The sequence below is a fragment of the Salvelinus namaycush genome, chromosome 13 (genome assembly GCF_016432855.1).
Source record: "Salvelinus namaycush isolate Seneca chromosome 13, SaNama_1.0, whole genome shotgun sequence".
Lineage (NCBI taxonomy): Eukaryota > Metazoa > Chordata > Actinopteri > Salmoniformes > Salmonidae > Salvelinus > Salvelinus namaycush.
The window spans coordinates 34,332,901-34,397,480 of NC_052319.1; the positions used below are offsets into that span (position 1 = coordinate 34,332,901).

Sequence of the window (64,580 nt, forward strand, 5' to 3'; positions counted from 1 at the left end):
GAAAGTTTCTTCAAGTGCAGTCGCAAAAACCAACAAGCTCTATGATAAAACTGGCTCTCATGAGGACCGTCACAGGAAAGGAACACCCAGAGTTACCTCTGCTGCACAGGATAAGTTCATCAGAGTTAACTGCACCTCAGGTTGCAGCTCAAATAAATGCTTCACAGAGTTCAAGTAACAGACACATCTCAACATCAACTTTTCAGAGGACACTGCGTGAATCAGGCCTTCATGGTCAAATTGCTGCAAAGAAACCACTACTAAAGGACACCAATAATAAGAAGAGACTTGCTTGGGCCAAGAAACATGAGCATTGGACATTAGACCGGTGGAAATCTGTCCTTTGGTCTGATGAGTCCAAATTTGAGGTTTTTGGTTCCAACTGCTGTGCTTTTGTGAGACGCAGAGTAGGTGAACGGATGATCTCTGCATGTGTGGTTCCCACCGTGAAGCATGGAGGAGGAGTTGTGGGGGTGCTTTGCTGGTGATACTGTCTGTGATTTATTTAGAATTGAAGGCACAATTAACCAGCATGGCTACCACATCATTATGCAGCGATACGCCATCCCATCTGGTTTGTGCTTAGTGGGACTATCATTTGTTTTTCAACAAGACAATGGCCCAAAACACACCTTCAGGCTGTTTAAGGGCCATTTGACCAGTGTGATGGAGCGCAGCATCAGATGACCTGGCCTCCACAATGACCTGACCTCAACCCAATTGAGATGGTTTGGGATGAGTCGGACAGCAGAGGGAAGGAAAAGCAGCCAACAAGTGCTCAGTATATGTGGGAACTCCTTCAAGACTGTTGGAAAAGCATTCCTCATGAAGCTGGTTGAGAGAATGCCAAGAGTGTGCAAAGCTCTCATCAAGGCAAAGGGTGGTTACTTTAAATAATTTCAAATATAAAATATATTTTGATTTGTTGAACACTTTTTTGGATTCTACATGATTCCATATGTGTTATTTCATAGTTTCACTATTATTCTATAATGTAGAAAATAGTAAAAAAATAAAAATAAGAAAAACCCTGGAATGAGCAGGTGTGTCCAAACTTTTGACTGGTACTAGATGCAGTAAAAGTTGAAGTTGTTGGTATCCCTTAGAACAGTGGTCACCAACCAGCTGAGTGAGCATACGTTTAAATAATTTGCTTTTTATTTTACTGGGCTGATGGTGCCTGCATCTGATGGTCAGTCTCAGAGGAGGGAGAGAGCAGCAGACTGAGGGTCTGTTTCTCAACATTACTCTGCTCTCCCTTTCCTCCACTGACACTGACCAAAAGGGGACACCGTCTTCCAGCTGATGCCGAAACTCGAGTCGCACCGCATTATTTCTGCCTCATGCACAAATTCATGTTGTTAATCCTATGAACAGAGAAAGTGAAATATTCCTTGATATTAAAAAAGAGCCAAGCCGCTAATAATAACAACAACGCAAGCCTATAGATACACTTTCCTACTCATTCATTACTGCTGCAGGGATTGTTGTAGCACTGAGTGGAAATAGGAAGTACATGCATTTTATGGGTTATAAAAGTGTTGAATACAAAGTGTTGACACAGTAAGAACTTAAACATGAACTCAGTCATAACAACAGCAGCTCTTTGCTGTATTTGTTGACAGTCTCTCTCTAGTCATGGTTTTAAACGTTTTGAAATCTCACAGTATCAATTTTGCCGTAGCTTTCTTTATGCCTGCTACGTTACTGCGGACTCGGTCATCTGAGCAATCTGATTGGCCAGCGGTGACGTAGTGCACTTGATTTCCTCTCCAGGCCCACCGGGAAGGCAGAGTTTGTACCTTCAGACACATGAAATGGCAACAGTTTGCCTACCTGGCGCACAGGACAGCTGAATTGGCTGCACCTACCACCAACAGCCCGAGACTAATAAAAAAAAATAGGAACACAAGGCTTTAGCATAGTTTTTTTTACAGAAATGTTTGGCGATCGACTAGAAATGCCTTTGAGATCGACCGGTTGGTGACCACTGCCTTAGAAGAAGGCTACTCTACTCCACCCTTAACAAGCTGGATGAAGGGCGCTGTGTGTGCTCCCGGTTGCAAAGTGCTGTATAATAGCGGTATGATAGAGGTATAATATCTATATGATAGCCTTTGTGACCAGGAGCAAAGCCCTGTGCGTGACAGAATGCTTACAGCAGGAAATGTATCTTCAACATTGTCTTGTGTTCCAGTGAACTGTGCCATCATGCAGAAGAGTGGTGCTGGTCTCCACACGGCTAACTCCTGCTACTGGGACACTGCTACCGATGGTGAGAGAGAGGAAACCCCCACGCATACTGTACTAACCTTTGAACAGGCATTTGCTTTTGTTGTGCTAATGAACAGTGTATTACGTTTTGGTTTATTCAGAAGGGTGCAACAAAGTATAGCCCGACCGATATTGACCTTTTAGCGCTGTATCGGTATCGGCGATAATTCCACCGATAACCGATATTTAATAAATAGGATGGGGGGAAAAAGGGAATCTCATGCTTATCTGAACATTCTGTTTAATTTAAGGCTGTCCCCGACTACAAAAAATCTTGGTCGACCAAGTCTGTTCTTTTGACCAATCGATTGGTTGAAATTTTAAAACTTGTATTTTTCCATTTATAGACACATCCTATGTGTTTTAATCAAATCCACTATATGCACTGAGCTAGTCTGATGCTTTAAGCGAACTGTTTGATGAAATAATTAAGACACAAATGACTAGAGGGAGTCCGACCGCAATTGATTTGATTGTGCCGCCTGGCTCAGACTTGCTGCGTTTTGTTAAAAAAAATAAAAATAATACTGAGTGACTGTGTGACTAGCACCCGTTGTCTCTCTCCTCCCTGCTGCAGCGACCACCACAGAACATCAGTGTGTGCAGCGCTGTCCGTGTTGCTGAAGCTGCAACATAATTAGACATTTGACTGAAAAGTGATGTCGATGAAATCCCTAATTTGTTTAGTCAAAACATACCCTATTTCCTCAACCCGTGCTCTCTTTACGTGACACATGTATGCATCACATACACGTGACCAATAGGGCCTGACCTATAGCATATCATAATCACATCAATAAATTGGTTATAACAAACTCTGAACATCGTAACACGTGACAGCTAAATGGATGCAGAGGGCGTGACAAACTGGAAACGGTGTAGTGTTTACTGGTTGTGCTGGAGGTAAAGGGGAAGTCAGATGTGTCAAGACTAAGGTAAGGAGCAAGCTCTGTGTGCAACACAGGTGCTGTTAGATTACAATATAATTTTTCTGACCATTTGGAACAATGTAAACAAATTATAAGCATTCCAGAGAGCCGGTTGGAACGTTTTTTTGTAAAGCCTTTATTACAACAGTCTCATACATCTGTGAAATGGAACGGTTTAATATTTACTCAAATTAGTCATTGGTCGCCTTATTTTATTTTAGAACTAAAATGTTTGATTGCATTTCACAGCATGAATGACTCGTATGCTGTGTGTCGACATGAACAAATACATGATTGATTGAAACAGTAGCCTATATAAGTATTGAAATACAGGCCTAAGTAAGTTACGGTATTAAGACTAAACAGGATGTGCTCTTAGGCCTACAGCTTGATGGTGGTTATACAAGGATACTCTACTAAGACCACTAATGATAATGACATTACTTATTATAATGATGATTATTATAATAATAACAATAAGGAGATCAAGGAACAAGGAGAGTTATTTTAATTTTAAATATTTCTGACAATTTGGAACAGTGTGAACAACACCAAATGTATGATAAATAATACCAGAGAGGCTGGTCTAGTGAGAGGGAAAAAAGTGTAAAGCCTTTATTACAGCATAGCAAAGATGTACAAAAAAAGTATGAATGTATGTACTTGTAAGTCGCTCTGGATAAGAGCGTCTGCTAAATGACTTAAATGTTAAATGTAATGAAAAATAGCAGAATTTGTGAAATTGTTGCGTGAGGCTTGGTTCTTGTGGGATCAATCAACCAAACACTCAAACAGGCAACGGAAGCAGGATCTGTCTTATTTCTGTAGATGTACAGTACCAGTCAAAAGTTTGGACACCTACTCATTCCAGGGTTTTTCTGTATTTATACTGTTTTCTGACCTCAACCCAATTGAGATGGTTTTGGAGGAGTTGGACCACAGAGTGAAGGAAAAGTGGCCAACAAGTGCTCAGCATATGTGGGAACTCCTTCAATACTGTTGGAAAAGCATTCCTCATAAAGCTGGTTGAGAGAATGCCAAGAGTGTGCAAAGCTGTCATCAAGGCAAAGGGTGGCTACTTTGAAGAATTTCAAATGTAAAATATATTTTGATTTCTGTAACACTTTTTTGGTTACTACATGATTCCACATGTTATTTCATAGTCTTCACTATTATTCTGCAATGTAGAAAATAGTACAAATAAAACCCCTTGAATGAGTAGGTGGGTCCAAACTTTTGACTGGTTCTGTATATAGATTTATAAAGCCAGTCACATTTAACAGTTAGGCTGTTTGCTATTATGTACCGACTAGCAACATGGTCTGGAATAATGCGCCAATTCAACAGCGCACTGATGTGTTTCAGAACTGCGGACAGCTACCACTATCCAACATGGCAGAAAGCGCATTTGTTATAAAATATTCACATTTTTATTTGTGTTGTGCCATTGTTTCATAATATAACCATATCAAATTTCAGTAGCACATGTTGGACTGATGGAGTGTGCCATCCCACCGGCCTCCACAATGGATCAGTCCACTCAGACAGGAGCCAATCAGTCTTGTACATCATGGTTATGCATTTTTTTAAATTGCTACTGCTCGACTAAATAAATCTCGGTCGTCCAACAGCCTATCGACCAAACAATCGACCAGTCGACTAAATGGGGTCAGCCCTAGTTTCATTATTGTCACAATGTAAGAAATCAACATTTGAAGCATATTTCTTGGACAATTGCTCTTTGGGATGGCAATTTATGAGAACTCAAGTGTGGAAAATTGCCCTTTTTCATTTTCCTGCTGTAAAACAGTATGTCGGCAGATATATTGGTACATTTTGTCCCCCCAATTGGTATTGGACCCTCCGGAAAAAAAACATTGGTTGGGCTCTAATAGAAAAGTATTGTACTGTACTTGCATGATTTTCTGGAAACAGGAATCTGGTCATTCTCTGTTTCTATCTGCGTATGTTTTGAAATGTTGCTCTCCACTGAAGAAGCCACATGTTGGAATGTATTTTGTGTGTCCAAATTGGTTCTGATGTTGTGTTCACTCTGATTGGTTGAGATCTAGTGGGTTGACCTGATTGGTCTTTGTGGTGTCCTCCCACAGGAAGCTGCACGGTCAGATGGGAGAACCGCACCATGTACTGTGTGGTGAGTGTTTTCGCCGTGGCCTTGACCTGTTAACGTTTCTCTCTCCCCCCCCCCCCCCCCCCCCCCCCACCCCCCCCCACCCTTTCTCGCACTGAGCTGAACACAACCTGGCATGCACCAGCACCACCAAGCCTTGAAGATCCAATGCTGATTACCCATGAATATAAATGTCTGTTGTACAACATCTTTCAACCCCACACTCACAAACTTTGACCACTCCCAATGGGAACCATAGGATGGGAATTCAGTGATGTTGCTATAAGTGGTGGATGCATAGTGTTGTCTGTGTGTAAATGTAAATAGACCAGTAGTTCTAGAGAGATGCTCAGCATGGACTTAGAAAATGGAACTAACCACACTGGTAATGATTCTTCGTTGAATAATTACAGAACATCTTCAACTATGCTATACATGTGGAATAATAGGATTAACTAAATCAATACATCCCATTTACAGTTTCAATAGTGTGTCGTAGTTGAGCCACTATAAATAATAATTGGAGTCTCAAAGCAGAGAGGTCAGGTTTAATACATTTCTAACAGAGTGCAGAGAGAGACATTGGAGGTTCCGTTGGAGCATTGTAGGTTTATGACGGTGTACTTTTTCTTTAAGAATAAATATAATACACATATTCTAAGACCATTCCCTCTAGATTGTTGAAGTTGTAGCTCTCCTGCATGTTGTATCACATTTACCTCACTAGCCCTTATATCACTTGTGATATTAAATCGACTGAAAATGCTCATGACACTACAAGTATGACTTGTGACTGACCGTGTTTGTCCATTGACCTTTGTCATTAAATGTATTATTGAACTATCGTCACATGATTTCCTGGTGTTTAATTGATATGTCTCACCAGTAAAGCAGGTTGACAGAAAAGCTAGTGAGGTTTAGGATGGGGTGAAACAAGTGCAACTGCTGGTTTATTACCTTACACACATTCCTGTTGTGGTAGTTGAGGTAGTAGTTATGTTAAAATGATCTTTTGTTACAAATTGTCTATTTGCTGCATTGTTGTTCTAATCAATTATATGTACCAGATGGGATTTTAAAATAAGATCAAGAGGAATTAGGATGCTTACTAATCACAGATGTTTAAAACGAGCACTGCAAATCTTCTTTAAGCCTTTAATGTCTAAACATACAGACTCACCTCATCTATTAAAACTCACATGACTAGCTTGTCTCAGAGTTTATTCATTTTTCATTAAGGCAAATGATGAGCATGAAAAGAGGCCAACACATGAGAATCTGTCTGTACAGGTCTGATGAAGCAAGGCTATCCCGAGTCTGTGTACAGGTCTGATGAAGCAAGGCTGTCCTGAGCCTGATGACGAGTCTGCCTGTACAGGTCTGATGAAGCAAGGCTATACCGATCCTAATGATGAGTGAGGTTATGGCTTGTGAAACTAAACGTTTACCTAAAAAATCTTCTGAAAATGATTGCCTCAGTTGGATGATTGTGGCCCCGCTTTAAGCATTTTGTTGTCCCTCACTTGGGGTAATCACTCATTGTAGAAGTGAAAGCTGTTTCTATACTATTCTGTTGACCAAGCAAAGCTTGGCAGATTAATTACTTCAAGAATGGAGAGTAGGAGAAATGGAACTTGTAAAGAATTTGATCCCACCCTAACAAACTACAGGAATATTCTTGGCTGGATTCCATTGTCAAAAATTGCTACCTCTCCTTGTTTTTGGGGGGTATCAGTACATTTTATATTTTTTGCAACTTTTACTTCACTATATTCCTAAAGAAAATAATTTACTTTTCACTCATACATTTTCCCTGACACACAAAAGTACTTGAGCTTAACAGGACAGGAAAATGGTCTAATTCACACACTTGTCAAGTGAACATGCCTGGCCATCCCTACTGCCTCTGATCTGGAGGACTTACACAAATGCTTTGTTTGTAAATTATGTCTGAGTGTTGGAATGTGCCCCTGGCTATCCATAAAATAAATAAGAAAATTGTGCTTTCTGGTTTGCTTAATATGAACAATTTGAAATGATTTATACTTTTACTTTTGATACTTAAGTATATTTTTGCAATTGCATTTACTTTTGATACTTAAGTATATTTAAAACCAAATACTTTTAGACTTTTATTCAAGTAGTATTTTACTGGTATGATAATTGGGTACTTTTTCCACCACTGTCATCCTTTCTGGTCTAGATGGATGAGATTTACACAGTCAGTCGTTTCTGTATTGTTCCACTAGGGGTCAGTATAAGTCAGTATATGGGGTCCGATGATGACAAAACAATCACTCAATAAATCACATAAATATAAATGTACTTCACATATTGTTTGAATTTCATCTTTTAATAATCCTATTCTCTCTGAAATTGATTCACAATACTGTGTGTTCATTAGATTTTTCTAGATATCAAAAATTCTGTTTGGCTTCAAAGATTGTCTTTTTTAATACAAACTATATGAAGCATTCATATGATACTAAATGTCGTCAAGCCCTGTGCAACTGCATTGCAAAAGAAGAGCTAGTGCAAATAAAGACACATATAAAATAAATATACAATACACACATTAATACATGTAAGATTCAAGCTATGCAAAGACACTTTTTACCATTACAAATATTAAACACATTTCAAATAGATATTGTGCAAGTCTGTGTGTATATTTCCATACATAATGAAACACCAGACAGTCGCAGAGACATACAATAGCACAGCATGAATGAGCAAAACCCATAGACATCCAATCAAAGCATCTCACTGGCGCCACATCAACAACAGCTGCTGCTGACTATTGCCCTTACAAAGCTGAACCAAAGCGTGCTGGAAAGCGTGAGTGGTAAGGCTGAAGCAACCGACTGCAGACAAAAGTCGAGAAGTGAAGTCGGGGGAGGTGCATCTGCTACAGCCGAAAGTCGGACACTGATGTGGCTTTCCAACAGCAAGGCTCAGCACAACATGGCAGTGTTGCCATCATTTATAAAAGTTGTTCTTTGTAATATCAAAATAAACACGTCTCCAACCCCCATATCACACACTCACAAACTAAATATATGCATGTAATATCAATTGGTGAGAGAGCCTCAAATAGCACATTCATTTGTACATATCCACTGTATACAGTGCATTCGGAAAGTATTCAGACCCCTTGTGACTTTTTCCACATTTTGTTACATTACAGACTTATTCTAAAAAAATATCTAATCAATCTACACCCAATACCCCATAATGACAAAGCAAAAACAGGTTTTCAGAAATTTTTGCATAAACATAAATACCTTATTTCCGTAAGTCATCTATATAAGTCATCTATAAGTCTTTGCTAGGTAAAGCCCTGCATTATCTCAGCTCACTGGTCACCATAGCAACACCCAACCGTAGCACCTGCTCCAGCAGGTATATTTCACTGGTCATCCCCAAAGCCAACACTTCCTTTGGCCGCCTTTCCTTCCAGTTCTCTGCTGCCAGTGACTGGAACGAATCTCCCTCTCTAACTTTAAGCATCAGCTGTCAGAGCAGCTTACCGATCACTGTACCTGTACACAGCCAATCTGTAAATAGCACACCCAACTACCTCATCCCCATATTGTTATTTAGCCTCTTGCTCTTTTGCACCCCAGTATCTCTACTTGCACATCATCATCTGCACATCTATCACTCCAGTGTTAATGCTAAATTGTAATTATTTTCGCCTCTACGGCATATTTATTGCCTTACCTCCCTACTCTTCTACATTTGCACACACTGTACATTGATTTTTCTATTGTGATATTGACTGTACGTTTCTTTATGGTTAACTCTGTGCTGTTGTTTTTGTTGCACTGCTTTGCTTTATCTTGGCCAGGTCGCAGTTGTAAATGAGAACTTGTTCTCAACTGGCCTAACTGGTTAAATAAAGGTGAAAAAAATACATTCAGACCCTTTGCTATAAGACTCGGAATTGAGCTCAAGTGCATCCTGTTTCCATTGATCATCCTTGAGATGTTTCTACAACCTGATTGGTGTCCACCTGTGGTAAATTCAATTGATTGGACATGATTTGGAGAGACACACACCTGTCTATATAAGGTTCCACAGTTGACAGTGCATGTCAGAGCAAAAACCAAGCCATGTGGTCGAAGGAATTGTCCGTAGAGCTCCAAGACAGGATTGTGTTGAGACACAGATCTGGGGAAGGGTGCCAAAATAATTCTGCAGCATTGAAGGTCCCCAATAACACAGTGGCCTCCATAATTATTAAATGGAAAAAGTTTGGAACCATCAAGACTCTTCCTAGAGTTGGCCGTCCGGTCAAACTGAGCAATCGGGGGAGAAGTGACTTGGTCAGGGAGGTGACCAAGAACCCGATGGTCACTCTGACAGAGCTCCAGAGTTCCTCTGTGGAGATGGGAGAACCTTCCAGAAGGTTAACCATCTCTGCAGCACTCCACCAAACAGGCCTTTATGGTAGAGTGACCAGGCGGAAGCCACTCCTCAGTAAAAGGCACATGACAGCCCACTTGGAGTTTGCCAAAAGGCACCTAAAGACTCTCAGACCATGAGAAACAAGATTCTCTGGTCTGATGAAACCAAGATTGAACTCTTTGGCCTGAATGCCAAGTGTCACGTCTTGAGGAAACCTGGTACCACCCCTACCGTAAAGCATGGTGGTGGCAGCATCATACTGTGGGGATGTTTTTCAGAGGCAGGGACTGGAAGACTAGTCAGGATCGAGGGAAAGATGAACAGAGCCAAGTACAGAAAGATCCTTGATGAAAACCTGCTCCAGAGCGCTCAGGACCTCAGACTGGGGACAAGGTTCACCTTCCAACAGGACAACGACACGAAGCACACAGCCAACACAACGCAGGAGTGGCTTCAGGACAAGTCTCTGAATGTCCTTGAGTGACCCAGACAGAGCCCGGACTTGAACCCGATCGATCATCTCTGAGAGACCTGAAAATAGCTGTGCAGCGACGCTCCCCATCCAACCTGACAGATCTCGAAGAGGATCTGCAGCGAAGAATGGGAGAAACTCCCCAAATACAGCTGTGCAAAGCTTGTAGCGTCATACCCAAGAAGACTCGAGGCTGTAATCACTGCCAAAGGTGCTTCATCAAAGTACTGAGTAAGAAGTCTGAATACTTATGTAAATTATATTTCTGTTTTTGTTTTATTTTATACATTTGCAAACATTTCTAAAACCCAGTTTTTGCTTTGTCAAAATGGGGTATTGTGTGAGGGGGAAAAAATATATTTTAGAATAAGGCTGTAACGTAGCAAAATGTGGGAAAAGTCAAGGGGTCTGAATACTTTCCAAATGCACTGTACATATGAATCGTAGCAAAGTTGCTTCCTGTTTAGTCACATCTGTGGTCCTGTTTGCATGGGTCAAACAAAAATACTGTCATGATTGGTTGACAAATAGTGACTCCCACAATGCAGGCGATGGCTGCAAGTTGCAGCTGGTGAGGAGCAACTGCAGAAAATCGAAGTCGACTGCAGTTGAAACTTCATGACATTTGATCACATGGTTGTTGTAAAGTTCATGCAAGTCGGACAATTTTTGTCTCTATAATGCAACACACTTTGAAAGGTGGTGATGATGGTCACCGACTTGATAATGTGATCCGCTGGAACGCGCCCAGTGCGTTGGTGGTCATGCGGTGGGTTCAGTACATCAAGCACAGCTGATATTGCACCAATTAGATTCATCCCTCTACATTAATATGGCAGTCTATTTAGTCCACCAGGCTCTACACACACTTTCTCTGATGGCTGCCGCACGCAAACTATGCACTGCTGTTCTTGCTGACATGCTATTGCTATGACATGCGTTACTCGCCATGCATGTCTGTTTCCTGCTTTCCCACCTATGTCCACCTGCTTGGTTCTGTTCCCTTCCTGTAGGGGGAATGGTACAGAATACCTTTCTCTCTGCCTGTAATTATTATTATCTTAACATTATGCATGCTCTGGCAGTGAGCTACCCCGAAGGAGCAGAGCCTCTAATGCCAAGACTAACGTATTGCATGTATTGTAATATTTTATAATAAATGGTTAAACAAACACGTGGTGTTTCCTGTCTGAAATACAGTTATGTGTTTGTCTGTTTGATGAGAGATGGGTCTCTTTACATGTACTCTAGTGCTGGCTTAGAAATCACTGTCACCCTTGTCACAAGCACTTAGAAACACCACAGAAGCAGCGCGCACACCAATGATTAAGGTCTTTTTCAAGGAAGTATAAAAGCAGCGTTGGTCGCAGCCGTAAGAGTAGTGTGTACTAAGGAAAAAAACAGTAAACCCAACCCAATATTTACATTTCACCACACAAAGCTTTAAAATGTGTATGTGGTGGTTGATGGGTCCAGTTCAGTACATGCACACCCCCATGCCAATGTGAAACACTGTAAATACAGTAATTCCCAAATACTTGTTAAGTTTTGATGAGTAATGTAGTAATGCAATATATAAGTCCATTGGAAGAGGACTGGCCACCCCTCAGAGCCTGGTTCCACTCTGGGTTTCTTCCTAGGTTCCTGCCTTTTTAGGGAGTTTTTCCCTAGCCACTGTGCTTCTACATCTGCATTGCTTGCTGTTTGGGGTTTTAGGCTGGGTTTCTGTACATCTGCTGATGTAAAAAGGGCTTTATAAATACATTTGATTGATTGATTAATGTGAGTGACTGTATAGACAAGTATTTAGTTCAATGAAATGCGTAATCAAATTAGGAAACCTCATTAGAAAAGCTATTGTGGCAGACTCACTTCGGACCAGTTTAATCTGTCTGAGTGTAGCGTTCTGTCCATACCGCCAGGACTTGACTTCCATAGAAAAGGCTGCAGACAAGTTACATTCTGGTTGTAGGAAAGTCTGTTCAACACTGAAACACTGATACTATGTCAGTAGTTGAGTCCGTTGCTGAAGAATCACTACATCCAATGATTTGTCTGTAGTTGGTCGGTAATATTGGTTTAGGTAGAATAAACATCACGGACTGCGTGAGGACATTCTCACAAGAACTACTTCGTCAGAATCACTGTACATTGCCTAACCTCATCCCCTGGCTAAATTCAGAGAGAGCCGGCTGGTGGACGATATCATACATTGCCTGTTCTTCTATTATGCACTAACAGTGAAGCTGTAGTCTCTCTCCATGGCAAGGGGATACTGCCTTTGCAGCATTGGTTAGGGGAGTAAGGGGTTACAGTTTGGGGGTTTGATAACAGAATGGGGGTTAAGGGTTAAACAGAATGATAGCATTCAAGTTATTTGGTTAGAGACACACAGTAGAATAAGGTTATGGGTATGGGGTTAAGATCATAGGGTTCTGGTTACGGTTCAGATTACGGTTCAGTGTATGGTTCAGTGTATGGTTCAGATTATGGTTCAGATTAGGGTTCAGTGTATGGTTCAGTGTATGGTTCAGATTATGGTTCAGATTATGGTTCAGATTATGGTTCAGATTAGGGTTCAGTGTATGGTTCAGTGTATGGTTCAGTGTATGGTTCAGATTAGGGTTCAGATTAGGGTTCAGAGTATGGTTCAGATTAGGGTTCAGAGTATGGTTCAGATTAGGGTTCAGATTACGGTTCAGATTACGGTTCAGTGTATGGTTCAGTGTATGGTTCAGATTATGGTTCAGATTATGGTTCAGATTAGGGTTCAGATTATGGTTCAGATTATGGTTCAGATTAGGGTTCAGAGTATGGTTCAGTGTATGGTTCAGATTATGGTTCAGATTAGGGTTCAGATTAGGGTTCAGAGTATGGTTCAGATTAGGGTTCAGAGTATGGTTCAGATTAGGGTTCAGATTACGGTTCAGATTACGGTTCAGTGTATGGTTCAGATTAGGGTTCAGATTAGGGTTCAGAGTACGGTTCAGATTATGGTTCAGATTATGGTTCAGATTACGGTTCAGATTACGGTTCAGAGTACGGTTCAGATTATGGTTCAGTGTATGGTTCAGATTATGGTTCAGAGTACGGTTCAGATTACGGTTCAGAGTATGGTTCAGAGTACGGTTCAGATTACGGTTCTGGTTAGTTCAGATTACGGTTCAGAGTACGGTTCAGATTACGGTTCTGGTTAGTTCAGAGTATGGTTCAGATTACAGTTCAGAGTATGGTTCAGAGTACGGTTCAGTGTATAGTTCAGATTACGGTTCAGAGTAGAGTTGCAAAATTCAAGTAACTTTCCCAAAATTCCCTGGTTTTCCAGAAATCCTGGTTGGAAAACCAGGGACTTTTTGAAAAGTTACCGGAATTTTGCAACCCTAGTTCAGTGTAAACTTAACTGACAGGTAGGGCAGAGGGGTTCATATGGCACTTAAAGGATTACAGAAGGAGACAGTACAGCAAATGTTGCTCTGTGTGTACACCTTCCTCTGAATGGCACATAACTAGGACCAGGAGTATTTCCAGACCACATGACCTGAACAGGAAAGCCTCTTCCTGGTTCAGTCACAAGTTTAGGAACACTCCTGACCCTATACTAGGGCTGAAGAATTAATAGAATTCACATCAAATCACAATATTGACATTTGCAAAAGCCATATCGCAAGAGATCTATATCGCATGCAATATTTTTAAACGGCACTAAGCTGTGTGTATCGTCCGTTTTTATAGTTGACTCGGGTTTGTCGTCTCTCTCTCTCTTCTATTGCGACTGCTTCCCACACACACCAAGCTCCAGCCCAGGTCAATCAAGCAGTGCAGTTCCTCCTCCTCGCTGTTAGATTCACTATACATTTGCATGCTGTTCTGTTAGGTCAAATGCAGTCAACAGTTCCAAACAAGGCCAACGCTACTTTCCACTTTGTTTCTTAATATAAGTCATTCCATTTTCAATGATTCCAACAGTTCAGCCAAGGGTTTTGTATCTATATCGCAAGTCAAATCACAATCACAATATTTGGTCCAAAAATCGCAATTAGAGTTTTTGCCCATATCGTGCAGCCCTACCCTACATACAACCAATCACGGCTCTTTAAGTGTTGCTGGACAGACTGTGGCTTACGTCGCCGTTCATCTCGCTCAACACTTCATGAGTCGTGTCATTGGGCATGTCATAGGTCATTGTGTCATTGGGCATGGTATATGCCGTGTCATTGGCCACATCATATGACGTGTCATTGGCTGTCTCCGTGTGGGGGGTGGGGTCGGGGGCCAGAGGGTCCAGACCAGCCTTCTCTATTGGCCTGACGGCGTCCCTATCAGGAGCGTAGCAGACTAGACAGAGCAGGGCGGAGCAGTCCCACAGGCCTTGGGTCATATTGGAGGAGAAGAGCTTCCTACAGGGGTGGCAAAACTGATAGAACACCAGCATGAAGAAGATGGCCATAGCATAGGCCACCAGCAGCTGCAGCACTAACAACGGAGCACAGATGAACCTATAGAAGTCTGTCTTGTAGATGTACCACAGCAGAAGCAGAGAGGCGTTCTCCACGAACCTCAGCATGTAGTACACAGCCATGCGGTACCAGTTCTGAGACTTGTTGATCAGATCTGGGTCGTTGAGCTTCAGCTGCACCGCCGACCAGCAGAACATGTTGATGCCTGCGTAGAGGAACGTGAGGAGACAGAGGACGATGGTGGTGCCCACCCGGGTTAGGGTCTTCTCGATGTTCTCCGGGAAGGGCGAGTGGCTCTGCCAAAACAGCATCCACGGGTAGAGGAAGAAGAGGAAGAAGTTGAGCAGAACCACAGGGAGGATCCAGAGCTGCAGTACGGAGCTGAAGAGGACCAGGACGGTGACGCGTGTGGCGATCTCGAAGCTGCGCCACAGGAATATGCAGAGGTAGGCAGCGGGACGTACGTCCACCTCGTAGTCGTCATACTTGATCTTGATGGCCAGGATGTTGCAGCGCAGGGCTCCATATACGATGGACAGCAGGGAGATCACCATGAGGGTGCCTGGGAGAGAGAGAGAGAGAGAGAGAGAGAGAGAGAGACAGACAGACAGACAGACAGACAGACAGACAGACAGACAGACAGACAGACAGACAGACAGACAGACAGACAGACAGACAGACAGACAGACAGAGAGAGAGAGAGAGAGAGAGAGAGAGAGAGAGAGAGACCATTCAGAATATTCCATTCCATTCAATATTGTTTTGTCATTTGAGGCTGAGCTCTTAATTAATATGACTGTTCATTCATTCACTAACTGTACATAGTGTAAACAGCCTGTAAAGCCACCAAAACTCACACATAGTTTGTTAACTAGCATAAACAGTCTAGGACCATGATTTCCCATGAAATAATGAAGTTGTCGTTTATATGGATGAACACAGTACACCCCATCACTAACCCGACGAACACAAGCGCCTTTCCAAACTCACTGTGACTCAGCATGCCCCCAGCATCATCACATACAGCAACTCATTTGCATAACATTGTGAAATAGGCTGAGAGACATTCAAATGTGTACACACATTACATTACCCCCTTCTCAGACTAAAACACACCCTGTGTTGAATAACCATGTTCAACACAAAGCCCTCTTGTCAAACAGGCTTCCTAATAGTAATACCTCCCTGACCCATGTGACCTTCTGCTGACTCAGGTGCTTGACCCGTCTCACAAAACACTTTCTCCTGCAGGTGCACAGGGCATTTCAGTGTTTACATGAGTCTTTGACTGAGCTTTCAGTCCTGACAGTGTCTAGTTACTTTTCAGCTGACACATTAACAGCCTCTATATTTTTTTATTTAACTAGGCAAGTCAGTTAAGAACAAATTCTTATTTACAATGACGGCCTAGGAACAGTGGGTTAACTGTTTTGTCCAGAAGCAGAAAGTCAGATTTTTACCTTGTCAGCTCAGGGATTCGATCTAGCAACCTTTCAGTTACTGGCCCAATGCTCTAACCACTAGGCTACCTGCCACCCCAATGGCAGGGTGGCAGGTAGCCTAGCGGTTAAGAGTATTGGGCCAGTAAACAAAAGGTCACTGGTTTGAATCTCTGAGCCGGCAAGGTGGATAAATCTGCTGTTCTTCCTGTGAGCAAGGCACTTAACACCCAACAACAACTGCTCCCCGGATGTTGATTAAGGTAGCCCCCTGCAGAAGACACATTTCAGTTGTTCTAGCATTTTGTAGTGTACCACGGCATGATAAGGTCCATTACACTGTACTACTTCATATGGTACATCTGACAGTTTGACTTGAATTTCTTTCTTAGTTTGGGTGAAAAACTCAATTTTCCTCTGGTAGGCTCTAAGCCATACATACTCATTTTTCTCATACCTCTGGGGTGTCACCTTTAGACCAAAGTATTGCTTTTGTTTACCTGTGGCCCTTACAGTGTTTAAATACCCGTGTACCTTTTGCACATACTGAGAAATATTGTTTCCCTTCATTTTGTTGTGTTCCCATAACCACATCAACAGGTAGTCATTTCAGTACCGAGCAGCACCTTGTACGGTGTGAACTCTGTGGAAGATTGAACACTACTCCTGTATGACATAATCACATATGGGAGAATCTCATACCAACTTCTTTGATTGTCATCAACTAAAAGTTATGGCATGTTGATCAGAGTTCTGTTCATTCTTTCCCATAAACCATCTGATTGTGGGTTGTACTAGATAGTTATTGTTTGTTAATTTGTAAAAGATTGTACATCTCTCTAAAACCCTGGGCCTTCTGAGTGGTGCAGCGGTCTAAGGCACTGCATCACATTGCTAGCTGCATTACTACAGATCCAGGTTTGATACCGGGCTGTGTCGCAGCCGGCTGTGACCAGGAGACCCATGAGGCTATGCACAATTGGCCCAGCGTCATCTGTGTTAGGGGAGGGTTTGGCCGGCTGGGATGTCTGTGTCCCACTGTGCTCTAGCGACTCCTGTGGCCGCATTCACGCTGACACGGTTGCCAGTTGTTCAGTGTTTCCTCTGACACATTGGTGTGGGGTTGTGTTTCAGAGAACGCACGGCTCTTGACCTTCGCCTCTCTCGAGTCCATACAGTAGTTTCAGTGATGGGACAAGACAGACTGTAACAGCCAATTGGGGTAAAAAAAAAATATATATATATTTTTTGCCCCTGGTCGCTATAGATTGAGCAAGGAACACCTAGCTTCAACACAAATTCCTCTACCAGTTACTTGTCCGCTTTTACCGCTTCCTGATTGGGTATGCCATATGCCTCTGACAAACCTACTGTAGTAAAGTAATCTGACACTACCATAATGGGCTTGTTACCTCGTCCAGTCTCTGTAAATGAACCCATTAAGTGCATAGATATCCTCTGGAAAGAGCAACCTGTGACAGAACTTGTCATGGGCGCTCTGGGGGCTGGACCCTGTCATTTGTATGCAGCGCATGCCCCACTGCCCTTACACCACTGCTTTATGGGTCTCTGCCAGCCTGGCCAATAACATCTTGCTCTGATTTTACTGGTGAGTGTATTAACTCCTAAATGGCCTGCTGTTCTATCATTGTGGATAAAGGTACGTATCTCATGTACGAGCTCAGATGGTGTCATCTGTCTCATAGTTTTGACTCTAAAGGCATAACACTCCATTCTTCATATGTAATGCCCCCCACACTTGTTTGAAATGCTTGAACGTTGGCTCACATTCCAGCTCTGCTCTACCATCTTTTCTCCATGTCTTTAACTGGGAGACCACCGGGTCTCTATCCTGTGCTTCCAAAAGGAAAGCTGCATTTGTGGGAGCTGTCTGGCTTGTTTGAGCTCTGACTGCAGGCTCAATAGTGACATCCTGAGGCTTGTTTACGATGGCTCTCAGATTGGCTCTCAGAGAGTCTACACTCTCTGTCTGTGTGTCGGCATGACACACCATCTGCATTACTGTGCAGTGGCCTGTGGACAATATCATAGTCCTACTGCTCCAGTTTCTCTAGGCACCTATCTAACTGTACCTCAAGTTGTTTGACGTTACTCAGCCACCTCAGTGAGCTGTGATCAGTTCTCAGTAGACATTTCCTTCCCAGCAGAAAGTGTTTGAAATGTTTAAGAAACATTACCACAGCAAGAAGCTGCTTCTTGGTAGTTGAGTACATCCTCTCCTGTTTTGACAGTGGCCGACTGGCATATGCTACTACTCTCTCTCTCTACCCTCATGTTTCTGGGAGAGGACTGCCCCTATGCCTGTGTCACATGTGTCAGTATCCATTATGAAATCTAGATTTAGGTCAGAGAAAGCACATATGGGGGATGTGGTAAGCTTGGACTTTAGTTCATTAAAGGCCACTTTACACGCTGCTTTCCACTCAAACGTTTTCCCCTTATCTGTCAATCTGTACAAAGGCTCCGACAAAGCTGCAAAATCTGGTCTGAACCTCCTGTAGTATGACGCCAGGCCTAAAAAGCTTCTTGCCTCTGTCAGTGACTCGGGGCTAGGCCATGACCTGACTGTCTCTGTCAGTGACTCGGGGCTAGGCCATGACCTGACTGTCTCTGTCAGTGACTCGGGGCTAGGCCATGACCTGACTGTCTCTGTCAGTGACTCGGGGCTAGGCCATGACCTGACTGTCTCTGTCAGTGACTCGGGGCTAGGCCATGACCTGACTGTCTCTGTCAGTGACTCGGGGCTAGGCCATGACCTGACTGTCTCTGTCAGTGACTCGGGGCTAGGCCATGACCTGACTGTCTCTGTCAGTGACTCGGGGCTAGGCCATGACCTGACTGTTTCTGTCAGTGACTTGGGGCTAGGCCATGACCTGACTGTCTGTTTTCATGGGGTCAGTGGACACTCCCTCAGCCGAGATGATGTGTCCCAGGTAGCTCACCTGTCACCTGAACAAATAGCACTTAGATGGTTTCACCTTAAATCCTGACTGTTCCAATCTACTGAAAATCTCGTATAAGCGCTTTACATGCTCTTGGAATGTACAACCAAACACTATGATGTCGTCTAAGTACACCAGACATATTGTCCACTGTAAGTCAGCCAACACCAGGTCTATGAGATGCAGGAAGCTGCTTGGAGAATTTGTCAACCAAAACCCCATGACCTGGAATTCGAAAAGCCCTCTCTTTGTCACAAAAGCAGTTTTGCTACGACCCTCAGGGTGCATCTCGAAGGGTGCATCTCGACTTCCCAGTACCCACTGGCTAAGTCTAAAGTGGAAAACTACTGAGCACCGGCAAGAGAGTTCAAGGTCTCATCTATCATAGGAAGTGGATATGCATATTTTACAGTGTTCTTGTTTAACCTTCTGTAATTCACACAGAACCTGATTTTGATAGGCCTGGTGTCCCATGTGTTAATATTATGCTGGACTAGTTCACCAGTGCTACACTCTCGCACATACACTACATGACTAAAGGTATGTGGACACCTGCTCGTCGAACATCTCATTCCAAAATCATGGGCATTAATATTGAGTTGCCCCCCCCCCCCCTTTGCTGCTATAACTGCCTCCTCTCTTCTTGGAAGGCTTTCCTCTAGATGTTGGAACATTGCTGCGGGGACTTGCTTCCATTCAGCCACAACAGGCCGATAGGCCTGGCTTGCAGTCGGCGTTCCAATTCATCCCATAGGTGTTCGATGGGGTTGAGGTCAGGGCTCTTCTGCAGGCCAGTTAAGTTCTTCCACACCGATCTCGACAAACCATTTCTGTATGGACCTCGCTTTGTGCACGGAGGCATTGTCATGCTGAAACAGGAAAGGGCCTTCCCCAAACTGTTTCCACAAAGTTGGGAGCTGTTGTATGCTGTAGCTTTAAGATTTCCCTTCACTGGAACTAAGGGGCCTAGTCCGAACCATGAAAAACAGCCCCAGACCATTATTCCTCCTCCACCAAACTTTACAGTTGGCACTATGCATTCGGGCAGGTAGCGTTCTCCTGGCATTCACCAAACTCAGATTCGTCCGTTGGAATGCCAGATGGTGAAGCGTGATTCATCACTCCAGAGAACACGTTTCCACTGCTCCAGAGTCCAATGCTGGTGTGCTTTACACCACTCCAGCCGACGCTTGGTATTGCACATGGTGATCTTAGGCTTGTATGTGGGTGCTCGGCCATGGAAACCCATTTCATGAAGCTCCCGACGAACAGTTCTTGTGCTGACGTTGCTTCCAGAGGCAGTTTGGAACTCGGTAGTGGGTGTTGCAACTGAGGACAGACGATTTTTACGCGCTTCAGCACTCGGCGGTCCCGTTCTGTGAGATTGTGTGGCTTACCACTTTGTTGCTGAGCCGTTGTTGCTCCGAGACGCTTCCACTTCATAATAATAGCAATTACAGTTAACTGGGGCAGCTTCAGCAGGGCAGAAATGTGATGAACTGACTTGTTGGAAAGGTGGCATCCTATGATGGTGTCACCTTTTCCTTTGCAGCTTTCAGCTGCACCTCAGTTAGCTGGCTGCAATCTATGTTCAGCTCTTGCATTAACTGTTCTACGTCCCACTTTGCTGTGGTGGGAGAGTACGGTGGCAGTTTAGAATCCTGTAGGATAGCAACGATAGTGTCTTCACTACCCTTCTCCCAGATAGAGAAACCCCAGTTCAGTGCCCTCCCTCAGTAACTGTGATTCAGGGGTTACATTCTTCACACGCACTGGCATTTTCCCCTTCACTGAGCTGCCAACTTGTATCAGTGACTTTAGCACACGGCTCAAGAAGATCCTCAATTTTGTCATTGTTTACTGTACCCTCAACTTATATGTAACTTCTGGAGGGTATAACCGTGTCAGTCATCACTTTATACACTCTCCATGCCTCTCCCCTGAAAATCAGTGTAATCCGCTTCCCCAAAACACAGCATGTTTTCTTTTGTAAATCAAGTACAGCCCCGTATTTTACCAGGAAGTCTGTCGCTATCAGTGCACACTGGTCTGTGTCACTAACAATGACAAAGTCCCCGGTCAGTTTCAGGCCGTCAGTGTTCATGACTGTGGACCAGCTCCCCAGGACTGAGAGAAACTGTCCATTTGCTACTTTAACCGTGCAGTGGTATGGTTGCAGTGTACCACTCTTATCTCCAGTAGCATTTCTCCATACCTGTTCATGTACCATGGAAACCTGGGCCCCCGAGTCCACCATGACCTCACACTCGAACTCAGCCATTTTGCACTCAAGGTAAATCCCACTCCCCACAACACTTGCTGTGGACTGGTCTGCTGTGAGTGTAGTTTAAGCCGATGCTGTGCTGTCCTTTTCCACGTCAGGGCAATCTTTTTTCATCCAGCAGGCCTCTGCCATAGGTCGTCCTCTGTCGCTCCCGGGGAACCTAGATCTCCCGTTGCTGCTGTAGAAGACCCTGGAAACGATCTTCTGCTCTAATACGCCTCCCTCTGATGTGGCTCCTTCTCTGCCAGATGTTGTACCTCGGACCACAACTGTGCAAAGCTCTCACACAATGACTCAAACATCTCTTTTGGAACGCTGACATTGTCTCCAACTGGAGGCAGAGTGACCTTGCTTGTCCCACACATGTTCACTTTGTATTGTGCAGTGTCTTGGCTTTCCAGCAATTCTAGCTGTCTTATCTGATCAAGCTCTGTAGCAATGCTAATTCCCTCTTCCAATATTTCTTGTACTGCCTTGCGCAGGTGAATACGAAGATCACTGCAACCAATTTGTGTAATAAAATGGTCTCGTGCAAGCCAATCACGTGCGCACACACTCTAATCTGGGTAAACCCTTGAAGCTAGCCTGCCTAAATCATGGCCAAATTTACGAATGCACTCACCCACTTTAGGTTTCCTGTCCTGAAAAAAAGGTACGATTCCAGTCAGCATGCTCAAAATGCTGCTGCAAAAGCATTTTCACACTGTTGTAGTTCTGCAAAATCTCTGCAAATTTCCCCTCAGTGAAAGCATGGGAAAGTTCAAACGATCTAACTCAAACTGTTCAATCCAAGCAGTCCATTCGCCTTCTTTCCCCTCAAAAGATTCTGGCATGAACGCCAGCCAGTCAATCCGCCTGTCCATTGCACCTGGCTGATCTACCACCATCTGTCGGTCGTTGATTGCTGTTCCCGGGTTGTTTGACTTCTCCCTCCATTTTCCCATGCAGATAGCAAGCTAATGTTAGCCAAACGAGTGAGTTGCTGTTAGCTAATTGATTTGTTAATCCCAAAATCCGCTGCCACCAATTGTAACGAGCCTGTAAGGCCACCGAAACGTACAGGTAGGTTATTAACTAGCATAAACAGTCTAGGATGATGATTTTCCATTAAATAATCAAGTTGTAATTTATTTGGATGAACACAGTGCACCCCAACACTAACCTGACGCACACAAGTGCCTTTCCAAACCCACTGCGACTCAGCACTCCCCCAGCATCATCACGTACAGCAATTAATTTGCATAACATTGTATGATAGGCTGAGAGAAATTTGAATGTGTACACACATTACAATAGCAACAAGATCCACTGGATCAATTTACAGATTAGCATTTGCAATATCAAGTGCCATAGTTCACGTCGTCAACACATGACACTTTTGTTTTGATAGCATAGAACTGTCAGATTCTGCCTGACCAGCCAAAACAGCTTGAAGCTTTTCCTCTGGTCACACTCAGTCTCACACAGCAAAGCAGTTCCTCAGTCTGGAATGACATTCTCAATAACAGAAAATAAAACAGGGAAGTATTAGCAGACTGTGTGACATAACTCAAATGTGTCTGTGATACTAGTTGCTATATTTTGCATAATCATGACTCAGATGGTGGACGAAAACAGTTATTTCAAACAGTGAGTTTGAAGACTGTGATCTAAATAAAATACCTTGATAGCAAAGTGCTATAGAGTGTTGCGTAATACCACTTTGAGTCATGAAAACACCATCCGCTTATTTCCAACATGGCACTTAGCTAATCAGCCCACACCACAGTGAAACTGCTCTGAGGGGGGTGGACCGGCCTGCTCCCTCAGGGGAGGGATTTAGGGGAAGGACTGTATCTCTGTAGTGAGCCTCTATAGGGGGTAACCAGCAGATATAACTCAACTATGTTCATGTGCAGGCTCAAAGAGGTTCCTATATACTGAGAAAGCTGGGGGCCTCCTCTGTCCCTCAACGCATGGAACTCAAGATGACTCAAGTGTGATCAAACAGAGAGAAAACATACACACACGCACACGCATAGAAACACATACATATACAGACACTGACATTGAAACATACAACTAAAAGTCACACTTCTCCACCTCACACACACAGTCACACACACAGTCCCACACACGCACACACCACTCACCTCTGCCGATGGACACCCCCTGCTGCAGGACACAGATGTAGAGCTGCAGGGTGAGCTGGGGGGCGGAGCCCAGGAAGGCCTGGATGACAGAGGTGCGGGCGAAGGCGGCACGGTGGGTGAACAGCTTGCCCTCTGCCTGCCCCACCTGTCTCTCCACCTCCTCAGACTGGCCCCCCCTGGGCATCTGGCGCTTCCGCGTGATGCTGACATACGGCTCCTCTACCTGGCCCACACTGCCGTAGATACAGAACGCCTCCAGACACCTACAGCAGCAGAGAAACACACACACACATAAAACATGATTAATGCAGTAGTGTACCCAAGGCCTCCACACACCTACAGCAGCAGAGGAACACACACACACATAAAACATGATTCATGCAGTGGTGTACCCAAGGCCTCCACACACCTACAGCAGCACAAAAATACTAAAATAACGAGAGGGAAGATGTGGAAGACATTATGAACACTGCTGTGGATACCAAACCCATGGGAGTGTCTCAAACTCTTAACAGTGTGCAAGAACTTTTCTGTATTTTCACACAATATCTTATCCTCTTGTTTCAGAGCTGGTCACGGGTGCACCTCAGCCACGCTCAAGGTCCTAAACGATATCATAACCGCCATCGATAAGAGACATTCCTGTGCAGCCGTATTCATCGACCTGGCTAAGGCTTTCGACTCTGTCAATCAAAAACATTCTTATTGGCAGACTCAACAGCCTTGGTTTCTCAAATGACTGCCTCGCCTGGTTCACCAACTACTTCTCTGATAGAGTTCAGTATGTCAAATCGGAGGGCCTGTTGTCCGGACCTCTGGCAGTCTCTATGGGGGTGCCACAGGGTTCAATTCTCGGGCCGACTCTCTTCTCTGTATACATCAATGATGTCGCTCTCGCTGCTGGTGATTCTTTGATCCACCTCTACGCAGACGACACCATTCTGTATACATCTGGCCCTTCGTTGGACACTGTGTTAACTAACCTCCAGATGAGCTTCAATGCCATACAACTCTCCTTCTCTGGCCTCCAACTGCTCTTAAATACAAGTAAAACTAAATGCATGCTCTTCAACCGATCACTGCCCGCACCTGCCCGCCCGTCCAGCAACACTACTCTGGACGGTTCTGACCTAGAATATGTGGACAACTACAAATACCTAGGTGTCTGGTTAGACTGTAAACTCTCCTTCCAGACTCACATTAAACATCTCCAATCCAAAATTCAATTTAGAATCGGCTTCCTATTTCGCAACAAAGCATCCATCACTCATGCTGCCAAACATACCCTCGTAAAACTGACTATCCTAACGATCCTCGACTTCGGCGATGTCATTTACAAAATAGCCTCCAACACTCTACTCAACAAATTGGATGCAGTCTATCACAGTGCCATCCGTTTTGTCACCAAAGCCCCATATACTACCCACCACTGCGACCTGTATGCTCTCGTTGGCTGGCCCTCGCTTCATACTCGTCGCCAAACCCACTGGCTCCAGGTCATCTACAAGTCTCTGCTAGGTAAAGCCCCGTCTTATCTCAGCTCACTGGTCACCATAGCAGCACCCACCCGTAGCACACGCAGGTATATCTCTCTGGTCACCCCCAAAGCCAATTCTTCCTTTGGCTGCCTCTCCTTCCAGTTCTCTGCTGCCAATGACTGGAACGAACTGCAAAAATCACTGAAGCTGGAGACTTGCCTCCCTCACTAGCTTTAAGCACCAGCTGTCAGAGCAGCTCACAGATCTCTGCACCTGTACATAGCTCATCTGTAAATAGCCCATCCAATCTACCTCATCCCCATACTGTATTTATTTATTTATCTTGCTCCTTTGCACCCCAGTATCTCTACTTGCACATTCATCTTCTGCACATTCTACCATTCCAGTGTTTAATTGCTATATTGTAATTACTTCGCCACCATGGCCTATTTATTGCCTTACCTCTCTTATCCTACCTCATTTGCACATGCTGTATATATATTTTTCAACTGTATTATTGATTGTATGTTTGTTTATTCCATGTGTAACTCTGTGTTGTTGTATGTGTCGAACTGCTTTGCTTTATCTTGACCAGGTCGCAGTTGCAAATGAGAACTTGTTCTCAACTAGCCTACCTGGTTAAATAAAGGTGAAATAAATAAAAAATAAATAAAAATCCTGCAAACGCTGGAAAATACAGCCTCTAGAATCCATTGATGATAACATACAACAATAGAAACAAAAACAAACATCTATGAACAGCCATAGATACGGAGCTCCCTTACCAACAGCATCTTCACACATATGGCACTACTAGAAAAACGCACATCGCTATCATCACTATCAACATAAACACCACCTGCATCACTATCAACATAAACACCACCTGCATCACTATCAACATAAACACCACCTGCAACCCTATCAACATAAACACCACCTGCATCACTATCAACATAAACACCACCTGCATCACTATCAACATAAACACCACCTGCATCACTATCAACATAAACACCACCTGCATCACTATCAACATAAACACCACCTGCAACCCTATCAACATAAACACCACCTGGATCACTATCAACATAAACACCACCTGCATCACCATCAACATAAACACCACCTGCATCACTATCAACATAAACACCACCTGCATCACTATCAACATAAACACCACCTGCAACACTATCAACATAAACACCACCTGCATCACTAACAATATATACACCACCTGCAACACTAACAATATATACACTGTCTGCAACCCTATCAACATAAACACCACCTGCATCACTATCAACATAAACACCACCTGCATCACTATCAACATAAACACCACCTGCAACACTATCAACATAAACACCACCTGCAAAACTAACAATATATACACCACCTGCAACACTAACAATATATACACTGTCTGCAACCCTATCAACATAAACACCACCTGCAACACTATCAACATAAACACCACCTGCATCACTATCAACATAAACACCACCTGCAACACTATCAACATAAACACCACTTGCATCACTATCAACATAAACACCACTTGCATCACTATCAACATAAACACCACTTGCATCACTATCAACATAAACACACCTGCAACACTATCAACATAAACACCACCTGCATCACTATCAACATAAACACCACCTGCAACACTATCAACATAAACACCACCTGCATCACTATCAACATAAACACCACCTGCATCACTATCAACATAAACACCACCTGCAACACTATTAACATAAACACCACCTGCAACACTATCAACATAAACACCACCTGCAGCACTATCAACATAAACACCACCTGCAACACAATTCACAAGATGGCGCCGACAGAGATGGTCACCTCGCATCGAGTTCTTAGGAAACTATGCAGTATTTTGCTTTTTTATGTATTATTTCTTACATTGTTACGCCAGGAAATCTTAAGTCTTATTACATACAGTTGGGAAGAACTATTGGATATAAGAGCAACATCAACTTACCAACATTATGACCAGGAATACGACTTTCCCGAAGTGGATCCTCTGTTCAGACCACCACCCAGGACAATGGATCTAATTCCAGTAGTCGACCCAAAACAACGGCGCCGCAGAAGGGGCAGATGAAGCGGCCACCTGGTCAGGCTCCGTAAACATGCACATTGCCCACCGCTCCCGAGTATACTACTAGCCAATGTCCAGTCTCTTGACAACAAGGTAGACGAAATTCGAGCAAGGGTTGCCTTCCAGAGAGACGGAAACATGGCTCTTCACGGAAACATGGCTCTCTCTGGATATGTTGTCGGAATCAGTTCAGCCACCAGGCTTCTCCATACATTGTGCCGACAGAGATAAACACCTCTCTGGGAAGAGGAAGGGTGGAGGTGTATGCTTCATGATTAACGACTCATGATGTAATCATAACAACATACAGGAACTCAAGTCCTTCTGCTCACCCGACCTAGAATTCCTTACAATCAAATGCCGGCCATTTTACCTACCAAGAGAATTCTCGTCAGTTATAGTCACAGCTTTGTACATTCCCCCTCAAGCAGACACCAAGTGGCCCTCAAGGAACTTCACTGAACTATATGCAAACTGGAAACCATATATCCTGAGGCTGCATTTATTGTAGCCTGGGATTTTAACAAAGCAAATTTGAGAACAAGCCTACCTAAATTCTACCAGCATATTGATTGTGCTACGTGCATGAGCAATACCCTCGACCACTGCTACTCTAACTTTCGCAATGCATACAAAGCCCGCAAAGCCATCTTGCTCCTACCGTCTTATAGGCAGAAACTCAAACAGGATGTACGAGTGAAGAGAACCATTCAACGCTTCCGACCAATCGGAAGCCACGCTTCAAGATTGTTTTGATCACGCGGACTAGAATATGTTCCGGTCAGCCTCAGAGAACAACATCGACCTTTACGCTGACTCGGTGAGTGCGTTTATAAAGAAGTGGATTGGAGAAGTTGTACCTATTGTGACTATTAAAACCTACCCTAACCAGAAACTGTGGATGGATGTCGGCATTCGCGCAAAACTGAAAGCGCGATCCACAGAATTTTAACCATGGAAAGAGGTCTGGGAACATGACTGAATATAAACAATGTAGTTATTCCCTCCGCAAGGCAATCAAACAAGCGAAATGCCAGTACAGGGACAAGGTGGAGTAGCAATTCAACGGCTCAGACACAAGACGTATGTGGCAGGGTCTACAGGAAATCATGGACTACAAAAAGAAAACCAGCCACGTCACGGACACCGACGTCATGCTTCCAGACAAACTAAACACCTTCTTTGCCCGCTTTGAGGATAATACAGTGCCACCGTCACGGCCCGCTAACAAAGACTGCGCCCTGCCCTCGCCTTCTCTGTGGCTGACGTGAGGAAAACATTTAAACGTGTTCACCTATCAACATAAACACCACCTGCATCTCTATCAACATAAACACCACCTGCAACACTATCAACATAAACACCACCTGCATCACTATCAACATAAACACCACCTGCATCTCTATCAACATAAACACCACCTGCAACACTATCAACATAAACACCACCTGCAACACTATCAACATAAACACCACCTGCAACACTATCAACATAAACACCACCTGCAACACTATCAACATAAACAACACTATCAACATAAACAACACTATCAACATAAACACCACTATCAACAGCCAGCTGGATCTACTACGTCCCATAGTAACACCCCAAACTCTATCCGTGAGTTGACCAGTTGCAGCTCCACACATTAGTCAACATGACCTACCCAGGCTTCTCAGTAGAGCAGTAGACTCCAGGCAGTCATCTTCCAATGCGGCTAAAGACTAAAGGCCCGGGTGGGCGGGTGTGTGACTGGGCTGTGGGCCAGGGCAGTATAACTCATTCACTCTGTCTGGGAAAAGCAGCTCTGGTCCACAGCGCCAATAAAAGACTAGGCAGGGAGCTTTACGGTCACAGGGCCAGTGAGGGACAGGCTGTTTATCAGGCTAAACAGCCTCCCAGTGACACGCAAAGTGGTAATAGTATGCTTCAGCTAAAAGGCTGCGCTGCTAACTGCTAACTCTACTGCTAACCCTATCCTAATCCTAACAGCTTTAGCAACACACTTGCTAAATATCAGAGCCCACACGTATCAGTATGCTATACAGTAGTAGTCTAGGCCCAGGCATTTTACTTGACCATATGCCCTGACAAGGACACTGGGCCTGAGGCTTTAGATCTCAGAATAGTTCAGGTCACATGGGAAGAAACATCTTTGGGCCCTACATACTACATACAGTCCGTCATCTAGCTACCTTGATAGTGAAGCGTTATTGAAATTGCAATTAAGGGATCTAGTGTCCCAGCGTCGCATAGCATTTCCAATTAGACCTGTATGATGAATTAGTGTGTGTGTGTGTGTGTGTGTGTGTGTGTGTGTGTGTGTGTGTGTGTGTGTGTGTGTGTGTGTGTGTGTGTGTGTGTGTGTGTGTGTGTGTGTGTGTGTGTGTGTGGTGTGTGTGTGTGGTAACTAGAGAATGCAGGCAAGGGACTGGCTTTAGAACATAATTACAACAGTAGGAAAGTGATCACAGGCTTGTAATGGAGAACTGGAGCAGCTAGGGTGAGAGTGAATAAAATATAAATGAATAAGTCAAAATGGGTAACTCAATCATGTTAATGGAGAAAGATATCAACAAAGCAATTTAGATGAAGCTGCTTTTAACCACCTGCCCAGGGAGTCGATGGGAATTGCCCTCTTGTCTAAATCTGGCACATGGTGGCACTTGTTTCCTGTGTACTGCCCCTTTCAAATAAATGTAATTACAACTATTCATTTAAACATCTTCAAACATTCCAGAAGCAGAAATGTAAACTTTGGTCATTTGGCCTCACTTCACAGTCTAGTGTATGCTGTATGTTTTCAGGATGTGGCTTTCTGCTTCTGTGCAGACTGATACCCTCCCTTCTCCACTTGTGTTATCACAGATAAGAACCAGGAAGCAGCAACATGTGCTAGTCTTAGAACTGCCTGTGCAATGGAGGAGCAAGGGCGTGAGTCAGAGATACATGCTTTTAGACCCATCATTACATTTTAGACTCAAGAGATGCAGGCCATATATCCAGAGGCCGTCACTGACAAGCATTATTCAACAACACCCCATCAGCTTTGAGTGATGTATGACACCACATATCCATCCATCTGTTCAACTAGGAAACACAACATCACACATACCCCCAGGCTAGCTATAGTGTCAGTGAGTGTCCACTGTTATAGATAGGGGCTCCCAAGTGGCGCAGCGGTCTAAGGCACTGCATCTCAGTGCTGGAGGCATCACTACAGACCCTGGTTTGATTCCAGGCTGTATCACAACCGGACGTGATTGGGAATCCCATAGGGCGGCGCACAATTGGCCCAGACTCGTCCAGGTTATGGTTTGGCCGGGGTAGGCTGTCATTGTAAATAAGAATTTGTTCTTATTCCCCCTCAGGAGACTGAAAAGATTTGGTATGTGTCCTCAGATACTCAAAAGGTTATACAGCTGCACCATTGAGAGCATCCTGACTGGTTGCATCACTGCCTGGTATGGCAACTGCTCGGCTTCCGACCGCAAGTCACTACAGAGGGTAGTGCGTACGGCCCAGTACATCACTGGGCCAAGCTTCCTGCCATCCAGGACCTCTATACCAGGCGGTGTCAGAGGAAGGCCCTAAAAATGGTCAAAGACTCCAGCCACCCTAATCACAGACTGTTCTCCCTGCTACCGCACGGAAAGCGGTACCAGAGCGCCAAGTCTATGTCCAAGAGGCTTCTAAACAGCTTCTACCCCCAAGCCATAAGACTCCTGAAGATCTAATCAAATGGCTACCCAGACTATTTGCATTGCCTCCCCCCCTCTGGAACGCTGCTGCTACTCTCTGTTATTATCTATGCATAGCCATTTTAATAACTCAACCTACATATTACCTCAATTACCTCGACACCGGTGCCCCCGTACATTGACTATGTACCAGTACCCCCTGTATATGGTCCTGCTATTGTTATTTACTGCTGCTCTTTAATTATTTGTTATTCTTATCTCTTACTTTTTTAAATGTATTTTCTTAACTGCATTGTTGGTTAAGGGCTTGTAAGCAAGCATTTCACTGTAAGGTCTACACCTGTTGTATTCGGCGCATGTGACAAATCAAATATGATTTGAAAAAGGTTTTTTTTATACAAAAATGAAAACGAGGTTGAAGTAATAACATGTTCAACTACTTAAGACATTGCCTCAAATCTAGGTTGTGCTTTTAGATTTCGAGAAAATGAACAACCAAAGAATAATCTATCACTTCTCAAACCCCAACTAAATATAAACCCCAAACCCCGGCCTGGTCTGCTTGGTCTGTTTTGCAAGCGTTCCCGGAAGTCTCACGTTGTTGCGCCTCTGGGTTTAGAAACTCTGTGGTATTATCACATTCACATGAATGATTAGAATATGACTACAATTCTCTATTAATATCAGTGATGTAGTGGCTTAGCTGGCTAAATAATACTAGCCAGAGCCCCTCAACATTATTGCAATAGAGGTATCTGCTGGCAACTGGCCCCTGACTGACTGACATATCTAAAAGTGACTATTTATCAGTTGTGCATTCTCAGAGAGTCGGTTTTTGTTTGTTTGGGGGGGGGATGTCTGTTGACACGGCTTGAGTCGCAGGACGGTTTTAAAGTGGCCTTTTGTCCGGCATCTCGCAAACACAATGTCAGCAGCGTCTCTAGTTGCCTACTTGAGTCGGCTCCGAGATGGGGTGGTTAGTTTATCGTCTCAGGCCCTTGGCCTGTGCCGTGAGAGGGCGGAGTAAGCAGTTTGAGAGAGTGATGAATGTGCTGCTAAAAAGGCAAATCTGGCGGACGCAGGCGAACATAAAAAAACAAACCACTGTTCATGATTCCACTCATTCGCAAAGAGGCAGACCTGTGTGATTAGAACTCAGTCAGATCAAGAAAATAAGCTTTCTGAGCTTTGATCAGCGCTGGGAGCAATATTTAGATGTTGATTCGTAAATTATTTTCTTTATTGTGTATAACATTTATATTTGTATTATTTTTTTTCTCTTCAAATTAGACAAAATTACTGAGGTCCGGACCTCGGTGTCCTCATATGTTGTTACGGCCCTGGTCAGTGAAACTCAAATCAACTGAGCACCTTGAGTCCAAGGGCAATACCCAAGGATTCTACTATTTGCATATTCCATTGCAGAAGGCTCTGGTGAGTTCCATTGTGGGTGTATTCTGGAGCTATTGGGTGGGTGTATTCTGTAGTCCTCTGGTTTGCAGATTCCAAAACTGTGCGTGTCTGTGATTATTTGGTGCATCCATCCAGTAGGAAGAACTGTGGTCAGTGTGTCTCTCTAGAGATGGGATTAGTATAAATTCCTACTGAGTCTGGCCATGAAGGGCAGATGGCCAGGCCAGCACTGGGCTTACTGATAACTGATAACTAAGTGTCTGGGACAGGGTAGGGCCTGGCCTATTATGGGGTATATAGGAACTATATACGTATTGGGGTTATTCAGGGATACATACTGCATAGTCACTGCTATTCCAGCTTAGTTATTTATTGGTCAGGGACCATGACAGTAGGACATAACTGTTTGTCTTGTCAATAAATCTATCAGATTTACACAGAAACAGTGATCCTCTTTATTCTTTCTTTATTCTCCCGGATAGTCACCAGTTGAAGGAATGTTCTTTGGATTTTCAAGTCCCTCAGTCGAGCACCTGATCCCCCTTTTTCATTTAAGCCTGAAGCACGTTTGCGTATACCTTTTTTTCCCAGTAGGACAGAACTGTCGAGGCATTCTTGGAGGTTTGCCCTCCCACACAAAGACAGCAGAGCCATGGGAGGTCAAGAAAATCATTAAGCAACAGAGACTCAGCAGGAGAAGATTATGGCTATGGGTGTTATATTACCTCTGATTCAACACCAGTCATGGGAATACTGAGCTGCTTTCATGGACAATAGACATATAAACAAAACACAAGTTCATATCTCACAATAGGCCTGCACTGTGGATTATTGCTCAGACAGCTATAGCAAGGACAAATTTGATATATTTTCAGTTAGCGCCTACATAATGAATTTACTGTATATTGATAGGCCTATGTGTTATTTAGGGCATTTGATTAGAGTAATGAGTGGTCAATGGTCGGTCGCATTCCAGGGTCTTTAAATCAAGGCTCCCTATGCAGCTAAAACGGTTGGTGTGTTGTTCATGCGGTGCTGCAGTGGTTTGCGGTGTGCTATATTGATCATGGGACTAGGCCTATTGATCAGCTCTGCACAGTGGCGGACTTGCCATAAGGCAGAATAGGCAATTGCCTCAGGCCTCACATCATCAAGGGGTCTTGTGAGCTGGGCAAAATTTAAAACAAATAATACTAGGAATAATTAATTATTTATAATTTCTCCGCTTGAGGCTCCACGCAAGGCCACCCCCCTCATTCATATTCCATTCACCCAGCTCAATGTAATGTAACATCGATAGGTTTAGGCTACTACATGATAATTTCCCTATACCCATCATGAGGTTGCTACAACCTAGCCTAAGAATGAAAGTTTATAACGTAGTTGCTCAGGTTGAGAGACAATTGGAGTAACCAAGGTGACAGACAGTGACACATTCAATATTGCCTTGCCCACTCTTGCCTGCATCTAGCTGATCTAGGGTGTAATCATTAGTCCAAACAGTTGCAAACAAGGACAAATTCTGGTAGGTTTATCCCCGTTTCTTTCTGTTTAAGAAACGTTTTCAACAGATCACCCGCACACACAGTTCACTTTCATAGCAGCCACATACAAACAGCAACATCACTTTGCTCGTTGTATTATTTCTTCTCGCATCTACCTGCTCTCCTTCTCTCACATTTTCCCTTCGCTTGTGGAATTCAGTGCACAACACAACAGCTCTCTGTGACCAGGCAAAGAAAACTATTCAATCCAAACCTTCATACCATAACCGCTAACCACTACACACAGCCTACATCGTTGTCCATGTCACCATATTAGCTAATGTCATAGTCAACATAGCTACTAGAACTAATGTGTTAGTAAACCCGCTACAATCACGCAGTACAGTGTAAAGCAAGCAGTTTAGCAGTTACACCGGCGGGCCCCAGTGGCAATAAATTAATAAAACCGAAAGTTTACCTTGACTTGGAAGAGTTCCGGTGTTGGATAGCCAGCTAATATAAATAGCATTTCTCTCTTTTTGAGCTGGGTGTTTGAGTAGGCTAAATTAGCGAGCTACATTAGCTAGTTATGTAAGTGCAAGTAAAAGTAAAAAAATATATATACATAGCTCTCTCTCTCTCTGCTGCTTCGCCTTAATTTTTTTATAAATTAATTTGTTCAAAACTGTTCAACTATTGTCTATCTCTACTCACCACATTTTATGCACTGCAGTGCTAGGTAGCTGTAGCTTTTTGTACTAGATTCATTCTCTGATCCTTTGATTGGGTGGACAACATGTCAGTTCATGCTGCAAGAGCTCTGATAGGCTGGAGGACATCCTCCGTAAGTCTTAATAATTACTGTGTAAGTCTATGAATGGGGTTCAATAGGTTTTGTATTAAAGTCAATGTACCCTGAGGTGGATAGTAAATAGCTTGTCCTCTGGCTACACCATGGTGCAACCCCAAAGAGTGCTGTTGGGGCTACAGTAGACCTTCATTCCAAAACAGTGTGTTTTAATCAGTTTGGTGACATTAATATATTTAGTATAGTTTTATCTAAAAAGGCTAACTTTTTTAATGTTTCACTATTTTTATTTTTAGGAAATTCACTGAGTAGGATTGTCCTCCCTTTCCTCCTCTGAGGAGCCTCTGCTGACATTAACCCTAACCTTAACCCCTAACCCCTAGCCTAGTTAACATTAGCCACCTAGCTATGCTAACATTAGAATGCTAACATTGGAATTCGTAAGATATCATACATTTAGCAAATTCGTAACATATTGTACGAATTGCAATTTGTAACATATTGTAGGAATTGCCATTTGTCATATTGTGATCATAATATATGATGGACATCCACAACTTAATACATGCCATACTAAATTTTACATATCATACTATTTCGAGTGTTCCAGATAAACGCTTACAATGTTATCTTTGCCCCTGAGTCCAGGTTGTAAAACCTGGGCTCTGCCTGGGGCATCCAAATGACTAAATCCGCCCCTGGCTCTGCAGGCCCTACTGCGCACGGCGCAGTGTGTGTTGTGGCCTGTAGCAAGAGACAAAAGGGCCACAACAACAAAGACAGCAAGACTGACACGTTGCGCTCCGATTCTCCATCGTCAGTCTATAATCTTCTTATGAGGTCACACATTGAGCATTCCCCCGACAGGTGGGGGAATTTAAATCTCCATTGTATTGAAACAACATTGAATCACCCACGACGTTGTCACGCATTTCAGCCACGGTTTGGTCATTGTCTACCAAACCTTTTCATCCAAGGCGAGATATTGTACAATCTTTGCCAGGCAGCTTTAGAGATCAGCAGTGGTGGACTAGCCTACTTACAACTGCATGATGCTACGGATCTGGAGGTGGCTCGGTGTGGTGATGGTAGAGCGCACATAAATAACGGGAAACTGTAGGAGAGCACGGCTCTCTCCCCTCTTCCACCGGCCACTTACCTCACGATGGGTCCGAGCTGCAGGATGTGAAGCAGCAGAACAAGCGGTCGGTCCCTGCTAAGGTCCCGGTGAATGAAGGTGAGCGTTAGCTGCACGAGCACCGACGTTACTAGGGTGAAGAGGAGGGTGAGCCCTTGCCAGATCTGGTCGCCGTCGGAGCGGTATGTGGAGCTGAGGTAGAGGGCTGCCGTGGTCTCAGCCGTGAACAGAGACACCGACACAAATATGGAGCTGGGGAGTCGCATCCTCACTCACTCAGCCATCGGGGAAGGCGGGCCGCTCTTCCCTACCATCGTGCATTAACCGAGAGCCGACTCCGAGAGGGAGATGCTCTCCTGTCGAGCGCTTGCTGTGTCTAGGGCTCATCTATTTGACAGGCTATTTCTCGCCTAGTGGTGTTGTTCCGGAAAGGACCGGTAGGTGGCGCGGTGAACTCGCATTGCGCTCATGTGTGCGGAGAACTAATGATAAAAACACATTCAGAGGCGCCCTCATCGCTGTTCAACAACAACAAAAATAACAGTAATTATCCTCAATTTGGAAGGCTTTAATGATCCTGCATTATCAAGAGGTTATCGTTAAAGAACAGGAAGCCTTTAGGCTATCTACATATTGACAATGCAACACATGGAAACATTGACCTCAACAGATTTCCTCCCCCAAAAATTGCTTCACAGATACAGTCTAATCTAGTGTTCTCAAGTAAGGCCAGTTCAGAGAGTAACATCACAGATAGCGTCCATAAGAAATTGGGCATTTTTGAACTGGAGAGTAGCTCACCAAATATCAGGGTACAAATGAATGTACGGCTGTTGCCATACAGTGAAGCAAATGGCTCATGTTAAAACCTCCGTTTAATGCGTCTTAAGAAAGTTGCAATAAAGTTGCAAGAGTTCCCAGGTGATAAACAATGGTTTGAGTTGATCGAGATTACTAATGATGATATCTGGATCTATTTTAACAGCACCCTCAAGTGAACCATGTGTTGATCTGTGTAGGCCTCATACCTATCAGTATGCTAAGTATGCCGTATTATACAGTGCTCTCCATTACTCTTATTTGTATTTGCATTAGCACAGTAAACAGAGAAACTGGATATAATGTCGAGATGCTTGTGTCTCCGCCCTAACAATGGGATTCATAGTCCACAACGACGGGCCCTATCACGGCCAGAAGTGATGCAGCCTGGATTGGAACCAAGTACTGCAGTGACACCTCTTGTACTGAGATGCAGTGTTTTAGACCACTGCGCCACTGCACATTATCATCTAAAGGATGATCGAGAGCATCCTGTCGGGCTGTATCTCCGCCTGGTACGGCAACTGCACCGCCCTCAACCGCAAGGCTCTCCAGAGGGTAATGCGGTCTGCACAATGCATCACCGGGGGCAAACTACCTGCCCTCCAGGACACCTACAACACCTGATGTCACAGGAAGGCCAAAAATACTGAGACTGTAAAACAGCTGCTATCTCAAGGCCATCAGACTGTTAAACAGCCATAGAGAGGCTGCTGCCAACATACAGACTCAAATCTCTGACCACTTCAATAAATGAATGTAATAAAGGTATCACTCATCACTTTAAATAACGCCACTTTAATAATGTTTTCATATCCTACATTACTCATCTCATATGTACATTTGAAGTCGGAAGTTTACATACACTTAGGTTGGATTCATTAAAACTCGTTTTTCAACCACTCCACACATTTCTTGTTAACAAACTATAGTTTTGACAAGTCGGTTAGGACATCTACTTTGTGCATGACACAAGTAATTTTTCCAAGAATTGTTCAGACAGATTATTTCACTTATAACTCACTGTATCACAATTTCAGTGTGTCAGAAGTTTACATACACTAAGTTGACTGTGCCTTTAAACAGCTTGGAAAATTCCAGAAAATTATGTCATGGCTTTAGAAGCTTCTGATAGGCTAATTGACATCATTTGAGTCAATTGGAGGTGTACCTGTGGATGTATTTCAAGGCCTACCTTCAAACTCAGTGCCTATTTGCTTGACATCATTGGAAAATCAAAAGAAATCAGCCAGGAACTCAGAAAAAAATGGAGACCTCCACAAGTCTGGTTCATCCTTGGGAGCAATTTCCAAATGCCTGAAGGTACCACGTTCATCTGTACAAACAATAGTACGCATGTATAAACACCATGGGACCACGCAGCCATCATACCGCTCAGGAAGGAGACGCGTTCTGTCTCCTAGAGATGAACATACTTTGGTGCGAAAAGTGCAAATCAATCCCAGAACAACAGCAAAGGACCTTGTGAAGATGCTGGAGGAAACAGTTACAAAAGTATCTATATCCACAGTAAAACGAGTCCTATATCGACATAACATGAAAGGCCGCTCAGCAAGGAAGAATCCACTTCCCTAAAAACACATAAAGCCAGACTACGGTTTGCAACTGCACATGGGGACAAAGATCGTACTTTTTGGAGAAATGTCCTCTGGTCTGATGAAACAAAAATAGAACTGTTTGGCCATAATGACCATCGTTATGTTTGGAGGAAAAAGGGGGAGGCTTGCAAGCCGAAGAACACCATCACAACTGAAGAACGGGGGTGGCAGCATCTTGTTGTGGGGGTGCTTTGCTGCAGGAGGGACTGGTGCACTTCACAAAATAGATGGCATCATGAGGGAAGAAAATGATGTGGATATATTGAAGCAACATCTTAAGACATCAGTCAGGAAGTTAAAGCTTGGTCGCAAATGGGTCTTCCAAATGGACAAAGACCCCAAGCATACTTCCAAAGTTGTGCCAAAATGGCTTAAGGACAACTAAGTCAAGGTATTGGAGGGGCCATCACAAAGCCCTGACCTCAATCCCATAGAAAATGTGTGGGTAGAACTGAAAAAGCGTTTGCGAGCAAGGAGGCCTACAACCTGACTCAGTTACACCAGCTCTGTCAAGAGGAATGGGCCAAAATTCACCCGGCTTGTGGAAGGCTACCCAAAACATTTGACCCAAGTTAAACAATTTAAAGGCAATGCTACTAAATACTAATTGAGTGTATGTAAACTTCTGACCCACTGGGAATGTGATGAAAGAAATGAAAGCTGAAAGAAATCATTCCCTCTACTATTATTCTGACATTTCACATTCTTAAAATAAAGTGGAGATTCTAACGTGTTATTCAATGTGTTTCTATGGGCTCATTGCGCTTAATAAGCAGACTGATAAGCATATCGCCTGTCTTCCCACCTTTGGGACAACGACTCCCATTGTTAGGGTGGAGACAAAACCATCTCGTCATTATATACAGTATCTTTGGTGAGGGTGAGGCAGGACAGGGGGTTGCATCTCAATAGTTAAAAGTTGCTTCCTCTTCTCATGTCCTAACTCCACATATGCGCTGATGTGAAAGAGCACGTCAGGTGAAAGCACTACGCTGCAAGGAATCCACTACGTTGCTTTAACCCAGCCTGTGTTTTCAGATCAGTGCAGACCAAGGAGAGGAAGCCACTAGAAGCTATGGACTTTCATCAAGGGTGAGATAAGGGGAGATAAACGAAGAAATTAGATATTAGAAGAGTACAGGAGACAGAGAAAGAGAGAGAGGGAAACAGAGAACAGCAGCGATTTGTCCAACTGAGCCTCCATGCCTCTGAGCACGGTAGATGTATTTGGAGTTCCCTGTGAGGCGGTACAGTAACATGAAGACAGAGGCGCTGCCTGCCACCCCATGGCAGATCCCTGGACATTTCTTCAGCAGGCCCTTCTGCCACACCTGCTCCCCACTGCGGATGCATGTGTCCAGGTACTGGGGCTTCCTATTGATCAGGTAGGCTTTGGCAAAGAGGTAGGCTACACCTGGGAAGAGGCATGAGCATCAATTACATTGGAAACCACTTACCTTATCTAAATCAGTACATCAATCAATTAAGAGCCAGATTGAAAGTGTACCTGGGGCTCCATGGCACCAGTGCACCAGCTAATTCTCCCTCTCTGTCATGGCTCCCAGCTCGGCTGGCCAGTTACAGTTCTGCTCCTGGTTCATGAGGAAGTCCACACTCTGCCAGACCAGATCCCTGTCTCCATTCAGCACCTCCTGGTAACACAGCAGCATCTGCAGCACCGACGACAGGCCATGGGCCGCACCTGGGGAGAGAAACACAGGTGCACACACACACCACACACACACAAGCAGCACATACAAACATAAAGCACATGATTCAATAGCCAGCATCCATTCAAAAGACAGCCTCTCTGATTCCATTAGAGAATACCCTGTGACTCTTGCAGTCAAATGCTGGACACATGGAACACGTGTGTTCTATTGAGGTGGTGGGTCCAGGTCTGGGTACTGTGTTCTGTTGAGGCAGTGGGTCTGGGTACTGTGTTCTATTGAGGCAGTGGTTCTGGGTACTCTGTTCTGTTGAGGCAGTGGGTCTGGGTACTGTGGTCTGTTGAGGCAGTGGGTCTGGGTACTGTGTTCTATTGAGGCAGTGGGTCTGCGTACTGTGTTCTGTTGACAGTGGTTCTGGATACTGTGTTCTGTTGAGGAAGTGGGTCTGGGTACTGTGTTCTGTTGAGGCGGTGGGTCTGGGTCTGGGTACTATGTTCTGTTGAGGCGGTTGGTCTGGGTACTGTGCTCTGTTGAGGAAGTGGGTCTGGGTGCTGTGCTCTGTTGAGGCGGTGGTTCTGGGTACTGTGTTCTGTTGAGGCGGTGGGTCTGGGTACTGTGTTCTGTGTTCTGTTGAGGCGGTGGGTCTGGGTACTGTGTTCTGTTGAGGTGGTGGGTCTGGGTACTGTGTTCTGTTGAGGCGGTGGGTCTCGGTACTGTGTTCTGTTGAGGCGGTGGGTCTGGGTCTGGGTACTGTGCTCTGTTGAGGCGGTGGGTCTGGGTACTGTGTTCTGTTGATGCGGTGGGTCTGGGTACTGTGTTCTGTTGAGGCGGTGGGTCTGGGTACTGTGTTCTGTTGAGGCGGTGGGTCTGGGTATTGTGTTCTGTTGAGGCGGTGGGTCTGGGTATTGTGTTCTGTTGAGGCGGTGGGTCTGGGTACTGTGTTCTGTTGAGGCGGTGGGTCTGGGTACTGTGCTCTGTTGAGGCGGTGGGTCTGGGTATTGTGTTCTGTTGAGGCGGTGGGTCTGGGTACTGTGTTCTGTTGAGGCGGTGGGTCTGGGTATTGTGTTCTATTGAGGCGGTCGGTCTGGGTACTGTGCTCTGTTGAGGCGGTGGGTCTGGGTACTGTGCTCTGTTGAGGAAGTGGGTCTGGGTACTGTGTTCTGTTGAGGCGGTGGGTCTGGGTCTGGGTACTGTGTTCTGTTGAGGCGTTGGGTCTGGGTATTGTGTTCTGTTGAGGCGGTGGGTCTGGGTACTGTGTTCTGTTGATGCGGTGGGTCTGTGTCTGGGTACTGTGTTCTGTTGAGGCGGTGGGTCTGGGTACTGTGTTCTGTTGAGGCGGTGGGTCTTGGTACTGTGTTCTGTTGAGGCGGTGGGTCTGGGTACTGTGTTCTGTTGAGGCGGTGGGTCTCGGTACTGTGCTCTGTTGAGGCGGTGGGTCTGTGTCTGGGTACTGTGTTCTGTTGAGGCGGTGGGTCTGGGTACTGTGTTCTGTTGAGGCGGTGGGTCTATGTCTGGGTACTGTGTTCTGTTGAGGCGGTGGGTCTGTGTCTGGGTACTGTGTTCTGTTGAGGCGGTGGGTCTGGGTCTGGGTACTGTGGCTGCTACTGGGCTTTCACCTATCTAGTCCTTGCAGGTAAGAGCGAAGGCGTCACACAAATGACAAAGAGGTCATGGCCCTCATGACAATATAAACTCATTAGCAATCCCGCCTCCTGCCACTCAACCATGTAGGCTAGACATGTAGGCCTACTTACCCAAATACTCAGTCCCATAGTAGGAGTACATGAGAGGAAAGGGTTTTCTCTTCCTTGTGGCATACGGTTTACCAGACTCTATGATAGCCTGGCAAATGGCCTGGATCTGATCCTTGCTAAGAATCTGTGAAATTAGATTTGAGAAGTGTTATTTCATTAAAGTAATGTTTGAGATCAGGGAATATGGAGCCAAGAGAGCCAGTAGAGATACATTCTTTTTCAGGTCATATTTCTCCTGGTCAGTAGGCCTAAACATTTTTTGATTTTAGTAATTGGTATTTTCCCTGTTCCCTCAGGCTCTCACCTCTATCCCCAGTTTCTGTTTCAGCACCAGGGCAGCGCACAGGTACCCCGCCCGCCCCACGAACAGCTCGTCAGAGCCGCACTCCAAGAAATTGATGGGTGAGCATATCTTCCACAGGTTCCGAAATTTGGTAAGCGGCTTGACGAAGTCCGCCAAGCCCAGGGCTTTGTACACCATCGCGGCAACGGCATAGATGTCCGCCCCGCCGAGGAGAAAGGAGGCCTGCATGTTTGTGTCCTTCTCCCCATCCACGTACCCAACAGACACGTCAATGATCTGCTTTGAGGGTTTGAGATAAGTATCCCTATGGTCGGAAAACAAAGCACATTCGGAGACATGGTACAGCATGTATACCACCCCAGTGGGACCGTCGTATAGCCCACCATCGCAGTCAGTGGATCCGAGTGGCACCTTGTTAAGAATCTTCTCTATAAAAGGCATTGGCCGTGGGTACCACCGATTCGACGCCTTGACCTACGAGAAACGCACCTTTGTAGTCGGCGAAACAGTTGGCAAAGCAACGGGTGTTTTCCATCACCAATGGAAAGAAGCAATGCACTGGCCAATAGCCTACCACTGACTGTTAAACGCCTTGGATAAAATGTCTAGTAGCCCAATATTGGTGATGATCAGGCGTCTTCATGGAACCCAGAAATGTCTTATTCTACCAACCATAAACTACCTAAGATTTATGGGACTTGTATTCTCAACACCGCATTCTCTATCCCCCTCAATCAATGCCGATTTGTTATTGTTATTCCAACATCACATGTGCCTAGTGTTTGAAGACAATTATTTTTGTTAATCAATCGATTAAAGCAAATTATTCCAACCACTTTTGATCAGAAAAATCACAGACCAGCAACAAGTCTTATCTCATAGCCATACACGCCTTCCAAGTACAGGCGTGTTACCAGTAGATGGTGGTATATGCACAAGGTTACACACGGCTTGTTTATCATGCAATGAACGTCAAATGTAAAGTATACTTTTTTTCCATTTAGTTTAAAACCGAACAAAGTTGGACATAGTTAGTAGGCCTATAGACCAAAAATGCCTATGGGAACGTTCTATTCCCCTTTGATCACTGAATGCAATGCAAGTAGACAGGACTCAGCTATATATGATGCACGATGTCCATAAACAGACGGTAGTCACGTTTTTTTCGTTGCAGATCAAAGCAAGAGTGCCTTAGCTGGCCGGAGCCCCCCGTTGAGAAATATTTTTCAAACGGGAGAGGATGAGGGCGTAATGCACAGATGTTCTCGCGGTTCCATATACGGCTAGACCGTCGGACCAGTTGCTGTCGGTGGTGCTAAAACTCATTGCGGCACAATGAGCGGCACAAAGACAACATTATATCAATAATTGTAATATAGTTAAGAGAGTTAACGACGTTCAGGAAAGTGCTTTTAATAGATTATTTTTTAAATTATATTTCTTAGATTACTTTAATTCCTATTGTTTCCTGCTGCGGTTGTAACCCTATGGGAGGTGGTAATTGTATAAGGAGTCTTGAATGACTCATTCAAACGATGGCTTTTAGAAATAACTGATTTCTCTCTGGGATATCCACAGTCTATTTCAGACAAATGAACTGAACAATAGAGATGAGTTAATTTTATACACAAATAATCAGTTCTCTATGCGATAGAGGGGAGCGTTGGTTGCCTGGGAAATCCAGATAATAATCTGAACTATGATGTAAATTCTGTCCCCTTTCATTGAAGTGAAGACAGGGAGAGAGGCTGAATGTCATTTGTGATTGAGTTAGAAAAATAAAATGCCATCAATGCTCTGAAACCTGTGCCCTTTCCTTATCTTAAATTAATAATAATAACTTCCAGCTCTGGCCATGCTTGAGCAAGATCTCAGTGGTAATCAGATATCACAGAGCACTCTGAAAGAACAGACAATCGATTTTACTCCTGTAATATCAAACTACTAGACGTTAGATTGCATGTGATTGATTAATCAAATTCTAGTATATAGGTGTTATTTCAGCTGGCTAACACAGTTCTGTGGCATGCGGGAGAGCCAATGTAGAACCATGGTCAGGCACAGATGCTTTGTGCCATGTCTACTCCTATAATATGTTTATACCCTGCTGGGCATAGGAGGACGTTCTGGGATGCTGGATCCTAAATGTTTTGAGATTGTGACCTAAAGTTTTTAGAATATTCCTCTAATCAACCAGTTAAGGTATAAAATATGCACTTTGCGGCATGTTAGACTATTTCACATCAAAGTATACCACAAAAAAGACTGGTACACATGACTCTACCGGATCTTCCAACACAGCCTAGTTGTGAAAATTGCACCTATTTTAGTGAGATACCAGTGTGCTCTCTCTCTGAAGTGGTGCACGACATGAGACATCATCTGCTGCTTTTAGTCCGAGGTACCGAGCAATGCTGAGGACCTTTGGAGATCTGTTCATCAAGTATGAGGGGCTATTGTGCCTCCTTCAATCAGTGGATAACACTCTCCGTGTGGAAACCATTAGTGTGCTGTTATGGAGTGGATGAATGTCATTCGGTTCATGTGTTTTTATTTTACAGTTTCTAAGGAGTCGTGACTGAGAGCAATGAAGTGGCTAAACTGGTCACTCCCTACTGGTCACCTCTTCGCCCCAACCCCAAAAATGTCAAGCCACGATCACCAGCAACAAAACAGGACTCACCGTCACACTGCTCCCCTTTGAGGTGTACTGTTTTCAAATGTTTTCCCTAATCATGTAAGAAATACAATACATTGCTTACATGAAATACAATTACAGCATGTAAAAAAGGTTATCATCTACAGTGTGACATTTACCAGCATCTGGGTAGACTCACTTTATCAGGCTCTCTGATAAGCTGTATAAGCCTGGCTACCCATCCACACCGCTACGGCCAAATTGAGGTTCCTTCTCCACGATGACTCTAGATTTGCCTCCCTCTCCTATGATTTCTAGAATAGGAACACATTATGACTGTTCTGATTGGTCTCAGAAACCGATGGGTTGGGCCAGAGCCAGCCTACATGATGACTTTTGTCAACTTTGATACTCTGATTGGTCAGATTTGTTCGACATTATCCAATCATTTGTTTTATACAACACCCCTCATTTTGAAGTCACACAAACAACTTACAAATTCAGACTGAACGTATGTAGCGGTCGATAGAGCAGCGGAATTAAAATTCTGGGTAAGTCGTCAGGAGCTGCCTGTGGACTACAATGCATGTGACGAGCCAGATGGTAGCATTTTATACCAACCTAAAATAGGGGGACAAGAGATACACTACCTTTCAAAAGTTTGGGGTCACTTAGAAATGTCCTTGTTTTGAAAGAAAAGCACATTTTTTGTCCATTAAAATAACATCAAATTGATCAGAAATACAGTGTAGACATTGTTAGTGTTGTAAATGACTATTGTAGCTGGAAACGGCTGATTTTTTAATGGAATATCTACAAAGGCGTACAGAGGCCCATTTCAGCAACCATCACTCCTTTGTTCCAATGGCACGTTGTGTTAGCCAACCCAAGTTTATAATTTTAAAAGTCTAATTGATCATTAGAAAACCGTTTTGCAATTATGTTAGCACAGCTGGAAACTGTTGTCCTGATTAAAGAAGCAATAAAACTGTCCGTCTTTAGACTAGTTGAGTATCTGGAGCATCAGCATTTGTGGTTTCGATTACAGGCTCAAAATGGCCAGAAACAAATAACTTTCTTCTGATACTCATCATTCTATTCTTGTTCTGAGAAATGAAGGATATTCCATGTGAGAAATTGCCATGAAACTGAAGATCTTGTACAACGCTGTGTACTACTCCCTTCACAGAACAGCGCAAACTGGCTCTAACCAGAATAGAAAGAGGAGTGGGAGGCTCCGGTGCACAACTGAACAAGAGGACAAGTACATTAGAGTGTCTAGTTTGAGAAACAAACGCCTCACAAGTCCTCAACTGGCAGCTTCATTAAATAGTACCCGCAAAACACCAGTCTCAACGTCAACAGTGAAGAGACCACCGGGATGCTGCAAAGAAGTTGCAAAGAAAAAGCCATATCTCAGACTGGCCAATAAAAAGAAAAGATTAAGATGGGCAAAAGAACACAGACATTGGACAGAGGAACTCTGCCTAGAAGGCCAGCATCCCGGAGTCGCCTCCTCACTGTTGACGTTGAGACTGATGTTTTGCGGGTACTATTTAATGAAGCTGCCAGTTGAGGACTTGTGAGGCGTCTGTTTCTCATACTAGACACTAATAATACTAGACACTGTAATAATCATACTACTACTGCTGCTACTAGTGATGAGGTAGAAATATGAAACTATGTACATATATTCCATTTTACATGTACATATATAAACATATATAAACTAACAACTTAATTTCCTGAGAGCAAAGTTGTACCCTTGGAATGCTGACATCAACTGCTGATGTCAACTTTATCCTTGAATGCTGTGAATTCTGCACAAACATTCATGCAAAGTTGCAGTTGAACTCTTGAGGGTGTTGGATAATTCATTATGTAATTAATTATTACAGACCCTCCTTTGGCTATGAGTTGATTGTGGTGCTCAATAAATATCAAAACAACCAGACAGAAGCAATAGATATTCCAATCCTTGGGAGGATCACTGGGGACAACCGAAGTTGGCATGCAGTATCTCCACTGATATGGGTTAGTGCAGCCTTCAGGTATGCAGCCACACATAGATCTAATATACTTATTAGGGGATGATGATGTAAGGGTTGAAGTAAGTAGCTGCCCATTAAAAGCTTCATTTTGTCAGCACAGCCTGAGCATTGAACAGAGTTGGTTTAACAACAATAACTTTCTAATCAGGGAATAACATGAATCATCTAATTGAGAAGAACACAAAGATTCATTAGGGAATGACGATGTAAGGATTGAAATAAGTAGCTGCCCATTAAAAGCTTCATTTTCTCAGCAGACCTCTTGAGAAATCAGCACACATGTGATTTGCACATTGTTGTCTACTGCTCATTTGATTTGATTTGATTTCCATAGGTTAATTATTATTCAGATCCTGTGTGTCTATAATTCAACGGTCCCCTTGTCTTTGTGGCATAGAGTGCAGTGTATTTCAACAAAAGACCAGTCACGGCAGGTAGCCTAGCAGTTAGCGCCTTGGGCCAGTAATCAAAAGGTCGCTGGTTTGAATATCCGAGCCGAAAAGGTTAAACATCTGTCGTTGTGACGTTGAGCAAGGCACTTAACCCACATTTTCAATAGGGGTGCCGTACTACTATGACTGACCCTGTAAAACAACTAATTTCACTGCACCTATCTGGTGTATGTGACAATATAACCCATTTTTTTGGGCTGTAATATCAGTCAGTGAATCACAGAAAATAGCTAATTTCACCGTTATGTATACACATAACATATTGGACACTGAACGTTTAGTGTTTATCATTTAATGAGAAACGTGAAATGGGAAAACTCATGTGTATCCATCACGAAAACGTCTTAGTCATTCCATGTGTGATGAATATTCAGTCAATTCCACCATTATCCCAGCTCAATTATTGGCCTCCTGGTGAGGATCTTGACAAAACCAACTTACTGGGTTATTATCAGAGAATTAACACTTACCACAGGCTCAAAATAAACGAGGACAATGTGATGTAGTTGCATTTTTGAGACAGTAGATAGAATGTTATGTTTTTTTAACCACCGTTATTTGGGGTATTTTTTACCCTAGCAAATTACAGTTATACATGACAACGGTGTTTCTAATGGTCAGAGACAGAGCACAGGGTAAGGTCTGGGTTGGGACTGAGTTAATGCAAATGGAATATGAAGGTGAATAAGGCGCACCAAACCTACGTCTATGCACCAAACAAACATCCCAGTAGTGTACATTGGTTGCGTGATGGACCGGATCTCCTGAGTTAAGTCCATCCACTTGTCGCATCTCTTTCACCGAATAGGGCAGGGCGCAAGTGACGCACGCCGTCAGTGAGTTCATAACCCCCACACAAGATTCCGACTCAATATACGATGAGGGTTGATGAGAGAACACTACATATATATCTGATAGTTTGACATTCTTTGCATCATTCAAATTATTATATTTGTATGTAATTTTTACAGAGACCAAGGTCTCTTTTACAGATGAGCCCTGATATTTAAAGGTTTAGTTTCAGATTGGCAGCTTTTTATGATGCTATTAGGCTATTCTTAATTGGTATTGGGAACACAATAACTTATGAGTCACAACATTTAATTTAACAGCAAGCCATCCCAAAGGTAACTTTAAGAATATACTTTTTTACAAACTTTCAAGAAAGAAGACACCAACTATGTCTTTGGAGGACTCGTTAATTTTAAACCCTGAGAACATGATTGTTAACGTATCGCAAGTGTCCAGTATCAACACTGAGGTCCAGACGCACTACATTTGGCTGCCCGGTATTGCTATCGCCACCGTCTACGGATTACTAATAATTATTGGATTTATTGGTAACGTCACGCTAATGAGGACGTTTATCACAGTTAAATCCATGCGGACGGTGCCCAACCTGGTCATGTCCAGCCTCGCGCTCGGGGACCTGCTGCTTCTAGTCACGTGCGCTCCGGTGGACGCCAGCCGGTACCTCGCGGACAAATGGCTCTTCGGCCGGGTGGGATGCAAACTCATCCCGTTCATCCAACTCACCTCCGTCGGCGTCTCCGTTTTCACACTCACTGCGCTCTCTGCAGATAGGTAAGGCTTTTATAATCAAATGTGTTGTTTTCTCAATCCCTCCGACAGGAAGTTAAATGACATTTAAAAACAAAAGAACAGCCTTCATTGAAGTTTTCCAACCATTCGTTGGCATTGTAATATGAACAGGCAGGTATGGTAGCACGAACAGGCAGGTCGTGTTATTACACTAGCCTACACTTTCAGCCTGGTTGCAGATGTTGTTCACTGCAGACAAACTCACAGAAGAGAGTGAACTGGTGGGGTTTAGCTCAAATACTATAAAGAGGGATCTTGTTTATGCATGACATGTTCATTCTGTGTAGGCCTAATGTAATTAAAGACCAATCTTTTATTTTGTTCTATTCATCAATTCACTCCTCAAAACTCTTATCCTAACATTTTCAATCAACAGAAATAAAGAGATACCCCTTGTGGCATTTGTGTGTATAACTGGCACAGTGCTGAAGTCCCATGGACATTAAATTACTTGTCAGGACACACAGAGACACCATAAAAGCCATTTTCAACATGTTGATAATGGCTTTAGAATTGCCCTCATGATGCAAAGAAAACTGTTGCATTTGACAGTACACCAAGGGGCCGATTCCGACCCGAGTTACACAGAACCCAAACCGGCTGCGCGCGTGCGCCATCGTACGCTGTCGCGCATACATTTATTTTGTCCCCCTACACCAAACGCGATCACGACACCCAGGTTAAAATATCAAAACAAACTCTGAACCAATGACATTAATTTGGGGACAGGTCGAAAAGCATTAAACATGTATGGCAATTTAGCTAGTTAGCTTGCACTTGCTAGCTAATTTGTCCTATTTAGCTAGCTTGCTGTTGCTAGCTAATTTGTCCTGGGATATAAACATTGAGTTGTTATTTTACTTGATATGCACAAGGTCCTCTACTCCAACAATTAATCCACACATAAAACGGCCAACAGAATCGTTTCTAGTCATCTCTCCTCCTTCCAGGCTTTTTCATCTTTGAACTTATATGGTGATCGCATCTAAACTTTCATACTATTACTACACCGACCGGCAACACAGTTCGTCTTTCAATCACCCACATGGGTATAACCAATGAGGAGATGGCACGTGGGTACCTGCTTCTATAAACCAACGAGGAGATGGGAGAGGCAGGACTTTCAACGCGATCTGCGTCAGAAATAGAAAGGAGTTCTATTTTATCCCTTGGCATCGCAGACGCTCGTTGGCGCGCTCGAGCAGTGTGGGTGCAATAATTGAATAACATGGATTTGTCCGGTCTGGTCAGCATGTTAGGCGTGCATAAATTTCCAGGGATGGGCACTATCGAATGTCTAAATTATAGGCTACCCCGACCTTCTCTGTTTCCTATTTATATCATGTCAAATATTAGCCAATATCAGTATCGACAGTCAGTAGGCCTAATAACCATAAATATTCAACTGCCAATTTACTGTTAGTTCCCTTCAATTGGTATACTTTATCATTCCATTTAATTTCATTGTCTCATTTACCTTCATTTGCTCACTCTGTAAATGCCGTCAAGGTTGTTACTGAGGATCATTAGTAACAGTTGATAATATAAAGAAAAGACATGTAGGCTAATTAAATTGTTAGCGTAGACCAACCGGTAACAGTTTGAACCTGACATATGGAGCAAAACTTGGCTGTGTTATCAAACAATTCCATGGTTAGTGCAGGCAATTATAAATACTTTCCTAAACCTAAATAATCTACACGTCAGAGTATTTTTAAATCTACCAATTAGTGCTGAAACAGAGACAATAGGCATATATTTAGATTTTGTTCTTTCATTGATCCTTAATATTCTGAACCATTGTAACGATCGTTCTCCTCCTCTTCGTCCGAAGAGGAGGAGTAGGGATTGGACCAAAGCGCAGCGTTGTTATATGACATAATGAAGTTTATTAAAGTAAGACGAAACACGAAAACACTTTAACAGACTACAAAACAAATAAACGATGTAGACAGACCTGACTTGAGAACTTACAACCTACGAAGAATGCACGAACAGGAACAGACTACATACACGAACGACAAACGAAACAGTCCCGTGTGGTAGACATACAGACACGGAATACAACCACCCACCACAAACAATGTGAAACAACCTACCTATATATGGTTCTCAATCAGAGGAAAACGTAAAACACCTGCCTCTGATTGAGAGCCATACAAGGTCAATTAAACCTGACACTTAACATAGAACAAACAACACAGACTGCCCACCCAGCTCACGTCCTGACCCACTAAACACAACTATACAAAAGGAAAACAAGGTCAGGAACGTGACATTACCCCCCCCCCAAGATGCGGACTCCGGCCGCAAAACTCAACCTCAAGGGGAGGGTTTGGGTGGGCATCTGTCCACGGTGGCGGCTCCGGCTCCGGACGCTGTCCCCACACCACCAGTCACTCCCTGCTTCCGTATCCCCCTCCAAATAAACCCACCTAAATTAAGGGGCATCACCGGGATAAGGGGCATCACCGGACTGAGGGACGGCAGCTCCGGACTGAGGGACGGCAGCTCCGGACTGAGGGACGGCAGCTCCGGACTGAGGGACGGCAGCTCCGGACTGAGGGACGGCAGCTCCGGACTGGCTGACGGCTCTGGCTGGTCATGGCTGGCTGACGGCTCTGGCTGGTCATGGCTGGCTGACGGCTCTGGCTGGTCATGGCTGGCTGACGGCTCTGGCTGGTCATGGCTGGCTGACGGCTCTGGCTGGTCATGGCTGGCTGACGGCTCTGGCTGCTCCTGTCTGGCGGAAGGCTCTGGCTGCTCCTGTCTGGCGGAAGGCTCTAGCGGCTCCTGTCTGGCGGACGGCTCTAGCGGCTCCTGTCTGGCGGACGGCTCTAGCGGCTCCTGTCTGGCGGACGGCTCTAGCGGCTCCTGTCTGGCGGACGGCTCTAGCGGCTCCTGTCTGGCGGACGGCTCTGAAGGCTCATGGCAGACGGGCGGCTTTGAAAGCTCAGTACAGACGGGCGGCTTTGAAAGCTCAGTACAGACGGGCGGCTTTGAAAGCTCAGTACAGACGGGCGGCTTTGAAGGCTCAGTACAGACGGGCAGTTCATGCGGCGCTTGGCAGACGGACAGTTCAGACGGCGTTGGGCAGACGGGCAGTTCAGGCGCCGTTGGGCAGACGGGCAGTTCATGCGCCGCTGGGCAGACAGCAGACTCTGGCCGGCTGAGACGCACTGTAGGCCTGGTGCGTGGTACCGGAACTGGAGGTACCGGGCTAAGGACACGCACCATCAGGCTAGTGCGGAGAACAACAACAGGGCACACTGGACTCTCAAGGCGTACTATAGGCCTGGTGCGTGGTACCGGCACTGGTGGTACCGGGCTGAGGGCACGCACATCAGGGCGAGTACGGGGAGAAGGAACAGTGCGTACAGGGCTCTGGAGACGCACAGGAGGCTTGATGCGTGGTGCCGGAACTGGAGGCACTGGGCTGGAGACACGCACCACAGGGAGAGTGCGTGGAGGAGGAACAGGGCTCTGGAGACGCACTGGAAGCCTGGTGCGTGGTGTAGGCACTGGTGGTACTGGGCTGGAGCGGGGAGGTGGCGCCGGAAATCCCGGACCCGTGCAGGCGTACTGGCTCCCTTGAGCACTGAGCCTGCCCAACCTTACCTGGTTGTATGCTCCCCGTCGCCCGACCAGTGCGGGGAGGTGGAATAACCCGCACCGGGCTATGTAGGCGAACCGGGGACACCATGCGTAAGGCTGGTGCCATGTAAACCGGCCCGAGGAGACGCACTGGAGACCAGACGCGTTGAGCCGGCTTCATGGCACCTGGCTCAATACTCAATCTAGCCCGGCCGATACGAGGAGCTGGTATGTACCGCACCGGGCTATGCACACGTACAGGAGACACCATGCGCTCTACTGCGTAACACGGTGTCTGCCCGTACTTTCGCTCTCCACGGTAAGTACAGGGAGTAGGCGCAGGTCTCCTACCTGACTTCACCACACTCCCTTTTAGCCCCCCCAAGAAATTTTTGGGGTTTCTTTTCGGGTTTTCAGCCACGTCTCCTTGCTGCCTCCTCATACCACCGCTCCTGGGCTTTAGCTGCCTCCCTCTCTTCAAAAGAGCGGCGATATTCCCCTGTCTGAGCCCAGGGTCCTTTTCCGTCCAATATTTCCTCCCAAGTCCACGAGTCCTGGTTTTTTGGCCGCTGCTGCTGGTTCCTCTCACGCTGCTTGATCCTCGTTAGGTGGGTGGTTCTGTAACGGTCGTTCTCCTCCTCTTCGTCCGAAGAGGAGGAGTAGGGATTGGACCAAAGCGCAGCGTTGTTATATGACATAATGAAGTTTATTAAAGTAAGACGAAACACGAAAACACTATAACAGACTACAAAACAAATAAACGATGTAGACAGACCTGACTTGAGAACTTACAAACTACGAAGAACGCACGAACAGGAACAGACTACATACACGAACGACAAACGAAACAGTCCCGTGTGGTAGACATACAGACACGGAATACAACCACCCACCACAAACAATGTGAAACAACCTACCTATATATGGTTCTCAATCAGAGGAAAACGTAAAACACCTGCCTCTGATTGAGAGCCATACAATGTCAATTAAACCTGACACTTAACTTCTTATGGCTGCAGCCCGACGCCGGTACACTTATGACAACAGCCAGCTCAAAGTGCAGGGCGCGAAATTCAAAAGATATTTTTTTTAAATATTTAACTTTCACACATTAACAAGTCCAATACAGCATATGAAAGGTACACATCTTGTGAATCCAGCCAACATGTCCGCCAGAAACACTTGGGCGCCGGCGACTACGACAGATATATGAAATAACATCATAAAATGTTTCTTACTTTTGCTGATCTTTCATCAGAATGTTGGACAAGGTGTCCTTTGTCCAGAACAGTCGTTGTTTGGATCTGGAACGGCAACTTTCCCTCTTCATTTAGCATGGGCACTTGCCGAGTGGCACGGATCTCTCCAACGTCAACAAAGTCAGAGAACGGAACACGGCAAAACTCCCGAAAAAATTTCAATAATCTGATGAAACTATATTGAAAAAACATACTTTACGATGATATGGTCACATGTATCAAATAAAATCATAGCCGGAGATAGTAGTCGTCCATAACGGCAGCTAAACAGAAGGCAATCCCACTGTCCAACTCGCGCTGCCAAGAGTACCGGAAATGAGGGACACGTCATACAAAGAGCTTGTATTCCAATTCAGATCAAGATAAACACGAAATTTCTTCTCTCACCGCCTCTTGACAACCAGGGGAAGGTGTATGAAGTGCACGTAGACTCTTACGTATCATGCCCATGTATAGGCAGGAAGTAGAAGTGAGCCTCGGTTTCAGACATTCCACTTCCTGGTCAGGAAGTGTGCTGCAGAATGACTTCTGTTTCACTCAGAGAAATAATTCAAACGGTTTTAGAAACTAGAGAGTGTTTTCTATCCAATAGTAATAATAATATGCATATTGTACGAGCAAGAATTGAGTACGAGGCCGTTTGAAATGGGCACCTTTTTATCTGGCTACTCAATACTCCCCCTGCAGCCCAAACAGGTTTTAACATAGAACAAACAACACAGACTGCCCACCCAGCTCACGTCCTGACCCACTAAACACAACTATACAAAAGGAAAACAAGGTCAGAAACGTGACAACCATTCTCTCTATATATTGTAGTCTGTCGACAAAATTCTAACCAAAAGGTACACCGTATTTAAAGTGATGGCTTAAGATACTGTAAATGTACTAACAACTATATTGAGTGAAAAGTCCACGAGAAAATCTGTTGGCCAGCAAGTGGGAGGGTTTTCAGCATTTGAATGATATTTATTCAGAGCGCGCAAGGTAGTCACATCTGCAGAGCGCTTTACACGACTGAATAGCAAATATTGAAAAGTGAGTAGGAAAGGCGTGAATGCTCAGCAGGCTCCTGAGCTGTGCTCTATTCTGTTCTATTATTCCATCCCACTATGTTCTCAGCTCCTCTGTTCTTGCTCTGCAGAGTTCTTTGTCCATCAAAGTTCTTTCATCATTGGAACCTGGAGTTCAAAAAGTTCTTAGAAGGCTATTAGTCAGAGCTGAAAGAGAGAGTGAATGTTCCTTTAGTGAGGTGAAGACAGGCAGACTGGCCTATCTCAGTTAATTAGCAACCAGAGAGCTGTCCACTCAGTCAATTTCTTACAGGCCCACACGACCCACTCAATACCGTATACATTAAAACTGATGCATTAACACCCTACCTGTCACTGCAGTTCTCTGCCCTACCCATGCTTTTAAAAACAGCAGAATTTCAGGAAAATATCAATCATGTAACCAATCTAGGCAAATAAATAGGGATTACTTTTACATTCCTCACATGTCACCCGTTATTACAGTTGAATATATACAGTACCAGTCAAAGTTTGGACACATCTACTCATTCAAAGGTTTTTCTTTATTTTTACTATGTTCTACATTGTAGAATAATAGTGAAGATATCAAAACTATGAAATAACACATATGGAATCATGTAGTAACCAAAAAGTGTTAAACAAATCAAAATATATTTTATATTTCTGATTCTTCAAAGTAGCCACCCTTTGCCTTGATGACAGCTTTGCACATTATTGGCATTATCTCAACCAGCTTCATGAGGTAGTCACCTGGAATGCATTTCAATGAACAGGTGTGGCCTTGATAAAAGTTAATTTGTGGAATTTCTTTCCTTCTTAATTCATTTGAGCCAATCAGTTGTGTTGTGACAAGGTAGGGGTGGTATATAGAAGAAGTCCACATTATGGCAAGAACAGCTCATATAAGCAAAGAGAAACAACAGTCCATCATTACTTTAAGACATGATGGTCAGTCAATCCGTAAATTTGAAGAACTTTGAAAGTTTCTTCAAGTGCAGTCGCAAAAACCGTCAAGTGCTATGATGAAACTGGCTCTCATGAGGACCGCCACAGGAAAGGAAGAACCAGAGTTACCTCTACTGCAGAGGATAAGTTCATTAGAGTTACCAGCCTCAGAAATTGCAGCCCAAATAAATGCTTCACATAGCACATAGCACTTTGAGATATCAGCTGATGTAAGAAGGGCTATATACACTGCTCAAAAAAATAAAGGGAACACTAAAATAACACATCCTAGATCTGAATGAATGAAATATTCTTATTAAATACTTTTTTCTTTACATAGTTGAATGTGCTGACAACAAAATCACACAAAAATGATCAATGGAAATCAAATTTATCAACCCATGGAGGTCTGGATTTGGAGTCACACTCAAAATTAAAGTGGAAAACCACACTACAGGCTGATCCAACTTTGATGTAATGTCCTTAAAACAAGTCAAAATGAGGCTCAGTAGTGTGTGTGGCCTCCACGTGCCTGTATGACCTCCCTACAACGCCTGGGCATGCTCCTGATGAGGTGGCGGATGGTCTCCTGAGGGATCTCCTCCCAGACCTGGACTAAAGCATCCGCCAACTCCTGGACAGTCTGTGGTGCAACGTGGCGTTGGTGGATGGAGCGAGACATGATGTCCCAGATGTGCTCAATTGGATTCAGGTCTGGGGAACGGGCGGGCCAGTCCATAGCATCAATGCCTTCCTCTTGCAGGAACTGCTGACACACTCCAGCCACATGAGGTCTAGCATTGTCTTGCATTAGGAGGAACCCAGGGCCAACCGCACCAGCATATGGTCTCACAAGGGGTCTGAGGATCTCATCTCGGTACCTAATGGCAGTCAGGCTACCTTTGGCGAGCACATGGAGGGCTGTGCGGCCCCCCAAAGAAATGCCACCCCACACCATGACTGACCCACCGCTAAACCGGTCATGCTGGAGGATGTTGCAGGCAGCAGAACGTTCTCCACGGCGTCTCCAGACTCTGTCACGTCTGTCACATGTGCTCAGTGTGAACCTGCTTTCATCTGTGAAGAGCACAGTGGCGAATTTGCCAATCTTGGTGTTCTCTGGCAAATGCCAAACGTCCTGCACGGTGTTGGGCTGTAAGCACAACCCCCACCTGTGGACGTCGGGCCCTCATACCACCCTCATGGAGTCTGTTTCTGACCGTTTGAGCAGACACATGCACATTTGTGGCCTGCTGGAGGTCATTTTGCAGGGCTCTGGCAGTGCTCCTCCTGCTCCTCCTTGCACAAAGGCGGGGGTAGCGGTCCTGCTGCTGGGTTGTTGCCCTCCTACGGCCTCCTCCACGTCTCCTGATGTACTGGCCTGTCTCCTGGTAGCGCCTCCATGCTCTGGACACTACGCTGACAGACACAGCAAACCTTCTTGCCACAGCTCGCATTGATGTGCCATCCTGGATGAGCTGCACTACCTGAGCCACTTGTGTGGGTTGTAGACTCCGTCTCATGCTACCACTAGAGTGAAAGCACCGCCAGCATTCAAAAGTGACCAAAACATCAGCCAGGAAGCATAGGAACTGAGAAGTGGTCTGTGGTCACCACCTGCAGAACCACTCCTTTATTGGGGGTGTCTTGCTAATTGCCTATCATTTCCACCTGTTGTCTATTCCATTTGCACAACAGCATGTGAAATGTATTGTCAATCAGTGTTGCTTCCTAAGTGGACAGTTTGATTTCACAGAAGTGTGATTGACTTGGAGTTACATTGTGTTGTTTAAGTGTTCCCTTTATTTTTTTGAGCAGTGTAAATACATATGATTTGATTCACAGAGTTCAAGTAACAGACACATCTCAACATCAACTGTTCAGAGGAGACTGTGTGAATCAGGCCTTCATGGTTGAATTACTGCAAAGAAACCACTACTAAAGGACACCAATAAGAAGAAGAGACTTGCTTGGGCCAAGAAACACGAGCAATATATATTAGACCAGAGGAAATCTGTCCTTAGGTGTGCTGCATCAGATGACCTGGCCTCCACAATCACCCGACCTCAACCCAATTGAGATGGTTTGGGATGAGTTGAACCGCAGAGTGAAGGAAAAGCAGCCAACAAGTGCTCAGCATATGTGGGAACTCCTTCAAGACGGTTGGAAAAGCATTCCAGGTGAAGCTGGTAGAGAAAATGTCAAGAGTGTGCAAAGCTGTCATCAAGGCAAAGGCAAAGGGTGACTACTTTGAAGAATCTAAAATATATTTTGATTTGTTTAACACTTTTTTGGTTACTATATGATTCCATATGTGTTATTTCATAGATTTTATGTGTTCTACAATGTATAAAATAGTAAAAATAAAGAAAATGAGTAGGTGTGTCCAAACTTTTGACTCGTACTGTATATATATTTTTGTTTTATTAACAAAGGTTTTTGTAATTATTTTCAGAACTTTGATGCCATATAATCAATGGATTTTGATTCAGGAAATCCATGTTTTATTATGAGAGTTGTTGTTTTCCATACATTAATTACCAAATGCCATTCTAGCACTCTTTGAGAGTCCTGAAGTACCCTTATGTATGTATGTTGCATCCATATTCTCTCATTACAGATATGATCAAACTCAATTAGGCAACACCAGCTGCTTTTAATTGAATTCTCTGGCTCTTTTAATCCAGAGCAATGTGAGACAATTGTTTATTTAATGCTAAAGGATCTGGGGGGAGGGTGGGCTTTAAGCTAGAAACAAGAGGTTGACGCGACTCTGATGCACATGGGAATGAATATCTTTGGTTTGTCTCTATGATATTCAGAAGCTAAGCTACGATCTTCTAAAGTCGAGAAGTCAACGAAATTGGACTTTGCTTGGGAAGTAATCTTATACAATGTGTGGCTCTGTCACTATCAATTGATATCATCACTTTCTGTAAAAGAGAAAGTATAATTATCATAATAAAACATATTTGCTAACGGAGTAACATTTGGGGAAATCGGGTCTAGCCTTTATTTTCCTTATCCTTTATTGTAATTATAATTATTAAATAGCCTATCTATTTTCAAATGTGAAAAAGGGGCCTTGGAGAAAAATTGTTGGGAACCCCTGTGCTAAATGACTGGTAAATGTAATGAAATTAGTTTTCTGCTTGTCCCAGGTACAAGGCCATTGTCAAACCCATGGACATCCAGATGTCCACAGCTAAGATCTGCTTCCGAGCAGCAGCCATATGGCTCTTCTCCATGACCCTGGCCGTTCCTGAGGTGGTCTTCTCCGACCTTCACACCTTCAACATCGGCCAGACCAACGACACCTTTGTGACATGCGCTCCCTACCCCCACGCCGGGGAACTGCACCCTAAGATCCACTCCATGGCCTTCTTCCTCATCTTCTACATCATCCCCCTTCTCATCATCTCTGTGTACTACTGCTTCATCGCACGCAGCCTGATCCAGAGCGCCTCAGACATGCCCGTGGAGGCACACTTACACATCAAAAAACAGGTGTGTGAATGTGTGTTTGGACACTGGACGTTTAGGTATAGTCAAATAGTCAAATGGGAAAATGAGAAATGTGTGTATGCGTTTGTATGTGTGTCCTTCTGAATACTCCAATTGAATGATGCTTTCTTTACCATCTCCACAGATTGAGTCCAGGAAGCGTCTGGCTAAGACAGTCCTGGTTTTTGTGGGTTTGTTCGCTGTGTGCTGGCTCCCCAGTCATGTGATCTACCTGTACCGCTCCTACCACTACGGCCAGGTGGACACGTCCCTGGGACACTTCATCGCCAGCGTGGGTGCCCGCGTCCTGGCCTTTACCAACTCCTGTGTCAACCCTTTTGCCCTCTACCTGCTCAGCAATAGCTTCCAGAAGCAGTTCAACAAGCAGCTCCACTGCCGCCGTCGTCCACCAATCAACTGTAATGCTCAGAGCACGGGGCGGAGCAACACGCGACTGACCTCGGTCAAGAGCAACAATCAGTCTCTGGCTAACTTCAGCCTCGTCAACGGGGCTCATGTTAGTCAGGAAGGCTGTGTGTAGTGACTGTGCTAAAGATGATGCTTTAGACTTGTAAAAGTGACATTCCAAGACTGACATACTGCCAACCAATCAAATCACAGAATAATTTATGGCTGTAACCCAAATACTGTAGTGGGCCTGTGTTCTAACTCCAAGTGTTGATATTGTAGCACCATTCATTCATTCCAATTCTATGGTTGATATGCAGGGCTTCAGTATATGCAACCCATGATCCATAATTGATACAAAGTGTTTTATTTTAAGCAGGGGTGGAAAGAGTACTGAAATATCCTACTCAAGTAGAAGTTACTTTAACTACATTTTACTCAAGATGTACATTTACTGGTGTAAAAAAAACTCCTCAAGTAAAAGTGAAAAATAGCTAATTTAAAAAGTACTCAGAAAAAGTTATTGAGTATATTATATATTACAAGTAGTACAAGTACTCGAAAAAGCTACTCAATTACAGTAACGGGAGTAGTTGTAATTAGTTACTTTACACCTCTGATTTTAAGTTTAGAATTTATCATCTTAACAGCTACTGCTATGTATGCAAACCAATGTGTCTCAGTCCTCCGGAGATGCAGTTCTGTTCTGGTTTCTCATTAGAACTGTATTGATCCATTAGAGAAGTTCTTAGAGAAGATGACAACCCAACCAGGTGTGAATAAGATGCCGATGACAAGGTAATGAAGAGAGGTACTGGAGCTGCCATTGTGTACACGCGCCTAAAGGACAGTTCTGTAGGGATATCTCCAGCTGACTAAAACACCAACAACCTCAGTGCTTTGAAAGATACATATTAGATTGTTGTTTATATGAGTGTTTGAATTCTGTAGCCTACACTGAAAGATCAACTTCCTTAATAACAGCTGCCCAGGAGTAGTCAGTCCTGCATCAAAGGCTTGGAAACGTTCTATCTACAAACCCATAGACATCTCAACTCATAAACATCTCAGCATTGGTTGAAGAGATATAAATATCTGTATACAGTTCATTGTACGGATCAGACTACAGTACAGTGCATTCGGAAAGTATTCAGACCCCTTGACTTTTTCCACATTTTGTTACGTTACAGCCTTATTCTAAAATAGATTAATTAAATTTTTCCATCATCAATCTACACACAATACCCCATAATGACAAAGCAAAAACAGGTTTTTGGATTTTTTTGCAAATGTATAAAAAATATTAAAAGTACCTTATTTACATAAGTATTCAAACCCTTTGCTATGAGACTCAAAATTGAGCTCAGGTGCATCCTGTTTCCATTGATCATCCTTGAGCTGTTTCTACAACTTGATTGGAGTCCACCTGTGGTAAATTCAATTGATTGGACATGATTTAGAGAGACACACACCTGTCTAAATAAGGTCCCATAGTTGACATTGTAAAAACCAAGCCATGAGGTCGAAGGAATTGTCCCAAGAGCTCCGAGACAGGATTGTGTCGAGGCACAGATCTGGAGAAGGGTACCAAAAAATGTCTGCAGCATTGAAGGTCCCCAAGACCACAGTGGCCTCCATCATTCTTAAATGGAAGAAGTTTGGAACCACCAAGACTCTTAGAGCTGGCCGCCTGGCCAAACTGAGCAATTGGGGAGAAGGGCCTTGGTCAGGGATGTAATGGTCCCGATGGTCCCGAGTTCCTCTGTGGAGATGGGAGAACCTTCCTGAAGGACAACCGTCTCTGCCTCACACCACCAATCAGGCCTTTATGGTAGAGTGGCCAGACGGAAGCCACTCCTCAGTAAAAGGCACATGACAGCCTGCTTGGTTTGCCTAAAGGGACCTAAAGGACTCTCAGACCATGAGAAAAAAGATTTGCTGGTCTGATGAAACCATGATTGAACTCTTTGGGCTTAATGCCAAGCGTCACATCTGGAGGAAACCTGGCACCATCCCTACGGTGAAGCATGTTGGTGGCAGCATCATGCTGTGGAGATGTTTTTCAATGGCAGGGACTGGGAGACTCGTCAGGATCGAGGGAAAGATGAACGGAGCAAAGTACAGAGAGATCCTTGATGAAAATCGTCTCCAGAGTGCTCAGGGCCTCAGACTGGGGACAAGGTTCACCTTCCAACAGGACAACGACCCTAAGCACACAGCCAAGATAAAGCAGGAGTGGCATCGGGACAAGTCTCCGAATGTCCTTTAGTGGCCCAGCCAGAGCCTGGACTTCTCTGGAGAGACCTGAAAATAGCTGTGCAGCGACGCTCCCCATCCAACCTGACAGAGCTTGAGAGGATCTGCAGAGAAGAATGGGAGAAACTCCCCAAATACAGGTGTGCCAAGCTTGTAGCGTCATACCCAAGAAGAATCGAGGTTGTAATCGCTGCCAAAGGCGCTTCAACAAAGTACTGAGTAAAGGGTCTGAATACTTTACTTTATATTTCAGTTTAAAAATGTTAATACATTTGCAGAAATTCTAAAAACCTGTTTTTGCTTTGTCATTATGGGGTATTTTGTGTAGATTGATGAGAATTATTTTATTTTAAATCAATTTTAGAGTAAGTCTGTAACGTAACACAATGTGGAAAAGGTCAAGGGGTCTGAATACTTTCTGAATGCTCTGTATATCTGATTGTTTGGGTCAGATGAAAAGTGACAGTTATGTCCAAGAGTAGTTCGATGTTGTCCAAAGTGATACTTGTGTTTCTCATTGTTTGATAAATATAAAAAGTAATTCTCTCTGGGTGAATTGAATATCTTGTTGTTGTTTCTGCTGTCTGTAAAAGCACAGCTTGGCACGCCATCATGTTATTTGATCTACATTTATTTGTAGAACAAGCTTGTGTTGTCTTGTTTACAGTGCCAAAGTTTTTATTGTGTTAAAAATAAGTGCCAATATATTTTTAGCAGTACATTTTTTAATGTTTTTTATGTAGGCTACAATTCATAGGCGGAAATCCCAGGGGGGACGGGGGGGGACACGACCCCCCCATCCTGGGAGAAATATGATTTGTCCCCCCCAATCTATCACTGTAAACATAACTATGTAATTTCAATAATATTAATAATACGCAATGAAAGCACTTTTGCTGATTATAGACACTTAATAGCGCGTTTTTAAGTTTCAAAAGATTGCGACCCCCCCGCCCTTTGCCTCACAATGGTTTGATCCACTGCCAGTTTTTTAGCTGGCAAGGTAATAGAGGGTTCGTATCTACTGTCCGAAAGGCGCTCAATGCACGTAATTAACTTGAGGGTAATCCAGTCAATCGCGCCATAGCGATGTTTTATGTTGGCAGGATTCACACACACTATAGCTGAATTTGCAGAGCTAGCGCGCAAACTAAAGCAAACATTAACTATCAAGCTAGCTAGTACCTATTCCATTTATGTGGCGTCGTCAAAGATGGAATCTTTGCTATCGTCAGTTTATTCCAAGATTAGCATGCAGCTGGAGTGCTTCAAAGTCCCTGTGATAAGGTTAGCGATAAACTGAAGTCCAAACTGAACAGAACTACACTCTCTTCTACCATTGTCTTAAATATATTTAATGGTCTCGTTGCAAAAGCTAAATTGTCGCTAGTGAACTTTTTATTTTATTTCACCTTTATTTAACCAGGTAGCAAAGATTATAGCAAACACCACAGAAACGGAATTTGTGCTCGCTAGCTTTACAAATTCAGCTATTGTTGGAAGCCTGCCAATATGAAACAAACTATATTAAAAGTACAAAAGGTTGCAGCATATGTTGTGTAAATGTGTGTGTGTGCTGCTAGACCGGCCAGCCAGCCAGCCAGGTAGAAAAATGGCAGAAAAAAAGTAAAAAGACGGACATCAGAGTATTTTTCAGTACACCAAAACGCAAAGTAAGAACCCTAGTAGCCTAATATCTCAAAGACTAGTTGATAAAATGTTCATAAGAAAGAAGTGAAATGCTAATGGAAATGTTTCACAATGATGTCATTAGGCAGAGCAGGCAACAGATGGCACACAGACAGGAGAGCTGGGGACAGATATGCAGGGACAGACTGGCAGAGACAGGGAGTCTCAGGTAAGTTTGTTGAGTCTTTGTTTAGCAACTTTATGAAAGGTTCTACATTTTTTTGACTTGTAAAATAGGGACACAATTGGAAAATGCCATGGATACCCCCACTCTCAACTTAAACTGGTGACTGAACTAAGATTTGTTTAAGGTAATGGTATTGCTGTTGTGATTGTGTAGTTTTGGGTACCGGTAGTTAGGAGTACGGCAAACACCTTATTTCTTTTCTAGGAGACAGACTGTGAGTCAGTGAGGGTGGTGAAAGGGAAAGAGCCAAAGAGAGAGCCACGGCAGGACCAGGTGTCACCCTTGTTGCCAGCAGCACCAGTATAGGGGACAGTGGCACAGCATTGTCCAGTTACCTCAGTGATGGCACAAAACCATATCAGCCACACCCATAATTTGTAGAACCGCAAACTCTTGCCAACAGAGTGTTGATGTTTCAAGAGAGATGGTTTTGCGATTTTCCTTGCTACATTATAATCCATCAATAAAAGGAGTGTTGTGTTTTCACTGTAGCCAAGGGTTTTCAAGCCAGCCATCTTTTGGCCAAAGAGCAGATGCTGCCTTCATTAGTCCAGGATTTAGGAACTGGAGAAAAGCCTTTGAAAAATTCACAGCACATCAAAACTGCCAAACCCACCACCACTTTGTAACTGTAACAGCACACCAGCTAAATCCAATCAGTGTCCAGTTATCCAGCGCGTGGGGTAAACAGCAGGAGGACGCAAGGCATTGCTTGATGAAGATTGTTAGTTCGGTGCGGCATGTAGTAAGACTGGGACAAGCCTTTAGAGGCCACACGGATGACAGTGGGAATTTATACCAGCTTTTGAAACTTAGGGCAGAAGAGGATCCCATTTGACTGAAGTGGTTAACAGAGCGTACCACAATGTACACAGGCCCCAAAGCACAGAATGAAATTCTGAACATCATGGCCAATACAGTCATTCGAGGCATTGCAGCTGAGATTAGGTCTCTTCCGATTGTACAATTTTCATTAATTGTTGATGGTACTCAAGATGTCTCTGGTGCTGAACAGGAGAATGTCTGTCTGCGTTATGTTGACCATGACCTTGTCCCTCACAAGGAGTTTATTGGGCCATACAGGGTGTCGGAGACAACAGGCGAGGGCATTGCGAAAGTGGCAACTGAAGTGTTGTTGAGGCTCAATTTGC

At 44.1% G+C, this 64,580-nt stretch overlaps 4 protein-coding genes across 5 annotated transcripts in view; 2 read left to right on the forward strand and 2 right to left on the reverse strand.

The window, feature by feature from the left end:
• Window positions 1-7,334, forward strand: part of LOC120057972 (dynein light chain Tctex-type 3-like) — a 9,292-nt gene extending 1,958 nt beyond the window's left edge. For both annotated transcript variants that reach the window (XM_039006455.1, XM_039006456.1), the window contains exons 4-6: window positions 2,198-2,275; window positions 5,315-5,358; window positions 6,625-7,334. In XM_039006455.1, coding sequence (XP_038862383.1) covers window positions 2,198-2,275; window positions 5,315-5,358; window positions 6,625-6,630 — 128 coding nt within the window. In that variant the 3' untranslated portion in view covers window positions 6,631-7,334. The remainder of the gene's footprint in view (window positions 1-2,197; window positions 2,276-5,314; window positions 5,359-6,624) is intronic.
• Window positions 7,335-11,929: 4,595 nt separating this feature from the next.
• On the reverse strand, window positions 11,930-35,971 carry xk (X-linked Kx blood group (McLeod syndrome)). The gene is made up of 3 exons (XM_039006457.1): window positions 35,666-35,971; window positions 23,492-23,754; window positions 11,930-15,235 (listed from the first exon to the last, which is right to left on the reverse strand). Exons 1-3 carry the CDS (start codon window positions 35,908-35,910, stop codon window positions 14,310-14,312), a joined length of 1,434 nt encoding a protein of 477 aa, XP_038862385.1. The 5' UTR covers window positions 35,911-35,971; the 3' UTR covers window positions 11,930-14,309.
• An 83-nt stretch (window positions 35,972-36,054) lies between these two features.
• LOC120058107 (lanC-like protein 3) lies at window positions 36,055-42,345 on the reverse strand. The gene is given in 6 exon segments (XM_039006582.1): window positions 36,055-36,126; window positions 39,276-39,496; window positions 39,590-39,784; window positions 41,507-41,630; window positions 41,811-42,245; window positions 42,247-42,345. Coding segments are annotated over 6 exon segments (1,146 nt in total).
• Window positions 42,346-48,131: 5,786 nt separating this feature from the next.
• Window positions 48,132-59,430, forward strand: LOC120058108 (gastrin-releasing peptide receptor-like). Its single transcript, XM_039006584.1, has 3 exons — window positions 48,132-48,535; window positions 58,547-58,892; window positions 59,035-59,430. Exons 1-3 carry the CDS (start codon window positions 48,132-48,134, stop codon window positions 59,428-59,430), a joined length of 1,146 nt encoding a protein of 381 aa, XP_038862512.1.
• Window positions 59,431-64,580: the final 5,150 nt, after the last annotated feature.

Bases quoted from the DNA above. Each gene is read 5' to 3' on its own strand.
- xk (XM_039006457.1), bottom strand. From the start codon at position 35,910: ATGCGACTCCCCAGCTCCATATTTGTGTCGGTGTCTCTGTTCACGGCT. The intron at 23,755-35,665 runs GTAAGTGGCCGG...CTGCTGCTGTAG, and splicing joins CAGCTCGGACCCATCGTGAG to GTGTCTGGAGGCGTTCTGTA. The intron at 15,236-23,491 runs GTGAGTGGTGTG...TCTCTCTCCCAG, and splicing joins GGGGGTGTCCATCGGCAGAG to GCACCCTCATGGTGATCTCC.
- LOC120058108 (XM_039006584.1), top strand. From the start codon at position 48,132: ATGTCTTTGGAGGACTCGTTAATTTTAAACCCTGAGAACATGATTGTT. The intron at 48,536-58,546 runs GTAAGGCTTTTA...TGCTTGTCCCAG, and splicing joins ACTGCGCTCTCTGCAGATAG to GTACAAGGCCATTGTCAAAC. The intron at 58,893-59,034 runs GTGTGTGAATGT...CCATCTCCACAG, and splicing joins ACTTACACATCAAAAAACAG to ATTGAGTCCAGGAAGCGTCT.